Source organism: Quercus suber, unplaced genomic scaffold (genome assembly GCF_002906115.3).
Source record: "Quercus suber isolate HL8 unplaced genomic scaffold, Cork oak 2.0 scaffold_456, whole genome shotgun sequence".
Taxonomy (NCBI): Eukaryota; Viridiplantae; Streptophyta; class Magnoliopsida; order Fagales; family Fagaceae; genus Quercus; species Quercus suber.
In genome coordinates, this window is record NW_027069907.1 from 252,287 (window position 1) to 305,783 (window position 53,497).

Here is a 53,497-nt window from a genome sequence, read left to right on the forward strand (position 1 = left end):
AAGGGAGTCAATACCGTACCGGAGGCTGTACCGGTTTGCCCAGCGGTACGGTATATTTCGGATACCGGTCAATACCGGTGTACCGTTTCGGGTTTACCGCTATTTTTTATATTTTTAAATAAATATATATATGTATGTGTATGTATATATATTATAATAAATATAAAAGTTTACCATAAAACATTTCCTCAATTCAAAACTAATTATTTATAATTTTAGACTTTAGTATCAATTGAAAGAAAAAAAAACACACAATATAAAATATAGAAAGCTTAAAAGTTATCATTGCATACTAAGAAAACAAATAATACTAATAAGTTAATGCAAATAAGTTATCATTCTATCCTAACAAAAATTCAAAAATTACAAAACTTTAAAAAAAAAAAAAAAAAAAACCTTTTTTCTGTACCGGCCGGTACGCCCGGTACCGGCCGGTATTGTCCGAAATTGGCCGGTATGGCCGGTACATGGCCGGTACGGCCGGTATTTAAACCGGTATGAAACGTTAATATTTCGATACCGGAATGCAACCGGTACGGCCGGTATCGGTATGGTATCGACTTCCTTGGTTTTAACTCGCCAAACCTTTTGAAGTAGTCGTGAACACAAGTTTTATACCTTGTGTAATTGTTTGGATTTTAAATAGCTCAAAAATAATTTTATTATATTTAGATTGGCCTGCGGAAAAATTTTTCTGGCTCCACCACTGGTTTTACCATTATTTTTGTATTGAAAACTATGGAAAATATATGTATAAAAAAGAGATTATTATGAAGATGGTAAAGTTGAGAAAAATCTGATACCATAGAAAGGGGACGACGATATTGAATTGTTGAACAGCGAAAATGTACGGTTGTTGGCTTTAAAAGCTGTATATACGGTTAAGAGGTTTGTTGCGATTAATAAGGTAGGCTCCAATTAAACACCAAGCGGAGAACGGACCTTTTTTTTCTACTAAAATTAGGACAGAATCTGTTGAAGGGAGCTGTTAGGGTGGGACCCACGTTTTTGTTGGGAGGTTTGAGACAGGTCAGTTTGTTCCCTCCAAGTGATGCACGTCTCTTTTCTCAGACAGACACGTGGCAATCATTCAGCTCTTATTGGCTATACCTGTTGGCACATGTTAACACATGCCACGCGCGCAAGACAAAATTGTTCGAAGCTAAAAAATCACGACATGAGACTATGAGAGGGTGTTGCAATTTCCCAACAGTAGAAACTAGAAAGTATACTGTTTGAACTAATTAAATTGATTAAATACAAATGATCCCGTGGCCCGAATTGCTGTACATAAAGCAAACTTTTTTTTTTTTTTTTTTTTGGTGTGAAATACATAAAAAAGCAAACTTCACTTGGAGTTTATGTTGAAGTTAGACTGCAACCTTACCTTTTAGTTGTGAAAGAGGACACTCTTCGTTTGCTTTTGAACCATGATGAGTCTATTTAAGAAGATTTTGTATTTCAATGCTCTAGGCAAACATGGTGTCATATTATTTAAATTCCGTTATCATTTTTTTAATAAGATAAATATGGTTTCACGTTATTTAAACTTAACTATGTTATTCTTGGTTAACAAAAAAAGAAAAAAAGAAAAGAGTTTCTATTCTTGATGGAATATGATTTAAATGATGTAATACCACATCTAACTTTAACTTCAGGTACACGAGAAAAAGAAGAAAAATTAAAAATGATCTCCATTCATTTCAAAGCAAGCAGAAAAAAAATCTTGATTGTTATAGGGTGCCTTATTTATATATTCTTTAATCATAATAAAAAAAAAATGCAATTTGTCAACTTCTTCCACCCTCAAAAGGCGCCAAATATTTTAAATTAAATGAAAATAAAACTAGAAATTTATCATATGATATTGATGGATTCATATTGTAAATTTAATTAATTTTATCTAATCCTACTTGTAGGTGGTAACAAGAAAAAGAAGATAGAAGTGTATTACTATGCACTAAAAGACTTTGTATGTTAATAAAAAAAATCATAAAAAAAATCAAAATATTCAAAAAAATATTCTCATAATATATTTTTTAGAAGAATATTTTAGTAATATAATTGAATTTTAAATATATAATAGATAGTAAAACTTAAGCAATAAGATTATTTAAAACTCCATGGTGGAATTATTTCGTGTAAAAACTATATCTTTTTATAAAAAATAATTATAATGAATTATTTCATAATAATTTAAAATAAATATAAAAATAATTTTCTATTTTATTTTGCAAAATTTGATGATGAAATTTTAATTCAAGTAGCATTGAATTTATTTATTTTTTTTAAAAAAAATATAATAGGGTTTCAATTGGAGCCAATGATGTTAATAATTCGAATGTACTTATATTGCATTATACAATAAAATTATGACATATAAAACTTAAATTCTATTATTAAAAAAATATGATAAATGAATAAAAAAATAAAAAAAATATATTTTAAATGTCTAGAAACCTAGAATAATTTTTTTTACCAAAAATCAAACTACATAAGTAGTTGTCACATACTTATAGTTTGTTATTTGTTCAAAGGAAATTATATGACATGTAGTATTTAAGTTGAGTTATAGGATACAAGTACGATATAAAGAAAATAAATACACTCCTAAAATAGGAGAAGTGAAGTAAAAGAAGACAACTTTTTTACATGGGTAGATTCATCATTCATACAAAAAGAGTTACACTCTTTATATATGAGAAGTGAGGTAAAAGAAGACAATACAAGCTAGCCAAGAAGATAAAAACTAGTATATTGTTAAATGTCTATAATTTACTATAATTTAACTAAGTAGTTTTCATTCTCGTCTTTACAAGTTAAGTGTTTTATAGTTTAATTGGTTGATAATTTCTAATATTTTCAAACGAAATATAAAGGTTCGGATCCTCATTCTTTTATCGAATTATTTAAAAAATAATAACCATAGCAAATAAAATAGTTTTACCCATAGGCGATGCTAGGGGGGGCCACTTTTTGCAATTTTCAACTATATATATAGTATTCAAATAATAAAATAGCACAAATTATAGAAAAATATAGTTATTAGTCCCCAAAATTTTTTGAATTCAGGTGTTTTAACTCCCCAAACCTTTTGAAGTAGTCGTGAACACAAGTTTTATACATTGTGTAATTGTTTCGATTTTAAATAGCTCAAAAATAATTTTATTATATTTAGATTGGCCTGCGGAAAAATTTTTCTGGCTCCACTACTGGTTTTACCATTATTTTTGTATTGAAAACTATGGAAAATATATGTATAAAAAAGAGATTATTATGAAGAGGGTAAAGTTGAGAAAAATCTGATACCATAGAAAGGGGACGACGATATTGAATTGTTGAACAGCGAAAATGTACGGTTGTTGGCTTTAAAAGCTGTATATACGGTTAAGAGGTTTGTTGCGATTAATAACGTAGGCTCCTATTAAACACCAAGCGGAGAACAGGCCTTTTTTTTCTACTAAAATTAGGACAGAATCTGTTGAAGGGAGCTGTTAGGGTGGGACCCACGTTTTTGTTGGGAGGTTTGAGACAGGTCAGTTTGTTCCCTCCAAGTGATGCACGTCTCTTTTCTCAGACAGACACGTGGCAATCATTCAGCTCTTATTGGCTATACCTGTTGGCACATGTTAACACATGCCACGCGCGCAAGACAAAATTGTTCGAAGCTAAAAAAATCACGACATGAGAGGGTGTCGCAATTTCCCAACAGTAGAAACTAGAAAGTATACTGTTTGAACTATGCTTTGTTTGTTTTTGCTTTGCCTTAAGAAGTCTTGCGAGCCAAGTATTGAACCTTTCATGCCAAAAGTTTGACAGCTCTATGGTATCTTTTTTACTTAATCGGAAATGTCATGGTTTATATAAACATTTTGAATGGAAAATAGATTCGTAAACCAGCTGAGCCGAGTCAAACCGTGTATTAAAATTTTAAACATATTTATTTAATTTTATTTTGAATACAAGTTGAATTTAAACTCATTACCAAAAAAAAATTATATGTTCAAATTCGGTTCATTTGCATGGCTTAGTTAATTAAATTATTATTTTCATATATAGTAAAAACATAACAAAAAAAAGTTTCCCTTCAAAAATTTCAAAATTTTCATTATGAATGGACTCTTTATATTATTAATTAACTCTAAATATTAGTTTGATATTATATGAACCTATTTACAAACTTATAAAATCTAATTTCAAGTAAATAAATATATTTTTAGACACACACACACACACACATATATATATATATATAAATATAATATTTTATATAGTTAAATCAAGCTTTCATGTTCATGCTTGTTCATAAACGCATTATTATGTTTGAGCTTGACTTGTTTAATAATCAAGCTTAAATTTGGATTTGAATTTGACTATTTGTTAAACAAACAGACATAAACAAACTTCTTATTTTTTCAAGTCAAGCTCGAGTTATTCATAATTAGCATAATTCATTTATAGCCTTACTAAGAATGAGTTGAACATTAACATCCTATGTAGAGTTTTGTGGAAATGACATTATAAAAAAAATGTTTTTTAATTAAAAATAAAATAAAAAGGAGATAATCCATTTTAAGGTTAACTATTATTCCCATCTGAAAGCATATAAAGTGTTATATTATTTAAAATTTTAATGATGTAATACTGGATACAATATTAGATATATAATGTTATTAAATAATATTTCATATAGTTTTAATTAAATTAGAAATAAAATCTCTCTCTCTCTCTCTCTCTCTCTCTCTCTTCTCTCTCTCTATATATATATATATATATATATATATGGTTATAAATATAATTACTAGTATGTTGCCATCCATGTGATTTGAACCCAGGCCTAGGGGTGGCAATTTTGTTTGTGTTTGAGTTCGTGTCTGTTAACTCATGAGTATCCGACTATATAAGTCAACACTAATTTGACGTGTTTATTAAACGGGTCAAGATTTTTTAACTTTAATAGATCTATTTATTAAAAAAATTAGTCGTGTCAACCTATTTATCAGATTTTATCAAAATGAAAAAAATATTTTTGAAAAAACAAACAAACAAATATTTTTAATATAAAATTCAAAACTAATGAGTAACTGCGTCACAAATAATCATTCAAAACTAAAGTATATCTCAATATTACAAATAATCAATCACATTATATCAAAGAAAGTAAATCATAACAACTAATAAATCTATATACTTAGGGTTTGAAGGGTATATTAGTAAGATATATTTAATTAAACAGGTTAGATGGATCAAACAGGTTCCATAGGTTGAACAATAACGTAACTCGTTTATTAAACGGGTTAATCGTGTCAACTCGAATATAATACGAATCCATTAAGCCTCAACCTATAATATGCTAATTTTGTGTTGTATCGTGTCGGGTTTGTGGGCCATGTCCAATTTTATCACCCCTACACGGACCCTTCCAATTCTCCATACACTTAATGTATGGGAAGGTACCATTTGGAATAATAAGTCCTTTTTAATTTTAAATAAATAGTATCTTGCTACAGTTTGGCTTGACTACATTTTTATATCCAACAGATTCAATGGCACAGTATCTAGGTTGCACTTACAGTCCTTTTTCTTTACTCAACTACTGTGAAGTTTCTATTAAATTTTAATTCTTCTTATACAGCTTTCTTTATTTTCACATTTGTTCATACTATTATTGTATACCTTTGACTTATATATCGACTATATCATTTTATTTATTTATTATGATAATAATGTGAAATTTTCCATTGAGATTTAACTTATATGAAATTTGAAACCTCCTTCTTTTATAAAAAAGAAGAGGATAATGTAAATTTATATATTTGAAAGTCTTGTGTAAACTGTAAACCTTTCTCCCTTGTCGCCCTGAATAAGTGTAACTTCTCAATAGACAATTAAATAAATAAATATTTTTAAAAAAGACGAATTTTAAGGTGCTTTCACAAGTTGCAATTTGGATATCAAACTCTTAAAGTGTCTTTTTTATTATTATTATTATTATTATTATTATTATTATATAGAAGAAGTGTCCACTTCGGTAAAAAAAAAACATTTTTTTTTTAATGAGAATGCTATAACTTTTATTAAGAAGAAGATAAATTCAATACATTATGAGCTAGTGTAGCCTCAATCATATTAAGATTTTCCTCTATCTAAGTTATTCTAAATATGAGATAAAAGATATAATTTTTGATAACTTTTATTCTAAATTTGTGAAAAAATATAAATATTAGATTAATTTCAAAAAAGTAGCTTTTTTTTTATTATTTTTAAAACTTGAGACAAAAAGTAAGAAAAAATAAATAGCTTTTTATCAAATATTTAAAACGTGCAGTTAGGTCAAAAATTGTAGTGCATGCGAAAATGAAGTTTGCTTTAAAATGGAAACTTTCAAAAAAAATTCTTATGACATACTTTTCTTATCCTAGTTTTAAAAATACAATGTCAAACATTACTTATTTTTTTTTTTTTTGCATTTTCATTTTTTTATGCATAAAATTGTAAGGAGAAATAAGCTTTAATTTGGATAAAATTTTAGGGACAAGGATTGGCTACAAATTTAGTTGTAACCTGTGGGGCCAGAAAATCAGGCAGCCTCGGTCCACCTCAAGCTAGGCCCAGAGGCCCGCGCCGAGGATGCATGTGGGGTCCGAGGATGAAAGCGCGGTGTCCAGCCCCCAAGGAACATATCGGAGGATGACCTCGCCCTCGGACATCTGAGACCTCGGAAGTACACGAGCACCACTCCACCAAAGAGGGGTCTTCTTGAATATCCGAGGAGGAGAGGGGCAAGTGCCACGCGTCGGCGACGGGAGCACGGTGAAGGAGCAAGTCTTAGGCGAGCTGTCACCTCCACATTGAATTCCCTCAACTAGCGTTCTGGCCGCATTAATGAGGATAGGACTCCTGAACAGTATTGTCTTGGGTGCTACAACTCACAGGGGGAATAGAGATGTGGCTGATGGGACAGACTCTCAAATGGTGGCTTGGCTGATCAACAAATTTAGGGTTAGGATCAGTTTAGAGAGAGTTATATAATGTAAGGAGTCTCTCTTGAAAGGGGGACGAAAAAGATCTGCATGAAGGAGGACGGTAGCGACTTGTATTCTCTCAACCTTTGTAATCAATCTTAAAAGAAATAATAAGAACGCCAAGCTCCGGAAGACAAGTCCGAGGAGCATCATTGTGCACCCCAATTCATGTTTAAGTTGTTAAACCTACATGCAACCATGCAAGGTAGTTACATCCCTTACTGAGGCCTAGTTCTTGAGCCCACTCTCTATAAATTCATTGAAGGGCAAGTTAGGCTTGGGTCCACTCTCTCAACTTGAAGAAGTGCCCTAATCTGGTCCCTACATAACCTAAGGCTACAACTTACACTAAAAAAATTAACATTTTTATATATTTTAAAATTTTAACCATTGAATTGTATGTTTTTTATGTTCTTAAAACACATGTCAGATTTCTTGCCAATTAGATGTTATTTACTATTAAATCATAAACTTATTTTTTATACATAATTTTAGACTATAAAAACTTGAAATTTAAATATTTGATTGATGGTATAGTTAATAGTCTTTGATATTTTGAAAATTTTAAAAGTATTTAGGATTTAAGAAAAAAAAAATGTAATTTAATGGTGTATTTGTCAAAATTCATATCCAATAACCTTACCAAGTTTATTGCCAAATTTTGTCCAAATTATTATCTTTAAGTCAATTATTTGGTTTTTTTCTTATTATTATTTTTTTACTAAAAATAAGCTAGAGTATATTTCTATTTCAAAAAAAAAAAAGAAAAAAGAAAAAAAGAAAAAAAGAGAGACAAGTTGATATTTTAAAAAGCTGTAAATGAAAAAAAAAAAAAAAGAAAAAAGAAAAAAGAAAAAAAGAGAGACAAGTTGATATTTTAAAAAGCTGTAAATGAAAAAAAATAAAAAAAATAAAAGCTAAACAAAAAAGTTGTACACAAACAACACTTAATAATGATGGTGATTGTAGTGTACGAGGTATACTCTAGCAATCTATTGAAATTGTCAAAACTTTTGTTGAATTTATTTAAAACAATTGCTTGTTTTTTTGTCTTTAAAATTAAACGTGGTAGGATGTATGATTAAACACTACCAGTACGTCTACCTTATTTTATCCATCAATACTAAAAAAAAGAAAAGAAAAAAACAGAAAGACAACCATATCTTAGTTTGGAAATTGAAGGCAAAGAATTATTTGAAAAGATATTCAGAGTTTCAAAAAAGGCATCTATGAATTAAATGTTTGAGGTTAGATGAAATTTTAGTAAGTTATATAATTGTGTCAAGTACTCAAAGTCATTTTAAATTATTAGTTTGACTCTACTCCTATCATAACGGAATTAAATTTTCTTATGAGTAAAAAAAAAGAGAGTAAGATTGGAGATCATATATATTGGTGATAATTTTATTATTGGACATTGTCATAGTAGACTTTATCCAAAGAATTAAGGGTCCTCAATGGGTCCACAATTGTAATGCTTAACCTTAATCCTGCCTAGTACGGTTTATTGTCCAAAGTCCAAGAGTAATGTCACACCATCATATCTAGATGTTTAAACTCAGCATCTACTCCACACCATGATTCTATGTTTAATTTGACAGGGATGGACACCCACTTTGTTTTTATGGACACAAATATAATGTACCAATAGACCAAAATAACCACTATTTTTTCAAAGAATAAAAGTCATTTTATCCCAATCTTTTTCCCTCTTTAATTGCTGGACCACCCAAAATTTACTTGAAGAAAATGAAAACGCTTGGTAGCATCTACACCACACCTTGTCACACAAAAAAAAGAATGATATGGCCAAGACGGCAAGACCCATTTATGATTTTGTCTCATACCTAATGCAGGAACGTTTTTTTAGCTTAGAAAACAAGATCAGGTGGTTGTGGTATGTATCATATAGAAAGAAAAGTATATGATATATAAAATGACAAAGTCTATTAATTTAATCGCAAGGAATGGGATTGAGTGTAGTTGTAAAGGTTTTATTTACATGAGGGTTATTATTACGGTCACAAAATACAAATCATGGAAACTTGTGAGAGTTTAAGGCACAGTTTAACGTAGAGAAATATCAATCTCATTTTTCCTCCTTATCCTCCATTGTGTACGTTGATAGATTCAAAAAAAGCTTTAACTTAAGAGAGTGAAAAGAGAAGATCTCTTAATCTATAAACTACCACCACTGACTCCAAAGAGAATTTTGAAGGAGACAATACAGAGGATGTTGCTTGACGCAGTGGCCATTCATTTGCTAAATAGGGACCCTCGTAAAGGGTGTGAAAAATTAAAATGGGGTTCTTCAAGCATGAGCTACCACGTGATACTATCCCATGGTTGAGTATGGTCCAAGCCATTTATGCTTGTTTAACTTGTGCTTTGAATGTGATTAATATAATCAATCGTAAAAAATAAAAAATTAAAAAAAAAAAACACAAACTTTATGACTGATTAAAGTCGTGTTTTTTAATTGGCAACAAGGAAAAAAAAAATTAAAAATTGGTGATAATCATATTTGTACAACAGTCAGATTATGGTCAACCGTTGATGTTTGGGTTGGTCGGGCCACATGCAGGCCAAACTATATACTTTACTTAACCTTTTAGTATTCGAAGCCTACCAATCCTTTACCCAAAAAATAAAATAAAAAAATAAATAGTATTTGATACACCCTAAGATTTTTCATATACAAGCAAGCATTAATGCTGACTAAATCTGATTTTCCATGCATGTCTAATCTGAGCCGTTGATGTAACTACACGTGATCCTCCACGTGACTTGGTAGTGATCTAAGAAAGAATCAGAACAAGTCAGAGATTAAAAAAAATATTTGACAGAACCTTTGACTGGTCTTTTACATCAAACATTGTTTATTTTTTTTGAAATTTATTGTCGTAGGTCCTTAAAATATATATTAATAATTTATTTTAAGAAAATATTTATAAAAAAAAAATATTAATTATTTTGATAATTGTTTATTTTTTTTGAAATTTATTGTCGTAGGTCCTTAAAATATATATTAATAATTTATTTTAAGAAAATATTTATAAAAAAAAAATATTAATTATTTTGATAATTTTTTCAATTCTTCATAATTTGTTTTTTCAAAATATATAATTAACGAAAGCGCACATTACCGGACCCTTTTTTTTTAATTCATAGCTTTGAAAACTTATCTCTTAGATTTTGTCCTAACATTTTGTCCCATGTCTGAGAGCAAGTGTGACAACTCAATGGTAGAGTAAAGAAAAGTCACACTTTTTGTTACTTGATTCAAGGGCCTGAAATGAGTAACGAAATTCGCACAAAAGACATAAACATCCCCTGAAAATAGAGCACTTGATGCAGTGATTATAGGGGCTTTCTTGACAACACGGCATTGATATCGTCGATCGGTCACACAAACACAGTCACAGTGTTTGGCCGTGCAAGCAATGGGTAGGTCACATTGCTTAATGCCTCCTGGTTCTGGGACAAGTATATTTTTACCTTTACGTGCATGATAAGTGAACTTTATAAACCCGACCAAGGTTACTGTAGTCATTATGCGTTTCTCTCTTCTCTTCTACTGGATTCTTATGGAATTATCACTGTCCCTCACTGACTCTCTGTCATGGTCAACTCTTCTACAATTCTTGGAACCAATGGTATAGTGCCACATACCATATTTCTTGAACTGGCTAAGAAATTCAAGGCAATTTGCATTTTCCAGAAATATTTGTACAGTACTGGATATTTTTCAACACGTTTAAACTATAAACCCTTGATATTTATTGATAGACAGAGGAAAAAGTAAAACTCCTACCAAACACAGAAGATGGGATTAAAAACTTTTGGGAAGAGATAAGGTTTAAGATATGGAGTGGGTGGAACACAAATCTTTTCATTTCTCACCGTAGGCCTGGGAGGATTATCCTGGTAGATAATTAATATATAACTTTTTATCTAACATGATGGGACTCTAAAGTAACACAATAAGAAGAACAAAATAATAACAAGAAGTCTAGAGTCGTGAGATTTTTAACAAGAAGTCTAGATGATATATAATTTTTGTGAATGATATAAGCGTTGTATTGCTAGGCCAAGTAGCGTAGTGCTACACCATAGACCATAGATGGAGAGAGTCCAATAGTAAAAAAACGTCACTAAATTACACTCTAACCGAGGTAGCATAGGGCGTGTAGAGTTTTGTGTGACTCAGCAAGTACATGCATCTTTACGTATTAATCAATTTTGAACTGCTAGAGTAGATCAAAATTCCTCGTGAGTTTATCTTGAATTGGGATTTTTGGGCTCAATTTTATCGTAGTTTGTTGAGAAAGCAACCCCATTTTTCACTTTTAATTGGTCCAACTATGCGTACTTTTTATACTTCCCATTGACGATTAGATCTGGTAACTGGGAGTCTATGGTTAACCAATATTACGCACCATCATTTAGCTAATTTTTTTTAAAGATACATATATACATATAATATATGATGTCGTAATAAGAGTATTTTATTAACTATGATATATATCATGCATATATTTTTTGGCTGATAAAATGCATAGGTACCTTTTTTTTCTCTGTTGAATAAAAACTAAAAAGTAAGATACTTGAATGAAAAGAGAGAAAGAGAAAAGAAGCCCCTTTGCACTCATTATCCATATAAATTACAAGTGAATGTGGACAAAATCACACACATGCATCTCCTGCAGTTCTAGCAACTTTTTTTTTTTTGTTGAGAAGATGGTTCTAGCTTCTAGCTAGCCACTTTGTTTGAATACTTGAGGATAACTTTTGGGTTTATTTTTTCTAGGGGTGGATAAGATAGCCATTAAAAGATATTGATGTTTAAAATCCAAAACACTTAAACTACGTGATGGCGATAAAATAACGTGGAAGAAAGGGAATACTGAATTACCGCCTGATTGATACTCGTAGTTATCAATTAATAATGGTAAGCATATTAAAAATTGATGATTACAATTTTCTGCGTATATCTTAAACAAACTTACAAATCATTCATTTGTTATAATACACGGTCGGTGACTAACCCTAACTAAAGATCACGAGAGCTTTGTAGGACTCTGGATTCACTCTGATTCTCAATTAAAAAAAAAAGAACCCATGTAAGTCAATGATACCACGAGATCGATGACATGCCATCTTAACCACTGTTGTCTGATTCTTCACGTTTATATTCTCTTCAGGCCTAATTCCACTTCTAATTCAGATTCTTTTCGAAATAAATAAGCATCATTAACTATAATTAAAAATCATAGTTAAAATCATTGTAATAATCCGAAAAAAATATCAAAGTATTAATTCAAAGCAAACCAATCATTTGTCACTTTTGGTGAAAAACCCTATTTCATATATATATATATATATATTTTTTTTTTCTTTCATTTTTATTGGGGTTCTTATTTATTTATTTATTTATTTAATTAGAGAAATAACAAAAAGGAACTGAAGCCATATTCCCTAAAGGTGTCAATAATAGATTCTGGCAAAAAAAGAGATATCAATCTTTCCTTGAATCCTTCGTTGAATCTTACAAACCAAAACCCATGGCAATAGAACAAAATTGAGCATTAATTGATAGGATTTACCACATTATAAGTTCACATATACATATATAAAATTAAGAGACAGTATTTAAGTTTCCAGTCACTCAAAATACAAACTGGGTGATATTAATTTGTTAATTAGAATATATCTAGTTAAAAGCATAAAAGAATCCTTTTTTTTTGTTTGTTCATGAATAATAAAACTGTTCACGAACATTGTGAAGCTTAAACATTCAACAACCAAAGTCCCCCCAAATAATAAGTACATATTATAAAAATAGTAACTACTACATTATTACATAGTTAAAATAGAACTTAAAACTCAATGCAAGGGAATAGGGCAGGTACATTATTATTAAACAGTAACAAAAACATAATTAAATCTTCCCATACTGACATACAGACATAAAATTAAGAGACAAGATTTTAGGTTTCCAGGTAATAATCAAAGCACAAACTAGGTGTCATTTGTTAGAAAACAAGGAAAATAAGTATCCAATGTTTTTATTAGTTCATGAATAGTAAAACTGTTCAAGATAATTGTGAGCTTGAACATTCAACAACCAAATCCCCCCCAAATAATTATAAAAAAAAGTAACTACTATGCATGATTACATCGTAAAAAACAGAACTTATAACTCATCACAAGGGTTATAGGACACCTACATTATGATTACACAGTAAAACAAACATAATTAAATCTTCCTGGCAGCTCAAGGTAGCGTAAAATTCCGCCATTCTCATTCCTAAGAATAATGATATAATAGTTAGTATATTAATTATTAATGTAATTGGGATTTGTGAGAATTTAGCGTAACGAACTATAAATGAGATTAGGAAGAGGGAACTAAGGGGATGTTGCTTAACGCATTTGGCATTTGTGTTGGGTCCCTTGGCTTCTTCTTCTTCATCATCTTCTTCTTCTTCTTTTATCGTATTGAATGTTGTGCAAAATCCCAGTGAGCGTGCACACGTGCTGGCCCAATTCTTAGAGAGTTAGAGTGATTTTTAAGCCATCTAACATTCTCTGTTACTTTATTTATTTACTTATTTTTTTAAATTTTAGTTCTTTCTCTCTAGGGTCTAGACCCACTTGGTCACGTTAATAAAAGTTGATAAAATGTACCCCCTTATTATTTTACTTGAAATTGCAAAAAGGAAAAAAGGTTGGAGTACATTACTTAGGACTTGGGTTCTTTTTTTGATTGAACTTGGGAGCTCTTTTTTAAACCTTTCTATCTGTATGTACACTGTACAACAGACATGTTTTATTCAAAGTCAAAGAAGCAAATCATAAAACCTAATTTTGGACCTTTGCTCACCTAAACCCACGGAGGTTATTATTTCAATTTTTATCTTTGCTGGATTTTGGACATAACATATTACTTTTATTTGTGAACTATCAATTTGAAAATCTAATTTGTTAGAAAGTGACTCCGACAATTCATAAAAAATATGTATGGTCTGTTTTTTTTTAATGGGTAATATGTGTTTTTTTTTTTTGATAAACATGTGTTTTCTTTGTTTCTTCTTTATGGTTGTGAGCCAAGAAAATAATTGAGATTTCCATAAAGGAACCAGGAAACGATGTGGCTTTTGTTTTGTAAGAAGAAAACTAGATTGGAGTTTTCAAATTAGTCCTATCAAACTAATAAAATACCAATATAATTTTTTTGTGTGGATTCTCCGTTGGGTCTGTCTTCCATCTTAAAATCTCGTAGGCATTTTGTTCTCACTTTTGGTCATACTCTCCTTCCAAAATATGCTACAGTCCCTTCTCAAAAAAAAAGAAAAGAAGCTACAGTCACCTCAATTTGTGCGGATAATTTAAGAATTTTCATGAAACTATATTTTATTTACTAGCTATGAAGATAAACCATTGTTTGGTCCAATACTAAATCTTGGGCTATCAATCGAATCTTTGAGGATTTGAGTCTTGAAAGCAACCAATTATTGCAAAAAATTCTAAAAGGTAATTATAATTTACTCTCCACAAGATTCCACTTTCGTGTGAGATTGACACTAGCTAATGACTAATGGGGGTAACATGCATTGAAATTGAGTTAGAAACTTAGAAATCATATCCAGGATTAGTGGGAAAGTTACTTTTACCAAAAAATGGTTAAGATAATTCAAACTTATTATTAGTATTTGTTAAAAAACAAAGAAGAAGAAAAAAGTGGGGTTTACGAAGAATTTTCTAAGGAAGAGAGAGTAGCAGTTATAGCAAGTATATGTATAATTTTGCATGATGTGACTTAAGTTGAGGGGCGTTGATGGCTTAAGCAGAACTCAAGCTGGTTTATTTAAAAAAAAAAATAAAAAGTTGGAAGAAGCTCACAAAGTAACCAACGTGATGTGGTAAGATTGCTTATTGCTGGCCATACCTAAGACAATCTTAACGTGCATGGTAAGTGAAGTTAACCTCAGTTAAAGCCGCCCATGTGAGTTCGTAATTACAATTTCTTTCTCGGATTATGACTTGATGGGATTTCTGGGCAACCAATCACGCTACTGTTCATTCTTGAAAACAATCAAGTTCCGTAGTTTAATGTATTCCTACCACTTACATACATAACATAAGGTTTGTGCCCAATGATTATCTTTACTCTTGTATGACGTTGGTTGAAGAAATTGAATGCACTGCACGCACGCAGTGGCGGCTATAGAAATTTTTTCTAGGAAGGTTATTCAAATTCCTGTTAAAGCGGTTGATAAGGATTTCTTTTGTAAATAATATTTTCTTATTTCATCTTTACTATTAGGATGATAAGATGAGACTGTTCGCAACCTATGAGGATTTCTTTGTAAATAATATTTTCTCATTTCATCTTCATTATTAGGATGATAAGATGAGATTCTTCGCAACCTATGATTCAAAGGAAGATTTTTCAAGTCAACATGAGTTCTTTGAGATAATAAATCTTAGGTGAGAGATGAGTCTTGTGGCATGCGTTATTTCATTATAAAAAATATATCCACAGAACAACAAGAGAATAAAGGATAAAGTATAAATTCATTAAGCATATTGTTTCTTAGTATATTCAAGATTAGTGTTGTTAAAATTAAATCTTAAAAATCATCTATTATCTCTTATTGTAGGGATAAGGGGCCCAAAAGTATATGTAAGACTCAGAGCCGCGTGAGTAAGCTACAAATGAGAGGGTTGGGGAAGGTAGGCCGAAGAGGAATATCCCCTCAGCTAAAAGAAGCGAAGATCAAAATGTGTGTCCTATCATTCAGGGTGACGTTCCAGGAAGTTTTATTGATAAGGACATGCATTATGAACGTACAAGAGGGATGGGAGCTAAGAAATATCTAAGGGAAAGCTGCTACCACCGCATTAAATGCTCTGTAGCTAACTCTCTTGCCACATTAATGAGCAAGTGATATATGAACAATACTTTTTAGTCTTATAGCTACCCCCAAAGACTTCAGGAGGGTGCTAATGGGACAGGGATTAACACAAGCGATCTACTATCCACGTGGAAGGTAGAAATGATAAGGGAGAGATAGTATAAATGAGAAGGAGAGCCTTAAGAGAAAGGGATCGGAGAATTAAGAAAGAAACACTATAGCAATTAGAACTGTATTTGTAACCAACTTCAGGTAATATATACAAAAACTGATCTCCTCGAACTGTGCCAAGGATAATTTTCCTTAGATAAAACTAGCCCACTTTTACTTTATTGTCATTTGGATCCATTATAATTGTTACCCAACTCATTATAACCTAGTTTTCCAACCCACTCTTTACAAATTCATTGTATTGGGCTCATTGGGCCTAGATCCACTTACTTTTTGGGCTTAGGACTTAAACCGCATCCTTACAATTGGCGTCATCTATGGGGAATCCTTGTGATATAGTGAGTGTAACGGTCAGTTATGGTAGGTACAGGTCCAAACCGAGAGGAATCTACGGGGTCCCAACGTCAAGATCATTTCCTTAATCTTGAACGCAAAAGGGACTGGGAGGCTAGTGTGTGTACCACCTATAATAGTAGAAGCCACTCTCGAGGTGGGAGTCATGTCTCTTATAAGGAAAATGCCAAAGTCATGCAACTGGAGATTGATCATTTGAAGAGGAAGTTGCGTCATGAACGGCAAAGACGAACTCCCCCCAACTCTAACGTTTCTTCTAGTGATGAGGGGGATGCTAGCTATAGACCCAGATCGAGAACTCCACCCAATGAGTATTTCTCGTGTGATAAGGATTACCACCATGAGCATAAGAGTAGGAGCCTGTCTCGCAAAGGCCTGGAAAACGATGCCATGAGCAAGGCTTTGAACCAAATTTCCAAGTTGCCTTTCACGCGCAGAATTGAAGGGGCAAAACTTCATCGTCGATTCACTTAACCAACGTTCACCATTTACAATGGACGAACTGACCTTATGGAGCATGTAAGCCACTTTAACTAGAGAATGGCTGTCCACTCTAGGAATGAGGCCTTGATGTGCAAGGTGTTCCCGTCTAGCCTGGGGCCCGACCCTTAGATTCTTAACTGTCCTTGAATCTGAGAGAAGTGGAGATCCCAAAAACGTACTCAGACAGATACTAGGAGATGTTCAATGAGATAGATGGTGACTTCGATGATGTTTCCATAAGGACTTTCAAGGTCGGCCTACCTATCGAGCATGGTTTGGGAAAGTCTTTGACTGGGAAACCTACTACCCGTGTATGTCAGCTCATGGACCAGATTGATAAGTATAAGCGAGTTGAGGGAGACCAACAACAAGGGATGGGGAAGGCTAAGGTTATCCCTCAGGAGATGAGGGATTTCAGGTCGGATCAATACAATAATAATTGGCCTCGGAGAGACTTTGTTAGGCAATTGGGGTCTACCAATGCTCAGATGGTTAATACGGTGTTTTGAGAATCAGTACACTAGGTTTTGGAGAATATTAAGAATAAGCCATTCTTTAAATGACTAAATAAGATGGGAGGCGACCACATGAAGCGTAATCAAAACCTTCACTGCCAATACCACCAGGACCGCAGACATACCACAGAGGATTGTAGGACTTTGTGGGATCAATTGGTCCGAGAAGGAAGGTTGAAGCAATTTCTATATCATCCCAGTGGTCAGGGGGGCCAGGCAGGATTAGAGCCTCGGAGAGATGCTTCTTCAAGAGCCCCTTTGGGCACAATCAGTGTCATTATCGTTGCTTCGAGGAGGACTAGTTCTCATTCGTCCAAGGTGATGTCTGTGGCTAGGCCACCTGCTAAGGACTTTGTACATGAGCCAAAGAGGGCTAGGATGGAGGTCCGACCAGCGTTGAGCTTCTCGAATAAGGATAAGGTCGGAACCATAAAACTACATGATGACACCCTAGTGATCACCCTTAAAATAGTGGGGTATGACGTGAAGACGGTGATGGTGGATTAGGATAGTGGGGCAGAGATTATGTATCCTAATTTGTATAAGGGCCTAAACTTGAAGCCGGAAGATTTGACGAGTTATGATTCACCTTTGTTGGGCTTTGATGGGAAGGTTGTTATTCCAAAAGGTCAGATTAGACTACCCGCGCAGGCTGACTTAAAGGTGGTGGTGGTGGATTTTATTATGGTGGATGCTTATTCTCCATATACAGCCATTGTAGCATGACCTTGGCTCCATGCCCTAGGGGTTGTTTCTTCCACCCTCAATTTGAAAGTGAAGTATTCGTTCGAGGACCAAATCAAGGAGCTAGTTGGGAGCTAGATCGTGGCTAGACAATGCTTGGTGGTCACAATTATGCATCAGCCTGAAACTGTGATTTTGGCCTCTACTGATAGGGGTTTATAGCAATCTAGAACTCTAGTGTTACTCGTGAAGGGGATAGTCGAGAAGGCGAAATGTGAGGATATAGAGAAAATTGTTATAGGTGATGACCCAGAGAAGTTTTTTTAGGCCGGAACTCAGCTGCCTCCTCATGAAAAGGAAGAGCTGGTAGAGTTTCTTAGGAGGAACATTGATGTGTTTGTGTGGAGTGCTTACGAAACTCCTGGGGTGGATCTGAGCTTCATCTATCATCATTTGAATGTCAATCCATCTGTCACCCTTAGAAAGCAACTACCTCGGTGCTCATCTAAGGATCATTCTGATGCTGTCAAAGATGAGGTAATGAGGCTCAAGCAGGTTGAGGCTATTAAAGAGGTGTTTTACCTGGAGTGGCTGGCCAATACTGTAGTGGTGAAGAAGAAAAATAGGAAGTGGCGAGTGTGTGTGGACTTCACAAATTTAAATAAGGTCTGTTCAAAAGACCATTTTCCTATGCCTTGGATAGACTAGTTAGTAAATGCAACTGTAGGCCATCCTCGGATGAGCATTTTGGACGCATTTTAGGGATACCATCAAATACCACTGGCCTTGGGTGATCAAGAGAAGATAGCTTTTGCCACTTCTACTGGAAATTACCACTACAAGGTGATGCTTTTTGGTTTGAAAAATGCAGGGCTTACCTATTAAAAGATGATGACTAGGATGTTTGAATCATAGTTGGGCAATAATATTGAGGTCTATATAGATGATATAGTGGTAAAGAGTAAGGTGGTGTCCGAGCACCTAGGAGACCTCAGGGATATTTTCGAAATATTGAGGAAACACAAGTTGCGCCTTAATGCCTCCAAGTGCTCCTTTGGTGTGGGATCAGGCAAATTTATGGGATATATGGTCACTCATCCCGGAATTGAGGTCAATCTTGATCAGGTTAAGGCAATTAATAGTCTACAATCACCTCGAAATCCTAAAGAGGTCTAAAAGCTAATAGGAATGACTGCTGCCTTGAATCAGTTCATCTCTCGGTCAGCGGACAGATGCAGACCCTTCTTCTAGCTGTTGAATAAGTGGAAGGGATTTGAGTAGATTGAGGAGTATGCCTCGGCCTTCCAAAAACTTAAGGAATACCTTTCTCAGCCACCTGTCATATCCAGACCCAAGATGGACGAGGTCTTATTTGCTTACGTTGCTGTGGCTTCTCATGCTGTAAGCTTAGTGCTAGTGTGAATTGACAATAGCGTGCAGAGGCCAGTTTACTATGTAAGCAAGTTGTTGCATGAAGCAGAGATTCATTATCTACCATTGGAGAATGCCATTTTGGCAGTAGTACATTTTACACGCAAATTCCCTCACTACTTCAAATCCCATACAGTTGTTATTTTGACCTAACTTCCACTTCGATCCCTACTTCGGAGTGCTGATTTCACAGGGAGGATTACCAAGTGGGGTACAATACTAGGGGCTTTTGACATTAAGTATATGCCTCACACTTCTGTCAAGGGCCAGGTCCTCGTAGGTTTGGTGGCCGAGTTTGCTGAATCCCCATTAGAAGAAGAGGTAGAGAGGTAGGGCATGGATGGAAAATCAGTTGGCATGGTCTCCCTACAGGAGCCTTTATTTTGGAGGGTATACATTGATGGTGCAACAAATCAAAGGAGATCCGTAGTGGGGCTAGTTTTAGTATCTCCAGAGAAGATCACTATTGAGAAATCTTTAAGTTTAGGCTTCTCGGCCACAAACAATGAGGTTGAGTATGAGCTTCTATTGGTGGGAATGACTATGGTTCAAAAATGGGCCAAAAGGCAGTGGAGATATTCTCGGATTCAAGATTGGTCGTGGGCCAAGTGAAAAAGGAATTAGAGGCCAAAGATGTGAGAATGCAAGAATATTTGAATCAAGTTAGGCATTTGTAATTAGGATTTGAGTATTTTAGCTTGCTGCATATCCGTAAGAGTGGAAACACACATGCTAACTTTCTGGCCACTCTTGCAACCTCCTCGGCATAGGGTTTATCTCGAGTTATCCTTATTGAAGACTTGTACAAGCCTACTGAAGTGAAGAGAGAGATGATCCATATCCATCAAATTAGGGTGGGGCCTAGCTGGATAGACCCTATAGTGCTATTCCTTAAGGAATATATCTTGCCTGAGGAGAAATCAGAAGCTGACAAGGTGCGAAGAAAGTCTCTTTGGTTTTGGTTGTTCGAGGACCAAAAATTGTACAAGTGCTCTTTTTCTAGGTCATACTTGCTATGCATATACCCTGAAGCATCAGAGCTACTCCTTGAGAAGTTACATGAAGTGATTTGTGGAAGCCACACAAGAGGCAGTCTTTGTCTCACAAAGCCTTCACTCAGGAATACTGGTGGCCGAACATGCAAAAGGAAACACAAGAGTATGTGAAGAAGTATCAATGCCAAAGAATCGCACCAAACATTCACTAATCGAGAGGAGTCCTTAATTCTTTGTCTAGCCCTTGACCGTTTGCTCAATGAGGTTTTGGACATTGTAGGTCCTTTCCTTAAGGCAGTAGGAAATAAGAGTTATTTACTAGTCGGCACATATTACTTCACCAAGTGGGTTGAAACTGAACCATTGGCAAATATCAAGAACGTGGGTGCCAAGAGGTTTGTTTGGAAAAATATTGTCACTTGGTTCAGGATCCCCCATACCCTAATCTTAGACAATGACCTTCAGTTTGATAGCAAGGCCTTCAGGAGGTATTGTTGTGACCTGGGAATTATGAATAGGTATTCCACCTTGGCTTATCCACAAGGGAATGGACAAGCTGGGGCTGTTAATAAGGTCATAGTGAATGGACTCAAGAAAATATTGGATAATGCAAATGAAAAATGGGTGGAAGAGTTGTCACACTTCATTTGGACGTATCGGACCACACCTCGTAGGTCAATGAGAGAGACACCCTTTTCAATGACTTATGGAGTCGAGGCTGTTATCCCTCCAGAGATTGGATTCCCAACGCTGACAATGAGTTCTTTCACCCCGTGCAACAATGATGGGCTATTAGGTAAGAGCTTAGACTTAATTGAAGAGCGAAGAGAAAATGCCATGGTTCAATTGGCGTATTATCAACACAAGTTCAAGCAAGGGTATTGTAGTGACCCAAAAAGGGGGGGTCTTGCATTCTATAGAATCCCACATCGCCTAAGGAAGCACATGAGAATGTGTTTATAAAGAATGACCTCCCTTCAATGTGTAGAGACATTTTTCCCCATTGCTATGTGCTTTGGGGGAGAACAAAACCGTAAGGGGTATGGGTCCCAAAGCGGACAATATCTACACAGGTAAGGGGGTGGATATTGTAGTGACCCAAAAAGGGGGGTCTTGCATTCCATGGAATCCTACATCGCCTAGGAAAGTACATGAGAATGGGTTTATAAGGAATGCCCTCCCTTTAATGTGTAGAGGCATTTTCTCTCACTGCAGTGTGCTTTGGGAGAGAACAAAACTGTGAGGGGTATGAGTCTTAAAGCAAACAATATCTACACAGATGGGGCGGGGTCGTTACAAGTATGATGTCAATATGAAGTTAAGGCCACTAGCACTTGGAGACTTGGTGTTAAGAAAAGTTTTAGACACTGCAAAGAACCCAGCATAGGGAAAATTAGGGCCAAACTGGGAAGAGATGTATCGCATCACCTCGATGGCTAGAATATGTGCCTATTATCTTGAAGATCTAGATGAAAATATTGTACCACGCCCCTGGAATGTAAACAACCTGAGAATGTATTAAAATTAATAAAAGTTTCCCTTGTCATATTCTAATTTATTACATTATGTGATGTACTTCCTATTATTTATTTGGATACCAAACAGAACCTTGGTCATACCTGACTCCTAGTTAAACAGAACCTTAGTTATGCCTGGTCCCTTGGACCATATGTTTTGAGTAAATTAATACTTAATGACATCTTTTTAAGTGTTAAACAGAACTTTTGTTATGCCTGGCTCCTCTAACCATATGCCTTGGGAAAATTAGCACTCTCTATTTATTATTTATTTTTCTAAGTGTTAAACAAAATTTTGGTTATGCTTGGCTCCTCAAACCACATGTATTGGGTAAATTAACACTCTCTATTTATTTTTCTAAGTGTTAAACAGAATCTTGGTTATGCCTGGCTACTCAAGCCACATGCCTTGGGTAAATTAGCACTTTCTATTTATATTTTCTAAGTGTTAAAACAGATTCCAGATTATATCCAGCTCCTCAGATCACTTGCCTTGAGTAAGTTAATGTTCTTGGTTATTTGCTTAAGTACATGGTCATTTTCCTTATTATTTATACGTGTTTAATTTGTCTGAGTTAGCAACAATGCACTATTGTTAGCTTTGGTAAAGTCAGGGTGGCAATAATTCACTACTGTCAACAACATCATTAGTTTTAATTCCCATCAGAGTGAAAAATGATAACTGCACAAACTATAAAATAAATATTACAGAGAAAGGAAAGATTCATAAAGTAAAAAGTGCAGGCCTTTTTATTAAATAAAGGAAAGGTACATTATATACAATGGCAAATTGCCACCACAAAAGAAAAGATACAAAGGAAAACTACAAAAAGAAAAAAAAGAAAAGAAAAATGACAGAAAGGAAATAAAATCCTAAGAGCTAGGCCTTGGCTAGAGGAGGAAGAGGGTCTTCTTTTTTGCTCGGCTAAGAGGCAGGAGCATGTTTGGCCTTGGGGTCAGCCTCTTTGGATTTGGCCTCAGCCTTCTTCGCTTTGATTGCAGCATCCTAGGCCTTGGCAGCATCCTTGGCCTCTAAGGGGGGCTTGGCCTCCTTGCCCTTGCCTTTATCCTTGGCCACTTCAGCCCCTTGGCCTTGATTGCTAGCTTGGTTGGATCCTTTGGAAGCCTTGGAGGGGGAAGAAAGGCCTGAGTAGTCAGGGGTTGCTCAGAGGATTCTAGAGCAAGGGCATAGGGAGGTGGGAGGGCAGCTAGGACTTCGCGGATGTCAAGAGGGTAGTAAGCACTCCCAGCCTGCCTTTACTCTGAGGCAGTAGGGACCTCTGCAAGGTTGAGGGCCTCTATCCATGTCTTATTGCAGTAATCCCTACATACCTCGGTCAGCTCCTCAGCAAGCCGGATCTCGATTTCTTCTATCCCGAGGTTATAGGATGCTTGTCTTGAAGCCTCCGCAGCTTCCTTGACCATCCAAGCAACATCTTTGGCTTTCTCCAAATCAGTTTTAAGGTCTAGGACTAGCTGCTTCTGTGTGGCCAGCTCTATCTCAGTAAGATAGAGCTTTTTACGCTGATCTTCAGCCTAGTCCTGTACATTCTTTAGGCCAGCCTTAGCACTCCTTCACGCCCTCTCCTCAGTGGTCAGCTTGGTGGCTAGTTCTTGGTTCTCCTGCTTCATGGCTATCCCATGTAAAAAAAGAAAAAGAAGAGAGAATGGTAAGGGCATCTTAGCATTTAGCTAAAAGATATGATGGTGAACTTACCATGGCAAGATCCTTTTTCAGGGACATAAAGAGGTCTGGCTACCTTATGTGCCTTAGACTGTCCATGTCTTTCAGTAGGAGAAAGGGCTGCTCTAGGGTTTCAACAACATAGGAGGAGTGCCCTCTTTGGAACTCCCTAATGGAGGAGTTCCATGGGACCATCCAGCTCCAGCCGAGGAGCCCAAGTACGTTGTTGTTGGCGCACCTTAGCCATACTTAGGTCCTCCTTACTATCCACAGAGAAGCCCTGCTTGTCCTTGGCTGTCTTCTACTATTTGGCCTCCTTTTAAGGGACCACCTCACCCTCCTTCACTTCTTGATCCTTCCTTTTCTTCTTCAAGTTATGGATGAAGAGCAAATTGATTGTGGTTGTAGGAGAAGGAGGGGGAAGGGAGAGGGTAAGGGGAAGCTGGGATTTAGGGGCCTCATTGGATGACGATCCTTTATTCCTCCCAGCTATGAGGCCCCTCAAGCCTTTCCTCGGATTCAGAGCCATTGCTTCTTCCTTCTCGGAGCTGTTATTTACCTTAGCGATTATTAACTGGGGGAGCGAGCTGCTGAGGATTTGTCAAGCTCACCCTCTGAATCCAGGATCTCAATGGGATCTACTCGCGCCTCTTCTTCTTTCTCGAGTTGGAATTGATCTATTTCCTCCTCGAGTGATAAGCTTGAGGAAGTAGTCTTTTCCCTCGGAACTGCTACTTCAGGGAGGGCACGTTGAGATGGCAGTTCAACTGGCACAACATCTTTGCAAGCCAGGAACCTGAGAACCGAGACGTCTATCCCACGTAGCTGAGGATCGCATGCCTTGATTGCATGGCCCACGTCCTGGCAAGTGTCTGATAATGGCTTGAAATCGAGAATGAGATGGACCGCTCTCAACTGCCTATCCTCACTCACAAACACCTCAGACTTTAGGACTTTGTTAAGGTCTGCAATGTTGACCAAACTGAGGCGAGGCATTATATGCCTTTTATCTGCAAAAGCAGTCGAGGAGCAAAATCATGGTCAGATTAATAAAACTCATTATCAAAGGGAAATGAAATGCTAAAGGGAAGAGTAGCAAAGTTGAAAGAACTAAATCCCATGTCATGGGACCTAACCCTAGGGTACCCCACCTGACTCTCATTTTCGAGTTGGGCAGTGAAGACCGTTGTGCTATTCTCTAGAGGCTATTAGATAGTCATCCTTCAGGCCCTTGTTGGACTTAGGAAGACACGATATAAGCCTAACAATGGAGGACCTAGACTTGAGGTAATACCTCGAGTTAGCAAGTGAATGGCACTCGTACATGTGGATGACATTGTGCCAGGTGAGTCTCAAACCCATTTGTTAATTGAGAGCATCGACGCTACCCAAGACTTTAAATAGGTTGGGCGCAAACTGGTGAGGACACAACTTATGGTTAATTAGGTAATCTCGGGTTACCCTACCCATGTGAAGCATCATTCCTCCTTCTATGAAGGCGATCATATGAATGACAACTTACCCTTCTTTTCTATCTGTAACCACTTGATCTGGAGAACAATACCACAGGGCAACCCCCTGTGGAATGTGATATTTAGCCCTAAAACCCTTCATACTGGCAGAAGTATCTACAAGGTGTTTAGACCTACCCATCTAAACAAGTTAAAAGGAAATGAGGGAAATTTTTTTGAAAAGGAAGTAAGGGTTGGAAGGCCGAGGAGATTGGCCGAGAAGAAAAGAACCTATGAGCGTGAAAACTAACAAGAATAAGAATAGGTGATGCTTCAGGAGCTTCTTGAGAGTTAGGAGATTGGGGAATTCTTAGAAGCTTGATAGTTTGAGAAGTCTTAAGAGTTTGTAGATTTATGAAGTGGAAAAAATTAAACCCTCCAGGCGTCTTATATAGGACGTGAAATTAAGTGGGAGTTATCCTGCTCAAAATTCAAAAAGAAATGCCAACCATAGGATCTACATCTCACCGTAGGATGTAGGGAATAAAGTGCTGCTTCGAGTATTTAATGAGACATTGCGGGCTCCGAAGCATCAGGAATAGTTACGGGACACGCGAAGCGATATTCTCACGTGTGTAAATCAAAGAAACAAATGGATTTAATTCTCTAAAGTCAAAACCCCATTTTTTCTCCTCGAATAAAAGGGGAAAAACTAGAGTTTTGAGGGGCGATAGTAGAGATAAAGGGCCCAAAAGTATATATTGGGCCTTGGACCTTGGCCGAGGACGTTGAGTGGTCCGAAAACATATAAACAGTATTGAAGATGTAAGAATTAGAGCCTCATGAGTAAGCTACAAATGAGAGGGTTGGGGAAGGTAGGCCGAGGAGGAATATCTCCCTCGGCTAAATGAAGCAAAGATAAAAATTTGTGTCCTATCATCTAGGGTGACGTTTTAGGAAGTTCTATTGATAAAGACATGCATTATGAACATATAGGAGGGATGAGAGTTAAGAAATATCTAAGGGAAAGCTACTACCACCTCATTGAATGCTCTGTAGCTAACTCTCTGGCTGCATTAATGAGGAAGTGATATCTGAACAGTGCTTTTTGGCCTTAGAGCTACCCCCATAGATTTCAGGAGGGTGCTGATGAGACAAAGATTAACATAAGCAATCTATTGTCCAGGTGGAGGGTAGAAATGAGAAGGGAGAGATAGTATAAATGAGAGAGAGCCCTAAGAGAAAGGGATCGAAGAATTAAGAAAGAAACAATGTAGCAATTAGAACAGTATTTGTAACCAACTTCAAGTAATATATACAAGAATTGATCTCCTCGGACTGTGCCGAGGATAATTTTCCTTAGATAAGACCAGTCCACTTTTATTTTATTATTATCTGGATTCATTATAATTGTTACACAACTCATTATAACCAAGTTTTCTAACTCACTTTCTACAAATTCATTGTATTTGGCTCATTGAGCTTGGATCCACTTACTTTTTGGACTTAGGACTCAAACCGCGTCCTTACACTTACTATAATAAATTTATTAATTATTATTATTATTAATTAGAATATTTTAATTTATTATTTATTAGTTTTTGTCTTTGTTCATTTCAATTATTTTATTTAACAATTCAACTCAACTTTGATAACTTATTAGTCTTTGTAACTCATTTAAAATAATTTTGTTTTGTTTCTTTTGCATTACTCTATTAATAATTCAACACAAGAATATACAATCATTAAAAAAAAAAAATTCTTTACTTCCCATTTCCCATTTCCCACTTCCACTATCTCACGCTTTTTGAAATTTAGGATCAGCAGATGACTAATTTTTGTTGTTGGACTTGCTATTTTTTTTTTATCAGATTTTAGATCAAATTGGTTTGTTGTTGAGTTTTTTATGTTTGTTTAAAAAGGCTAAGATAAATGTTGGTGTTGAATTGATTTGTTATTAGGTTTCTTTTAGGGGGTTCAAATTTTCAATATAGGGTGGTCAAAACAAAATTTTAAAAAATATTATATATATATATATATATTTATATAATTCCCCAAGTCAGGGGGTTCATTTGAACTCCTGAACACTATGTGGCATTGCCATTACCCCCACAGAGACGAAACCCCAAAAAATTAATAGAGGGATACTCTCTAGGACCAGTGAAATTGTATAAAGAGGATTAATACGGATACTACAAGTTTTACTACATTAGGTTTACAAATTCTTCTTAAAAAAACATTAAATTTATAAACTATGTGTCATTAATAATAAAGAGGCAATTCAAATATTTATTATGAGATGATAGAAATCCGCCAATTAGATTTATTGTCACATCAATTTGTCAGTTTTATTTAATAAACTTGCAGTATGTATAGTATTTTCGATGCATAAAACTCAAATCACACAGCATGGAGTTACATATGCATTTGTTATATTTATTGAAAATTGAGTTAAAATTTTCATTTATGAGAGATAACTAATTAAACTAAAATTACAGAGGAAACCTTAAATTTTTTAAATATTTTATTAAAATTATAAGTTTCTTAAAAAAAAAAAAAAAAAAACAAAGAACATATCAATGAAGAATCATTTTAGGAAATTATGATTTCAATCAACCTTTCAAACCTCAATTGGCATCCCATACAGCCTTACATTCTTTCTTGTCTCAAAGATCAACAAAATATAAGAAAATAATAATAATAATAATTTTTTTGAAAAAATAAATAAATTAGTACACGCATATTGAACACATACAACATTTTAATATTTTATTACTCACACCATACTTTATTTTTTATTTGACTAGCCGCAAGCCTTAAATATAATTGTATTAGAATAACTAAAGAATTTCCATGTATTATTCTAACTAATAAAGTAATTAAATTTGAGTGGGGCTTTTTAAAAATTTGTATAAAAGAAGAGAAGAGTTTTCCCGCCATATTAACTAGAGCCTCTGGCTGACTACATTATATGGCCCCATGCCTCCAGACAAAATGTACCCACTATTGCCAAGATCAAATAATTTCTACCTCGCCGTGAATTTGGTTAGACAGAGATCGAGGGAGAGACATGAATGGCCTTACTTTTTTTTAATAAACATAATTCATTCAATTTTGACAGGTAACTTGGGCAGAGATAACTATAGTAGCCAAACTATTTACTTTAACTACATCAATATTTTGGGGTTTTAAGAATGGTACAAATTTGTTCAAAAAATTCATATAATAAGAAAATATCTACCTAATCTCTAAAACTAATATAATAAAATATCATTTTGTCTTTAATCAAGATATATTTGAACCTCATTAATATTGTTAGATTGTTAATTTTCATAAACTTAATTTATTGATTTTTATATTAATTAAAGACTACATCATCATGATTCGATCTCTAGCTAGTCGAAGCCTAATTTGACCTCAAAACCTTAAATCTTTCTTCTTCTTCTTTTTCTTCTTTTTGTTCTTTAAAAATTTGGCTTTTAAAATCATACATAATAAAACTTGAACATATCCTTCTGTAAATCACTGCCGGGCATTGTATATTTTGCTTGCTTAGTCATTTCGTTCTCTTGGGTAAAAAATTATGAAGAAATTTATTTGCTTTAATAAGCTCCCAACTTTTCACATTTCTACTTTATTGTAGCAAATAAAGTCATGTAACAACTTGGAACAAAATTTTATTAATGAGAAAAGTATGAGTCATGTAACAACTTGGAACAAAATTTTATTAATGAGAAAAGTATGACGTGTCATCTTGGTTTGACTTAAGTATAAGGCTGCTAATGTGGCAACTTAAACAATAATGTAGCAGGTCAGTTAGAGAATGAGAAGCCTGACTTATTAAGTGTGCGTTTGGAATGAGCTGAATTTTTCAGCTTATCTTCACTTTTATCTTATTTTTGCTATTATTTATAGGTCTCATTCACTTTTTGATACTATTTATGGGTCCCACTATACTATTTAGTTTATTTTTTAACTTTTATTTTTTTTTTTTACACTTTTAGTAAAAAAATTTCAGTTTCAGTTAAATAAGTTATTCCAAACTGACACTAAATGTGGCAAATCAAGTTAACTTGCTCTCCATAAAAAAGTACATTCTGACTTACCTAGCTACCAACACAAAAATTTATGATACAATATCAATCCCATTATTCACTCAAAAACCCTATATTATGGGGACTAAATTAATTTGGATAATCTTGCTAATATCTAAAAGAGATCAAATTCCTAAACAACATAAATAATGGGAGTTGATCACCAAAACAAGTATTAACAAATAACCCTAGAACCACATCTTTTAGCTTTTCTCTTAAAATCTTATGATCTAACTTAAGCATTGGAGAGTCCCTTTATTCGCTCAACTCTGATGAATCACTTACCATCTCTTCCTTTCCTTATAGGCATTTGCGGACCAAGTGGGACTGTCGATCAACTGCATCATTAGTTACTATATGTGAAACAGATTTTTCCTTATCACATTTCTAGTCATGCCTTGTTACAAATGGCCTCATTTGCAAGGCATTTAAATGGATAATAATATTGGATGATGCTTTTAGATTTTTAAAAAATATATATTTTTAAGAAAGCGATGTTCCAGTGTTTGGAAAAACTATTTCAATATCCCTGCCCATGATACACCTTGAAAATCTCATGGAACATGAGTGTTGTGAATTGAACTTAAAACTTCACAATTTACATCTGGCCCCAGAACAATGAGTTCATTACACAATACCCCTAGAGGGAGTATTGGAGTATGCATATTGATTATATATTGGTTCTGTTGGTAATACGATTGACTGGTTGAAGCAATGCCCTTCAAAAATAAAGACTCAGAGTAGTACGGTGTGGTATCAAACTAACAATTCCAGTTCCAAGTTAGAAAATATGGCTAGAAGAACTTGTTCACACAATAAAATAATGATCTCCTTCATCTTTGATTGGGGTTCTTTCCTATACAGGGTTGTCCGAAGGGCATTTCCTGGGTTTTAGCCATATTTTGTATGTGATTATAAATCTGTAATGAGTCTTAAATGGTGGGTATAACTGCCTTCATTATGTCTATGATTCCTCATATGTAACCACTGATTTCCATATTGGGAGTAACTGTGTATCTGGATTTGGCAATCGGAGGTCGTTACTCTTACTCGGTGCTTGGGCTGCTCTAAGCACTGGCTCTTACGTGATCGGACTGTTCCTTAGGCTCTTTAGTTGGCGAATAAAGTCAATTTGGTTGAGCAATGATATTATATTAATTGCATCAGTGATATTTTTCTAATTGTAATATATTCACTTTTTCCGTATCAGTACAGATATGAGCATTTCGTTCTGTTATTTGAATTACATCATTACAAAGGCGTTTACCATAATCTAGTTTTAGCCTAGTCAACTCCTAATCTTTTTAAGATTAAAAATTGAATCCTCGAATGTTAGAGTTCTGAATTTAATTCCAATTATTTGATTTCTTTTGATGTCACAGCTTCTAGAATAGTGAATTGGCACACAAGTTAAACTATAAAAAAAGCTTATATGAAAGTTCATTTCAAAAATATAATTTAATTTGTAGATAAAGCGACGTCCTTTGAGAAAGAAAAAAAAAATATTTATGGGAACTTTCCAACCTAAACTTCTAAAAAATAAAAAACAAAGAAGTAGCCTCAAACATATGCCAAAGTATGTCATATCATCATATATAAATTTAATAAAAGAGAGTGTAACATGCCTAATATTGCTAATATGTAGTGGTCCTAGATTGTAGTATCATATGCATGCACCTTGGTTGATAACTAGTTAAACGTCATGTTTGAGGGCTCCATTTCATCTAATCGTCTCCTATTTTCCATTTGACTTACAAATAAAACTAATATCATGTAGCTTTCACCTATGTGTTTAAGAACATCCAGATATATATATACATATATATATATATATATATGTATATAAGATGATGATTATGATAATAGTACTAATACTAATAATAATAATTAGGTTGACTGCGACGGCACGTACATTACATTGATGATGATATATGGCCGTCTAAAAGAACGACAGGCTGATATAGCTTTGAAGAGATTGGAAGAGTCGGATTAGTTGGTAAATATAGCAAGCAAAGTTTACATCATTGTGTATATTTAAAAAAAAATTGTGATGTTTGGTCGGCATCTAATCTTAATAAAGTTTACCTAAGAGATTATGACTACTCATTTTTTTTGGGGTGTAGTATCTTTATTTATTTATTTATTTATTTTTGATATATTTTCTTCTCAGCCGACTTCTACTAATTAAAAGGTTAAACTACAGCATAACTTCTATGGGTTTTTGTTATTATTATTTGCGCATCACATTGTCACTTGCTTAACAGCCTCAATGTTGGTCCAATAACTAGATTAGTATAACTCAACATCTGTTTGGATGCTAGGAATAGGGAGGAAAACAATGAATCTGAATTCGTAGGTTTGGAAACTAAGGTACTGTTGCTTGTACCATCTTCCATTGTTCCACATGTGAGTAACATTGACTGTGTATATATTATAGAAGAAGGTATATAAATTTATACCAGCCTAATATTTAAAAATGTAAGTCATAGTTGGTTTTAGGTGCAGTAAAGAAATTAATTCAAAACTTTCATGTTGTTTAGTTCTCCATGCATGCATGATAAGTACATAATTCAAATCAGGTGGGGTGATATATAAATTTATACCAGGCTAATATTTAAACATGTAATTCATAGTTGGTTTTAGGTGCAGTAAAGAAAATTAATTCAAAAGTTTCATGTTGTTTAGGTGTCCATGCATGCATGATAAGTACATAATTCAAATCAGGTGGGGCGATATATAAATTTCTACCAGCCTAATATTTAAACATGTAAGTCATAGTTGGTTTTAGGTACAGAAAAGAAAATAAATTCAAAATTTTTTCATGTTGTTTAGGTCCCCATGCATGCATGATAAGTACATAATTCAAATCAGGTGGGTTATTGAATATCATGCTGTATCCAATTTTGCGATCATTATGATAACAATTAGGAGTTTGACTTAGTTAACTGCTTAGCTAGCTAGCTAGCTAGCTAGCTGCTGGCATAGGAGCTAGAATATTAGTAAGAACTGCTACATGACTTAATTAAGGCATGACGTTTTTTTCAACATCCTCAATGCACATTCTGCTACATGGTGCAGTTAGAAGTTGACTTCATATTAAATCATGTTAAAATATTAGTAACCCTATAGATATTAACCTCTTCATATATTGGACATCAAGTATAGAATAGGAATTAGCTTAGCCATATAAATTTTATCACATTTTTCAAATCTGAGCTAGTTCAATTTTCCTAGGCTTTATGCTTGATCAACATTTGGAAGTGACATTTTGCCATGGACCTATCCGATCCAAATTGTATAGTACAAAAGGACTCCAAATGATTCTGTCCCTAAGAATCTGCTCTTTTTTTTTTTTCTTTTTTTTTTTTTTGGTTTGGGGTAGATAGGTAATTCATTATTCATCCATATATATTCAGACATTTCAAAACAAAAATATTTTGAAAATCTGAGGTGTATTGAGATGATCATTTAATCAAGTCAAGTTCAAAATCATTTACTATTGCTTTGTGAATATATTACTCTGGGGATCAAGTTGGATATGCATTACGTATGATTACTAAAGTTGACTTGAGTCAATGATTTATATTTCATAATCATTGACTTTCTATTAGATGGAGTGGTTGGCAACTTAGGCCGTAAGCAAGGGGGATGATTGTTACTTTCTCTCGCGAGCTAACAGTATTACACAATGCTATGAACCGTTCAAAATGTGAAGCATTTCCCTTGTTCTAAATATTCTTATTTAGTAAAGTTATTTGTTGCCAAATAAGATATATGAGATTCAAATTTTGCTTGTTTGATAAATCGATTAGTGTCTTTTTCTGATGAAAAGAGAGAGTTATATATACTTATTTAGCTTAAATGGTAAAATTATTTATCATTGAATAAGAAATTTAGGTTTGAATCCACACAAAAAACCAATTAGTATATTAACATATAAAGAACAATCATCATAAATCAAACATTGCAGATTCAAATTAATATTTTCTAAAAAAGAAAAGATTCAAGTATATAAATAATTAATAATATATATATATATATAAAATTGAATATACTCACTTATTTATTTGCAAAGGAAATTAAATCAAATGTTTTTTAAAATATAAAATGAATGCTTTTTTTTTAATACATTTTTACTCAATCATTTGTGGTTTATCAAAATGAAGCTCAATATGCTTTTAAATTGTAAAAACCATCTATGATTAATTTTATACTATATGTTGCAATAATTTTCCCTTTAATGTACGAAATCAAAGAATTTGTTAGAAACTTGTCTTTCATGATCATTACAAAATCTGACAATATGTCGTATTTACTACAAGGTTTGAACTCCGTTAAAATGCCCACAATGATGATGTAAAATAAGGGAAAGAAGTATAGAGAAAAGAAAATAAAGAAGTTAACTGAAGTTGTAGATCATTGCACTAGTGCACAAAGCTACCAATTAGAGGGACAAGATATAATAAAGCTTCAACAACCATTTAAAAATGTTCTTTTAGTGCTCTATTAGCAGAGTTTATTTTCATTATTTTATTAATATATAAAAAATAAGTTGAATAAAAGTCCAACTATATATAATTAAAAAAATAAGTAGAATTTTGAAAGTTGTGTATGAACAAAATATTTTAAATAGACAGTAAATGAAATGTCAAAACATTCTGACTTTTACATTAATGTTTGGAGTAGTAGCTAGGGTGAAATTGAAGGGTCTTACTTCCCTATCTACCAGCCAGGCTTTCTTCGTTGATTATCCACTGGATTAGGTTGAATTGGTGCTTGTTTGATGACCACCAATGGCCCACGTACATTAGGAAAGCTCTGGTAGTCTGGAACCATTTCAACAAAAGGGAGCTAATGGAACCCAGCTGCTATAATTATCAAATGGAAATGTGGGATAAAATATACGGCAATAAAGGGGTGTGTAGTTATATATATATATGGATGTTCTCCATTTCTTTCACTTTATTTGACAGTGATGTAGTATTAGAGCTCTAGGGCTAGGGCCAACGGACATTGCACTCATAAAGTGAGGATTAACATTCCAACAATATATCCCCATTTTTTTATCAATTCTTGTGATGTACTCACCAATTGCAGACTTGGTCATTATTGGCATTAGATTTTCCACCCCAGTTGCAATTTGAAACCCTAATCTATGAGCAATATAACCCTACCAGCATGTGAATATGTATAATGAATGGTTTGAAGATAAACTGGAAAAACAACATGATAATATTTGGGGCCAAGTAAGGAAGAGACCGACACAATAATCCTAGCTTTTTTCGAGGTTTGGCAGAGTTGTACCAGTCATTATAACAACCGAATGTGGCATTATTTAGTACTTTCAGAACAAAACTCACTATGAGTGCCGTTCTTTCTCCAACACAAGTCAATGATGCCACGTAGTGCATCTTCCGCATGTTGACTTCACAACTAAGGAACGATGAAAAAGACCTAACGGTGAAAATGTTAAGGCAAATTGTAGGACCCCTTTTTTTTTTTTTTTTTTTTTTTGAGAGAGATTATAAACTTATAGTGAGGACACATTTTGTGTTATCATTTTCGGACCACATCAGTTGGAGACAGTGTTTTTTTTTTACCATAATTTCCTTTAAGACATTATTAGTGCACTGATAGATAGCACATGCTTGCATGAAAATAAAGTATATAATAAGGAATCCAATGAAATTAAGGTATGGGGGAGAACATGTAAGATTTCACACTCTCTTTCTAATAAGGTTGCTAAGTCCTATCAAACAAGTGCTGCTTTTGTTGGTAGACCTCAAACATTCACTAATTACGTTAGACATATAATTGCTGCCTAGAAACCAATTGCTTCCTTAAAAGGCTTTGATTGCACTATTTTAAACTTCTTGGTCGGTTCTTTACTGCATAAATTGGATGGATCATTTTGTCTAACTCAACCCAAAACAGGGTTTGTTGTCTTACATAACTATATTTGCGCATGACACCCTTAATTCATGTCCACATCCCTTGGAACTGTGCGATGGCTAATAGCATCTGCCACATGAGTGGAAAGGAGGTACATAAGATCATATAAAGTCAATTTTTTGTCACATGGAAAAAATAAATTCTATAAGAAAATTTTCACACAACTCTAAAGGATAAATCGCAAATAATTTTTTTTTTCTCACTTTCAGTGTTCAATTTTATGCTTAACTAAAAACAATGTCATTTATTCGTTTATTTTAATTTTAATTTTGATTATTAAAAAAAAAAACATATAACGAGCATATTATGATTGGTAGAACATAAAATATAATACTCAAAGCGAGATAAAATATTTTCATTCAATAAATCACCATGGATGGTCTTTGAAAAAAATACACAAACTTCAATATGTCTATATTTAATCATGATCTCCTCCATCCTAGATTAAGTATCCCTAGTTTCATTTATTTAATTAAAATATAATTAGTCTATGAATTATGCCATTAGATTTCAGTTTCATCCTTAGGCTCTATGCTAGTCTCCCAAAATCAATATTTAAATATTTCTATTTATCTCGTGTTTTTTTTTTTTTTTTTAAATTTTATTTTACCAGAATTTTGTGATTTAAGGACACATATATAGTAAATGTGTATCACATTAGGAATTACTGTTCTCATATAGGGCTAATAACTAATAAGGGTCCAAAATCATAGTTTTGACCTCAAATTAGCAATTGTCATTCAATTTTAAAATTTTAAAGACTAAATTAAAACAATTGATAACTTAGGAACGAAAATGCACTTTGATACATAGCTCTCTGAAAAAAAAAAAAAAATCATAGTTAATTTGAAACTTTTATTTTGGCTCCATGACCAAAGTGGGAGGACAAGTTGATAGAACTTAGAAGCAGATATTGAAAATGTGGTGCGGCTGTGGGCCTCCCCTTTATATGCCTAGAGTGATACAATAAAACTGGGGGTTATGATTTTGCTTCAGGAATGAAGATAAGAACGAATTAATATGGGTTGTTGATACCTAGCTCCAAGAATTAATAATAAAGAAAAAAGAAAAATGAAAAAGAAAAAGAAAAAGAAGAAGCTAGGTAAGAATTAGTTTGCCATCTGGGAAGGTACTTTACATCCTTACCAAACAATTTACTTCCCATCCTTACCAAACAATTTAGTGAACTCTTTTCGCTTTTGAGATTGTTGTTTTAATTAAATTACAATTTACTTGTCTAAGACTCTAAGGTTAATTGATTTTCAATTCAATCATTTAAGTATCATTTTTTTTCTTTCATTTCAGTTATTTAATTTAATGTGCTTTCAATTTAATCTTTCCATTTAGTTTTTCCAATTATATCTTTAGTTTTAGCTTTAGTCATATATATATATATATATATATATTTTTCCAAAAAGGACATTGTTTTGGTGCAATAAACAGCATGAATTGGACAGAATGTCTGCATTAGTCATCAATGGAAGTTAAAGGAATGGATTGAAAACGGAGATTTATTAATTATCTTTTGAATTTAATTATTAATTTAAAAATGTGATTTAATGGAAATGAATTTTATAACAATTTTTGTACAAGTACAAGAGAAAAAAAAAAAAAGATTTGATAGAATTTCAACTCATAGCATTTGCTTCATGATGACTAAAATGAATTTTTGTCAAACTTAAATATTTTAATTTGCATTTTTACCTAAGTTCTATCTAATAAAAAAATTTATTTTGTTTATAAAATTCAATGCTACCTATTGTTGACGTATAAATTACAGACCGCAGCAGAGTCCAACATATAAGGATTTGAGAAGGAAAGAGAAATGGGTTGGGGTATCAATTGCAATAGTGAGCTATTAGGTTGCCAAGATTCCAAGGTTTATTTTTCGAATAATGGACTCCAAGTTAAGTCCAACTGAAATAAATGGGTTCTGTCCAGCCCAAATAAATTGGGAGTGGGCATTCCATTATTTAATCAAGGCGGTTCCTGTCTTCGATCTAGAATTAGAGCCCAGGTAGCAATATATATTGAGCCACATATCCAGCCCAATCAACCAGCTTGCTTAATTGGGCTTTGAATCACTCCAGCTAAGGGCAAGGACCAAATTTCATTTGCGCCATGAGAGGCAATATAAGAAGGCAAAAAAGACACATTTCAACTCGTACGGGGTAGATTTATCTCTTTTAATAAATTTTTTTTCATAATTGTTAAGTTGCCCATTTATGATTGATTTTCATCTGCGCCCAATATTAATGCTATTGTAAACACAAAATTTCAAAATTGAAAATTAAACAATAGAAATAGTTTCACAAATGTATTTTGGTATTAATGAATAAGTAGGTAGAATTCTATGTGTTTGTATTGTATTGCAACAAAATAATCCCTTGATTCGATCTCATTGGAGAAGACTTCAATTCAAGAATTGTGCTCATAAAATCTTTTTTTTTTTTTTTTTTCGCTTAATATTACACGCCAAAACCAAAAGTGCATGCAACACTTAGTTCCACGGAGCAGTATATAAACTCACACACCCCAACACACTCACAACAAAATGTCCTCCACTTTTATTGGAAGATGGATTTAAAGTTTTTTTTTTTTTTATTTTTTTTTTTATTTTTTATTTTTTATAAATGGAATTGAAATGAATCTCTTAGTAGCAGGTTTATTAGGGACTTGTCATTCTTCATGTTCTTTGTATTTTTCATTTATTATTTTAATGTTATTCGTGTGTTCTTCATTTTAAAGTTTGATGTAAAAGTTCTTCATGGTTTTAGAGTTTGAATTTGATAAAGCTTCGATAGCTGAAGTTCTTGGAAGTTTTAGAGATTTGATTCCAGCAAAGTTTCGAAACTTCTGAATATCCCCTATGAGATTGATAGATCTTTTATTTATCGGAGTTTTGAGGAGGTTTAATGACATATAGTTAATTTTGATTGGTAACAAGTCATAATTTAAATGGAGGAATTTTAAGTTTTATCATCCTTGAAAGAGCACATGTCATCATTTAATTAACTAAAATGTCTTAATTTTTGGTAACACATGGCAATGTTTGATTACCTTGTATGTGTGATATATTAACACGTGTGTCGATGTGAAATTGACTTTTAAAAATCCTTAGTAATTTTCATTCAATGACATATGGCGAATTTCCGTTAGTCACTAGACATCATCAATAACAAGTATCACTTTCTGATTGCTTAAAAATTTCACTCTCTACGGCCACTTAAATGATAGTGGTGTGTCATCCTATTGCAACCGATAATAAGATATATGAGCCACATGTGCGTACAATTTGATCCACCAAGTCCTGATTTTTCCAAGTAAGCCTAAGAACTGGAGGTTGAGGGTGTTGATATCAGATTCTGCATGCCACATGGCATCCCAGTATCCAATTACAACTTCACTCTCCTATCCTTAAAGATAAGCCCCTGCTTACATTAACACATTTTCATGTATTTTGTTCCCATACACCAATCAAACGCAACAGCAATTCTTTGAAGAAAATCTTGGCCGATAGCCTAAAATGGCTTCTGTTTGTGCTTCTTCTGCCATTGCAGCCGTGGCCATCTCTTCCCCCAGGCAAGTTTTTTTAACGTCCATAACATACAACCGTGTTGATAAAAGAACAATGCATTATTTACACACACACACGACACACACACACACACACACACACACACACATATATATATATATAATGATCTAATACTAGGTAGTTAACTACATATATGATCACAGATTATATTCATTGCATATATGATCACAAATTGGAGCTTAACATAATGACTACAATTATAGTTAATTAATTATACAAGTATTATATATATATATATATATATATTGCAGTTCCCAGAAGAATGGATCTATATTGGGAGGAACAAAAGCTTCTTTCCTAAGTGGGGGGAAACTGAGAGTGGTGAGAAAATATACAGCACCCAACGCAAAACGTTCAGTTTCGGTGTGTGCTGTAGCTGACCCTGATAGGCCCCTCTGGTTCCCAGGAAGCGTCCCTCCTCCATGGCTTGATGGTAGCCTCCCAGGAGACTTTGGTTTTGATCCTCTGGGTCTTGGTAAGTTCAATTTCCTATTTACTTTGTTAGAATATTAATTTTTGAGTAAGGATTTAAGTGGTAAAGTATACGTGGGTTTGAATTACCTCAATTGGTAAAGTTTTTTTTTTTTTTTTTTTTTTCAAATAAGGGATATGAGTTCAAACTCCGCATGCACTAAAAACTAATTGGTATCTTAATCTGATGATAAGAGTAATCATCATAGAGTTGACATTATAAACTTAAATTTTACTGTATATAAAAAAAATTGTTAAAGTCGCTAATGAAGTATTTAATATATTGTTATAACTAAGTTTTTGAGTTAAAAAATTGTCTCAAATGCAACATGGCAGTCTCCATGTTAAGTGAGTAGGGTTTAGATTTTATTTCTTGTATGTTCAGATAAAGTACTATTACTTTTAGATTTGTAATATTTAGTATGAATCTTAAATTAATGTATTTCAAATGGAGAACTCTTATGTCTCAAATGTGTTATATAATTACAGATCACTTAATTTTAGTGGTGGTGTTGAGGCCACATTCTGAGTTTTATTTTTTATTTTTAATTAAATGTTGTGATGTTGGTTCTTTAACAGGATCTGATCCAGAGACCCTGAGATGGAATGTACAATCAGAGCTTGTGCACTGCAGATGGGCAATGTTAGGTGCTGCAGGTATTTTCATTCCAGAGTTCCTAACAAAGATTGGTATCTTGAACACCCCTTCATGGTACACTGCTGGAGAGTTGGAATACTTCACTGACACAACCACCCTCTTCATTATCGAGCTAATCTTAATCGGCTGGGCCGAGGGAAGACGGTGGGCAGACATCCTCAAGCCAGGGTCTGTTAACACAGACCCCATCTTCCCCAACAACAAGCTCACAGGGACAGACGTTGGTTATCCTGGAGGACTTTGGTTCGACCCACTTGGATGGGGAAGTGGTTCTCCTGAGAAAGTCAAGGAGTTGAGAACAAAAGAGATTAAGAATGGGAGGCTGGCTATGTTGGCCGTGATGGGTGCATGGTTCCAACACATTTACACAGGCACAGGCCCCATTGACAACCTCTTTGCCCACCTTGCTGATCCTGGTCATGCCACCGTTTTTGCTGTAAGTGAAGCCCTTAAGAGTTGAAGCAGTACAACTTGCTATAATTATTAATTACATCAGTATCAAGAACCATGAAATAGATTTAGTTGTATGTGCTAACTGTTTGTATGGTTTATTGCAGGCTTTCACCCCCAAGTAAGAAAGCAAGGAAGAATGCTGTCTATGATTAGAAGTGTGGGAGAGACATTGGGTGAACATGCTGACCTAAGAAGGCCGCTTAGAATGTGTATTTTCAGAAAGGAATGCTTGTTTAATTGAAACTTGTATTGTCTTTGTATGTCTTCTACAGAATGTTAATCCAATGTACAAATACCTCTTTTAATTTAGATGCCGTGAATAAAGTTCAGGTAGTAATTAATGAGATTTGCCAATGGAATTATCTAACATACATGAGATGATAGATACCTCTCATTGCACGAAAAACACAGCTTCTAACTAATGTGTGAATATCGGATATCTAGCCTAGCTGCTCTTCAACTTTGTCCGACAACTGCATTAGAGTCGACCAGAACTGCAATATGATGTGGTTTTGAAAAATAAGGCACTGGATCACAAATAACCCATAATGGAACCAATTTTGTTCGATTTCTGATAGCTGGACACTCTTTAGTCATTCTTCATGGTGAAGTTGGTCCAACAACCAAAATTTGCAGTCTAAGTTTAACCATGACTAACATAGTAACATGGGCATTGGAAACATGCAGAAAGAAATTCAAAATGACATTGTTATGGTGTCAGCCAATCGGCCTCTTATGCTTAAGTCAGTATATGCTCTCATTTTTTGGAAAGAAAGTTGATAATTTGCTTGTCATCACTGCATTCCGTGATCATGGTGTAAAATTTCATTTATAATGAAGCTCGATGGCATGTTATGGATGGCCATTATTTTGAATTCGTTTAGTCTTGGTGATTGTGGGGATAACGGTTGTAACTATATGTGAGATTTTAGGTTGCATGTTTATTATTGTCATGTTTAGATTGATCGGCCTTAAAATTGACCAGTTGAAGTCTTGCTTGATCGTTCCAAGTATGCCCGAGTTGGCTGGGTCTAACGACCTAGCTGAGTAAATGACTTGGACCCTGTATTGGTTATATTTGCATTTTTTACTTCATTCTCGAGTTTTACATATCTGAGGAGGCTGGAATCTGAGGAGAATGCGGTTGATTTTCAGACTAAGAACAATTCACAATCCAAGTAGCTTGACCCGACGACCTCCACCTTAGTGATTGTTCTTTTCAGGCTTCTTCTTCTTGTCCTTGACACACTCCCTCTTCATTTTGACTGTAGTAACTTTCTCTTATTTTTGTATTTTCGTTTAAATGACTTGGCCTGGGAATTATTTGTACCTATTTGGGGTTAAGAGTCTATACTTCCTGTTAGAGTGAAAATTCACCTTTAGTTGGGTAGTTCGTCTAGAGAAGTTGATGCAAGATGTTTTTGAAGAAGTGGCGATGGAAGGTCTGACGAGCCTGCAAAAAAGAGAGGGCTGATCGAAAGGAGCTTCGGTGTGGCAACAGCCTAAAGGTCTCTGACGCTTACGTCAGGATTCCAAAGAGCTAATATGATAACTTAGAGAGTGTATATATATAGCATGTATATTGAGCATATATTGAGTGTCTCAAAAAGCATATCTCTATCCGTAGAAATAAGTTACGACTTATAGGTGTATCTTTCAGCTGTTGGTTAACTGTCAATTAATGTTGTGCATTTATATGATTGGCGTAACGTCTTCTGACTTAATGGACATGTGTAGTTGTTGGGTAACAGTCGACTGTTACGCTATTAAATACCTCTGTTAATTACGCTTTATATTCATTGCTGGACAGCTAGTGGTAGAATATGGTCTTCTTGTATAGAAAATCTAGGTAAGATCACCCATTTACATGGAATACCTTTTTGATCGTTTACTTGGATGGAAGACTTTCCTGATTTTTTTTTTTGTCTAACCGTTCCCTTTGTACTTTCTCCTAATTTTTAATGGATATTTGAGAGTTAAGATTTGATGTGATTTTTTTTTGTTGAGTCTACATCTTTCTTCATTGTCTTTGAGCAATAAAGTTCTCCAAGTGTTGATATTCTGACCAGGGAAGGTCATGACAAGAATCTTTGCAACTTTCCTTGATCAGCTTGATTGCAGTTGAGTCCTATACTAAAATAACTAAGACTAGTTTACATTCACTTCAACAAATGAAGAGAAAGTTTCACTATTAAATAGGGAGATTACAACTGTTAACATAAAAAGTTTCAAAAAACCAAAACCTCAAATACACCGATGCTCTCTCTCACAAAGCACATGCAGCAAGAAAACCTTTTTTTTCTTCTCTGTGGCTGCTTCTATACTTGAAAAAATCGAGAGTGGCTCAATATATATACATACATGACACAAACCGACGTTGGTTAACCTGATTGACCTTATATGTTGTGGTGGAAATTTCAAGCCACACCTACGTCAACAGGTGTGGTATCCCGTACCTATAACCCTAATAAGTAATAACTAACTATGTTTTTTTTAATGAATAATAACTAACTATGTACACTTATTAATGATCGTCATTCTTATTTTGGCTATATTATTGAGATTCAAGCAAAATTAACAGTTTTGATATTGAAGTTAGAGCCTTTATTTGTGGAGTTGAGGTGTGTTTTTCACTTATAAATTTGAAAATTTTATTTAGGCATTTTATATTGTCAGGTGGCTATTTTAACTCAAAACTCAATACGATAAAAAGTTGCATATGACATGCTAATGGTTTTGATGTTTTGATTTTCAACATGCATAAAATGATTTTAAAGCTTCTTTGATTGTCAATATACCCTCGGATTAAAGGACTCAATTTTATTGGGTTCCACCTAATATTTCAAAAAAAAAAATTTTCTTTGGAGTGAAAATCAACTTTTTATCCTTTGGGAGTTTCGATTTAGGCTATTGTTATTAAATCCAAATGGGGTATTTCCTCATTTACATGTAATATCTTAAGTAAATGAAAATTAAAAATAAAATATTACATTTACTTAAATAATGAGAAAGGTGAATAAGGGTGCTGTTGCAGGAAATTTTGATAAGTAGAGACTTAATGCAATTAGGCATAAACTAAGAGACTGTTTTGCAAAATAATTTTCAAGCTTCCAACCAATAACACCTCATGCTTTCCCCTTTGACACCACCAACCTTACTTCATCGCATCTCATAACTTCATTGCAACATGCCTTCCCACCGAATGACACCTCTACGGTTGTAAATGTATTAAGTCATTCATAAATAATTTGAGCTTGACTCAATAAAAATCTTTGTTGAGTTATAGATTGACCCCAGTAAATCAATTACTCAAATTAATTAATTAGTCAAATTACATGCAAGTCAAATTAAGGCGCAATTAAATCACCAAACTAAGTTAAGTGCATCGAAATAAGTTTGACAAGGCAATTTGATCATGATGGGAAAAACCCTCGCAAGCAAAACTCCATCGAGTGAATTTCAGGTCATCACTCTCAAAGAATACACTAATAAGAAAAAGTAGTTACAAGTATAAGGAATCTTATCCTATGGTAAAACCTACTGACTTGTATCAGTATCAGCTCCAATCCCCAATTGGACTTGATCTTGTAGAAGAATTCTCATTTGCACCAATCTACCTATTTGTGACTGACTCATAGCAACCTTTTAATTGTTGTAGTTTTGCAATGTTCTTCAATCCATGCTTGGATGAACCGGAAATAGTTTGGCATAAAACCCTAGGCACACAAACGTAATAGCAACTCTTGTTATGCGTGTAGCTCTTTGTCTCTATGATGACAACTATAAAATATGTCTTTTATATAATATGGAACCCTAATGCATGAATTCCTAGAAAGCCAAGTCATCATAGGCCGAAAACAGAACTTAACATTCAGTTTTCCCAAAGCTCGATAGATCGAGAGGTTTTGAGCTAGGTATCAAGGTTCATTAAATCTAGATAGATCAACAAGTATTGAGACCTACAGGTGCAGTTTTTCTTGAACAGTTTCTTGAACAATCATGTGTCTTGAAACATACCACTTGCTTACCATTTGAAGGTCTTCTTGAACACAGTAGAAACTAAGACTCAATTACACATAAAGTGCGTTTTGTTGAAGCATATGCCAATTACATTGAAAACATTACCCTTATAATCTCATTCATGTTTGTTAGTTTATAAACAAACCAAGCTTGAGCCTTAATTTTAGATTTGTTTAATAAACGAGTCGAGCCCAAGCCAAAAAAAAAAAAAAAAAAAAAAAAAAAAACAAGTTGAGCTTAGGATAGTTTATGAGATTAGTAATAAGATTGATATGGGATTAAAAAATAAACTAATATCTTACTAAGCCTTTAGTTAATTAGGCATTGGGACCACATGTCTAAATCAAATGTGCTTGATATTATGCTCAATATGGGCTTGATAATGTGCTTATATTGTATCTTGAGCTTGACTTGACTAATGAATCAAGCCAAATTTAAGCTTTTGGACTATCTAACGAGCTCAAGCTCATACATAGTTTGTAGGCTTGGTTCAAGCTCAAGCCAAGCTTGAAAATTTTATATTTATTGTCAAGACAAGCTTAAACATTCAGTACTTGACAAAGATCGACTCATTTATAGGCCTACCTCCTACTTTCCCATGCAATCAAGTTGTTTCATACTATCAAATTGTGCCATTTGCGGCCCCCATTTCGGCCAAAAGATAGAGTTTAGGTAGGAAACATTTGAGATGACAAGAACATGAAGTAAAATAGAAGAGAAATAAGGCAATTTCGGTGCAAGGCAAAACCTATTCAATTCATGCCTAAGCAATTATGGTTTCATATTTAACTAAGTAATGATTTCATGGCTTTGAATTCTCCTTGGTTGTCTTGTCTTTGTTATGCGATGAAAATTTCATTCCGTTGTTGACTATTCTTGATGGTATTTTATTAACTCAAGTGGCTGCAACTTCAATTTTTTAAAGCCCTCAAGTAAATTTCGATTTGCGTATGCTTCAAAACATGAATATGGTTTTGGATGGGATTCTAGTCTTTATTTGAGGTCTCGGTGATGGATTCTCTACATGTTTTATTCTTTACAGCCATGATATTTGAATTTCTCATGTTTTCCTTGAATAATGTTTCAAATTCATTAACATGTTTCCACTTCTTGTTTCATTGGTTTGCCATGTAAGTGACAGGTTGTGAATTGAATGACCTTTGTAAGCTTCTTTTGTCATGTACATTGTTCCTGATGCTATGACCAGCACCTTAACCTATTGACCGTCTTGAGTGTCTTTATCTATGCTAATGTAATCCTCAACGGCCTTAAGTCCTGTAAATGAGTCATTGTAACAAATCTTGCTAGGATGTGCTGGTCATGGCTCTAGATTTCATTTGCATCATCCTGCTATGGCCTAAAACATGTGGTCACTTTATGTCAAGCAAGTTCTTAAGTCCAATTATGTTGTTTTATGACCTATGGAATCCCTAAATAATGTATGTACCTTAAGATCAATGGACTGGTACAAATACACTTAAGTAACAATGTTGAAATTCAATTGTAGTCCTTCATTTTAATTGATGTTTTGAGGTTGACTCTTTACTGCCATATGGTCTTCCAGTCCTTAAATTTACATATTTGAGTATGTTAATGAATGCATGAAACTCAAGTAAAAAGGCTCCTTAAGGCCATATCATTTGGCCAATGAACAAAAGCTCATTTTGGTATAATTTTTCAGTTTTTCTTTCCTAGACAAGTTGTAATTCCTAATGCATTCTTGGAATAATGAACTTGACTTTAATGTGTTTCTGATGTGCCCTTTTTGAATCTAAGAATCTGACTCTCAATGCATGCATTGTTGCTCCTAATCTCAAGCATATTGAGAATTGATTTTGGCTCTGTTTGATATGATATGATATGAATATAATATGATGGTTTCTCTTTGCTTATGTTTCTTGTGTTGTTTGATGCGTGAATGATATATTTTGGGAACTTTGTTGACGTGGAATTAGAGTTTTCTTCATTTTGAGAGTTAAATTTTGAGTGTATCTATAAATTTATGCTAAGATATAATTGATAATAATAAGTTTTGATCTTTAGAGTCTTATAAACTGACCACCATTTAGTGGATTGGATAAAATAGCTTCAAACCAATTTGGAGCTAAACGTTGTCCATCAGTGTTGTTAACTGGTCAGGCTAATTGAAAATTTGTTGACAAGGATGAAATTATTACACCACCGCCGGGGACCTAATAGTTTCTCTTAAAGAGTTTTTAGAGTGCAAATGTAAATATTATTGAACCACTTTGCATACTTTCCGCTGTATTCTTTTTTCCTTTCTTTCTGTCTTGGCAATCAGACCAGCAAACCAAGTGCCCAAGTCAAATTTATATAACAATCTTGTCAACTGTGATTAACCCGGGCATAAGTGACTAATAGTCTAATATACAGGAAAATAAAGAAGTGACTAGTAAATATGGTAAAAACCAAATCAATTTGGAGGAAAATTTATTCAATTCGCGATGCTTTTTTTTTTTTTTTTTAATATCATAAAAGGGAAATTTTATTGAAGGGAACTAAACTAACATAAACGTAACAGAGTTTGAACAACAAAACAAGAGTGACTACTGACTAGACTCTTGATTTAAGGTACATACCAAACTGAAAAGAAATAAACACAACAAAATACTAACAACAGCTAAACAACAAGCTGGCCAAGAGACCATAGACATAACCTTCAATTCGTGATGATTGATAAAATTATATGTATACTTTTAGTCACATAACATATAAGAAATTCTACATCTACAATGATTTTAAAATAATTTTACAAGAAGCTTTAGGTAGCAAACTGTTGATGGAAAATAAAAAATTAAAGTTAGTGTTGATCCCAAATAAAAATCAATAACATATTATCACCTAAGTTTTTCTGTGAAATTATTTTGGAACATAGCACTTCTCCATAACATATTTAATAAGTAATGTGACTTGTTTAAATGATATTTGTATGGACCAAGAATAGTAGGCCTACCCCTTGGATTGTGTCAAGCCCCACATCCACTGGGACGACTTCGACCCAACGCGGGCCCATATAGCCAAGCAGTTAGGGAAGTATTCGAGCTATACCGAGAACAAGAGATAATTCCTTAGGGGAATATATCTGCCGGGCAACAAAACCTAACATCAGGCACAAGTTACTAGGGGGTCACCTCAACAGTAGGAAGTGGATCCCCCTTTGACACATGATATAATATGGAGGAACTCACTAACACGCCGAATATTCCCCCATCATGACTACCCCACTCAAAGAAGGGTATAAATAAGGAGGGAGGGATAAGAATAAGAGGTTGAAACAAAAAGAGGGGGAAAACACACAAAAGAGATAAACTTGTCTTGGGGAGAAGTAAGTCCTGCTCGGACTTACCAAAGGGAGCTTGGCAATCAAATAACCTCCATGGTCGTGCTGAAACTAAAGCAATTCAATGATTAGGCACCACCGTAGGATCATTATTGACACCATCTACTTCCTCTTTAGACCTCTCATTGTGAAATAAGTCCAACTCAGGATACAAATAAATTGAGGGTTTAGGCAACTCAAGGTCGTTGTGAACAGACCGCTACAATATTATAATACACAGATAAGAGAAAATTCTACTAAAGTTTAAACTAATTTAGATTTAAGCTTTGTCCAATTAATATTTGCTAGAGAAAGATGGGAAAAATAAAATAAAATAAAGCACCATTCAAACAGTAGTCAAACAGAGCTGATTTATTATTTTTTAAAAACATTTTTTTTAGTTTCGGTTTTCTTTTTCACCTCACAGTGATTCCTACGTTTGAGGTCACTAATCAACTTGGATGCCAGCTGACATGCATTAGGTACAACCACAAAAAGGTCGATTACACACAAAAACAAAAACTCAGTCAAGTGGATTCACTCGTGATCGGACTATCGGAGGCATGTCATTGTGTATCTCCTATTGGAGTTGAATTTGATATTCACGAGCCACCTATCTAATTTGGAGCCAAAAAAGCAAGAGGGTAAAAGCCAAAGTAAAATACCGATGAGAAAAATGTTTAATGACATACGAATCCCTTATTAAACTTTCAACACCAAATGCAAGTAACACATGACTAGTTACAGTTTCATCATACGAATTATTTTCTTGTTGCTCAGCCGAGTAAGTTCTTTCTCAAAATTTGATTTCTATGATGCTTATGCAAAGCCTTACACGCTAAGTTTTAGGTCCATTGCTCCAAAGAATTAGAGACGTCTGGTGCATGAGTCAAAATTTCTATGTGGTACTAACAAAATTGCTTCGCTTCTAAGTTTTGAATTAACCAGTTTGTTAGAGATATATTAGACATCAAGCAAGAGTGAGCTTAGCCTTATAACATTAGGCTAATACGTCTAATATATCCCTATCCCAATCCCAATCAACCATAAGGTCCATAACTCTCCTGTGTTATTCAAATTGAGTTGTCCTATACAAAACATTTCCGTACACAAAAAGAAGTGTCTGGAACGAACTGAATTTGAGATGTACACGAAATTTCATGAATCTATCTTTTCTCATTTTCTGGCCAGAAAATATCAATTTTCCATTTTTTATATTAAAAAAAAAAAGAAAAAAGAAAAAAAAAGCAGCACATCCATATAATTGAGTGGTTGTTTCATTTTCTTAAAAATAATTATTTTTAAAAAATCTATCTCATTTTTTCTGTGCTGGATAACAACCTTAAAATAAATTACTAAGTAAAAAATTATTTGTTGACTTCTCTCATTTATCTTCATGTAAAATAATGTTATTTTCCTGGTTTAGTTTCCCACGAAACAGAGTTGCTTTTCTAATTTAGCGAAATCAACTTTTTTTTTTATTCAACCAGACAGGAAAATGCTGCAAGCTTTTCCATTGAAACGAACGGCTCATCAAGATTTCAATTATAATATCTACTAAGTAAGCAGCACTACATCTACATCATAGAACCAAAATCAACCTGAAGCAAATGGTAATTTTCGATTCAAATTACTCAATTAAGTGAACCAAGCTACAATAAGCAAGCAATTTGTCAATAACTATACAGGAATTAACTTATAAACTTATCCCACTTTATAAGAATTATAATACCTTACAATTAGTACCTATAATAATCTCCCATCTCTCTCTATCTCTCACTATAAAGTATCAAAGACTTCATATTACAATAATTTAATTTGAAGAAAAAAAAATATATAAGAGAGGACATGACTGTAATACACGAACCGATTAAGAAGGACGGTTCGGAGTCCGTACAGACAGTTGGGCCGGTAAGGGCCGACCCGTACCGGTCCCACCGCAGCTGCTGCAAGCCATTCGACCCGACCCGGAACAAGTCCGACACCCAGTATCTCCATCGGACCAACGGGAACAAAGGCACGAGACCCGACCCGTTCCGTTACAACTTGGGCACCTCGGAAATGGGCCAGCCATGGTCTTCTGGTCCATGACCGATTTGACCAGGGCCGCTCCGGCCAACACACCCAGACCCGTTGCCAGCTGAGTCAAAACGATCGGACCCATTTTCGATCTATATATTGGACCACGAACCAGAGAGAGGAGAGAGAGAGAGAGAAGAAGAAGAAGAAGTAGAAGAGGCAGAGAGATTTGTTTTTTTTTTTTTTTTTTTGGGTGGCGTTAATATTGTCTATGTTTTTTTTGGAGATTTATTAGTCTTTGGTTTTTTTTATACGAGCAGGGAAATAAAAGTGGTATTGGAATTGAACACGTAGTTGGCTTTGTGTTTGGTGGTTTTAAGAAGGTTGGGCGTAGGCGATTTTTGGAGTTTAGTGAAGATGTTTTTCCTTGGTGGGCTGTGTTTGTTGCTTCTACCTAGAGACCATACTTTTGTCTTTTGGATGTATTAATATTGGGTCTTTGCTTGCACTGTTGAGTTTCTTTGTGTATTGTCATTTGTTTATGCTATTGATACTCAACCAACCGTTGGAATTATCTCTTTGATTGAGTTATATTGTTCAAGATTTTTCTCCAACTTAATTTGAAAGAGATCTTAGAATGGATTCTCCCAAAAAATAAAGAAAATGAGTTATCTCAGAATGAGTTTTTATGAGTTTATTTTAATCGGTTACTTTTATTTAAAAATTCATCAAAAAATGTTTCTTTTATTTAAAAAATAAATATTATAAAAGTATGATTATACCCCCAAAAAAACTCATAAAAACTCATTCTGAGATAACTCCACCAAAACTCTATCAAAACTCCACCAAAATAAACACTTTTCTCAGGATTGGAGGACTATATATATGGGTATGCTACATACTAATTTTATATCAAGAGTGAATGAAGAGAAATAGTTAAAAGCATAGATTATTGTATGAGAGAGTGAATTCAATAATTCTCCTAAATACTTGAGAGATTTCGGGCCAAAGAAAGGTGTTTCTTTTGCTGGAGTTTTGAGCTCAACCACTTATGCAGAGTTGGCCCGAGTTACACAACGAACTGTTGGATTGTTATATTTTGGAAGAGATAAGTCAGAAGTAAATTCCTGTTGAATTGGTTTCTAGGCTTTGCCAACCGCAGAGGGCTTGAATCCCCTTAAAGAGAGCGAGATTTTCGTGCCTTAGTCTGACATTGTTTGTTTATATTTTTATTTTTTATTTTTTGTAATCAAAATATAATTATATTGGTAATTTCTCCAACTATTTTAAGGAAATTCAAAATGGAGCCAACAACTGAGAAGCCAAATGACAATGTCAGAGATCTCAACAAGCCTTTCTGTTTTAAGGGAGCTCATTTCAAAAGATGGAAAGCCAAGGTCCTTTTTTATCTAAGCCATTTTAAGGTCCCCTCCATCCTCACTGAGAAGAATCCAAACAAGGTCTCTACTAATGACATGATCAAAGATGAACTTTATGATTATTAAGAAAAAATAGATAAGTATGAACAAGATGAGTATAAATGTCGTCATTATCTTTTAAATTGTCTTGCGGGTCATTTCTATGATTATTATAATATTACATACACTTCTGCAAAGAAAATTTGAAAAGCTTTACAAAGCAAATATGACACCGAAGAGGCTGGTGTAAAGAAATATGTGGCTAGTCGTTTCTTTCGCTATCAATTGGTGGATCACAAATTTGTTGTGGAACAGGTTCAAGACTTTCAAATAATCGTGGTAGAAGTTAGATCCAAAGGCATAAAGATTGAGGACAACCTTATTGTGGTTGGTATCATTGACAAGCCACCACCATCAAGGAAAGAGTTCCAAAAATCAATGTGCCATAAGCAAAAGGAGACGTCTCTAGAATCCTTGATCACTCACATCTGCGTAGAGAAGGAAGCTAGAGGACAAGATGCACTTATAACGCAAGAGGGTAATGGACACTGTACCAGCAAGGTAAATTTAATTTCTGCAAGCAATAACCAACCCAAATATCATTTTCCTAAAAATGCACAATTGAGGCGAAGAAAGAAAAATATGAAAAATTATGGTAGATCTCACAATAAGGGCAACCCTAGTCAAAGGAATAAGAACCAAGGACCCCCTTCAAATAACCAACAAGTTAATGCATTGGATCTGTCCCACAGGCTAATGTTACCGAAGAGCCTTTAGTGTCGATGATTACAGACATATACATGATCCAATATGTTGAAGGGTGGTGGGCGGACTCTGGTGCCAATAGGCATGTCTGCTATGATAAAAATTGGTTCAAGATATACACTCCTTTTGAAGAAGAAAAACTAATTATGCTTAGTGACTCTAGTAAAACCAAGGTACTTAGGAGTGGTGAGATTAAGCTGAAATTTACCTCTGGACATGTGCTTACTTTGAGAGATGTGCTATACACTCTGTCCATGAGGAAAAATCTAATGTCAAGTTATTTGCTGAATAAGGCTGGCTTCAAATAAACAATGGAATCTGATCAATATGTAATCTCTAAGAAAGGATTATTTGTGGGCAAATGGTATGCTTGTGATGGAATGTTCAAACTAAATATTGAGTATAGTATATCATCTGCTGGTTTTATTTATATGCTGTCTTCTATGAATTTTTGGCATGCTCGCTTGTGTCATATAAACACTAGATATGTGGGAATCATAAGTAACATAGGATTAATCCCAAAACTAACAAAAGATTTTGAAAAATGTGAAGCATGCAATCAAGCTAAAATTATTAAACGACTTTATAAAAATGTTGAAAGAAATACTGAATTTTTAGAACTAATTCACATAGATCTTTGTGAATTTGAAGGAAAGTTAACTCATGGAGGAAACAGGTATTTCATCACCTTTTTTGATGATTTCTCTAAATATGCATATGTTTATCTATTAAAAAATAAAAGTGATGCTTATGAGAAATTTAAAGAATTTCTTAGAGAAGTTGAGAACCAATTTGGTAGAAAAATAAAAAGATTTAGAAGTGATAGAGGTCGGGAATATGAATCTATTAAGTTCAACTCATTTGTTCAGTCTTAGGGAATAATCCATGAAACTACTCCTCTATACTCACCTGCATCTAATGGTGTGGCTGAAAGACAAAATAAAACTTTGATTAATTTAACAAATGCCATGCTTATTGAGACAAGTGCTCCTATAAATCTGTGGGGGGAAGCAATTTTAACAGCCTATCATGTTTTTAATAGAGTGCCACACAAAAAGACTAAACTCACACCTTTTGAGTTTTGGAAGGGGCATAAGCCAAATTTGGGATATTTTAAAGTTTGGGGTTGCTTAGCCTTTGTAAGGTTAACAGATCCCAAAATACCTAAATTGGGTATTAAAGCTACCAACAGTGCTTTTCTTGGATATGTAGTAATTAGTACAACCTATAGATTTTTGAATATTGAAAATAATGTGATTTTTGAATCAGGTGATGCTATCTTTCATGGGGAAAAACTTCCTTTTAAATCTAAAAATAGTGGAGGCAAAGAAGTTAGAGAAAATGTGTTATCTCAGCCTAGTTCTTCTACTCCTTATTCACAAAATCAAGAAAATCTTGAAATTGAACTTAGAAGGAGTAAAAGAGCTAGAGTTGAAAAAGATTTTGGCCTTGACTATTTTGTTTTTAATGTTGATGAA

The 53,497-nt window shown here is 34.1% G+C and overlaps 3 protein-coding genes across 3 annotated transcripts; 2 read left to right on the top strand and 1 right to left on the bottom strand.

Annotated features, from left to right (window-relative positions):
- The first annotated feature begins 17,526 nt into the window (after positions 1 to 17,526).
- LOC112001558 (uncharacterized) lies at positions 17,527 to 17,976 on the top strand. The gene has a single exon (XM_024033737.2). The coding sequence runs from the start codon at positions 17,527 to 17,529 to the stop codon at positions 17,974 to 17,976; it is 450 nt and encodes a 149-aa protein (XP_023889505.1).
- Positions 17,977 to 38,575: 20,599 nt separating this feature from the next.
- Positions 38,576 to 40,801, top strand: LOC112001492 (chlorophyll a-b binding protein 7, chloroplastic). Its single transcript, XM_024033650.2, has 4 exons — positions 38,576 to 38,859; positions 39,127 to 39,350; positions 39,926 to 40,440; positions 40,562 to 40,801. The coding sequence occupies exons 1-4, from the start codon at positions 38,804 to 38,806 to the stop codon at positions 40,577 to 40,579; spliced, it is 813 nt and encodes a 270-aa protein (XP_023889418.1). The 5' UTR covers positions 38,576 to 38,803; the 3' UTR covers positions 40,580 to 40,801.
- Positions 40,802 to 49,508: 8,707 nt separating this feature from the next.
- Positions 49,509 to 50,206, bottom strand: LOC112001536 (uncharacterized). Its single transcript, XM_024033720.2, has one exon. It carries the CDS (start codon positions 49,979 to 49,981, stop codon positions 49,688 to 49,690), a length of 294 nt encoding a protein of 97 aa, XP_023889488.1. The 5' UTR covers positions 49,982 to 50,206; the 3' UTR covers positions 49,509 to 49,687.
- Between the last annotated feature and the right edge of the window lie 3,291 nt (positions 50,207 to 53,497).

Bases quoted from the DNA above. Each gene is read 5' to 3' on its own strand.
- LOC112001558 (XM_024033737.2), top strand. From the start codon at position 17,527: ATGGGAGGCGACCACATGAAGCGTAATCAAAACCTTCACTGCCAATAC.
- LOC112001492 (XM_024033650.2), top strand. From the start codon at position 38,804: ATGGCTTCTGTTTGTGCTTCTTCTGCCATTGCAGCCGTGGCCATCTCT. The intron at 38,860-39,126 runs GCAAGTTTTTTT...TATATATTGCAG, and splicing joins GTGGCCATCTCTTCCCCCAG to TTCCCAGAAGAATGGATCTA. The intron at 39,351-39,925 runs GTAAGTTCAATT...GTTCTTTAACAG, and splicing joins TTTTGATCCTCTGGGTCTTG to GATCTGATCCAGAGACCCTG.
- LOC112001536 (XM_024033720.2), bottom strand. From the start codon at position 49,981: ATGGGTCCGATCGTTTTGACTCAGCTGGCAACGGGTCTGGGTGTGTTG.